The 55,782-nt window shown below is 40.6% G+C and overlaps 1 protein-coding gene and 1 non-coding gene across 10 annotated transcripts; one reads left to right on the top strand and one right to left on the bottom strand.

The window, feature by feature from the left end:
• Positions 1-16,798: 16,798 nt before the first annotated feature.
• Positions 16,799-16,902, bottom strand: LOC115942208 (U6 spliceosomal RNA). The gene has a single exon (XR_004076823.1). It is a non-coding gene; the product is annotated as a U6 spliceosomal RNA (small nuclear RNA).
• A 611-nt stretch (positions 16,903-17,513) lies between these two features.
• SSX2IP (SSX family member 2 interacting protein) lies at positions 17,514-40,807 on the top strand. Of its 9 annotated transcripts, none has more exons than XM_031031911.2 (14): positions 17,514-17,645; positions 18,754-18,923; positions 19,389-19,601; positions 21,911-22,021; positions 23,584-23,719; positions 25,525-25,600; positions 25,683-25,860; positions 28,992-29,142; positions 31,158-31,294; positions 31,620-31,793; positions 32,037-32,081; positions 34,692-34,806; positions 35,109-35,274; positions 38,888-40,807. In XM_031031911.2, exons 1-14 carry the CDS (start codon positions 17,603-17,605, stop codon positions 39,060-39,062), a joined length of 1,890 nt encoding a protein of 629 aa, XP_030887771.1. In that variant the 5' UTR covers positions 17,514-17,602; the 3' UTR covers positions 39,063-40,807. The 9 variants fall into 9 exon arrangements, with proteins under 9 accessions (XP_030887771.1, XP_030887770.1, XP_030887769.1 ...); XM_031031910.2 differs by having other exon boundaries at positions 25,671-25,860; positions 31,623-31,793; XM_031031909.2 differs by having other exon boundaries at positions 25,671-25,860.
• Positions 40,808-55,782: the final 14,975 nt, after the last annotated feature.

Genomic DNA, 55,782 nt, shown 5'->3' with positions numbered 1-55,782 from the left:
TTCTTCCCTTTTCCCATCTGTGCAATGAAGATAAAAAAGCCCCAGGATTAAGTAACATGGGTGAAGCAGCTCGAAGATAACTGCAGAGACTGTTATTGTAGGATGAAATGTGAAGATCTCCTCATAACACATTGTGCCTTGTGACAAGACTTGTTAAAGCACATTCCCTTCCAGACATGCTGAGGCGCTATATGAGAAACTACAGCGTTCACTGTTCAGATGGTTTGTCAAAAGCCTGAAGGCCAGCACAAAGATTATATTCTTTGGTTCCCCAAAAACCTGACCTAGCTGCTCTTTGACAAAGGTGGATGTGACACGGCTTTTATTAAGGTAGACATTTGAGTGTCTTCTGTGTAGTACGCACCTACAGATTAAAAGGTGAGAGATACTGCCCCAAAATTGTGTGATTTTAATTCATTTCCCATCCTTAAATTGGAGGCATTCCAAAGCTTTTCAAGTGATTTTTTGGGGGTATTTTTTACAATAGTTGCAAATATGTCTTACTGGTTTGACCATTTGCTCAGGACACAGAGGGTTTTGATCCTCCGATGGCCTTTTTTGTGTCTTTGGTGATGGTGATTATGATTAGCTGGTAATGAAGGTGCATGTTAATCTTGAATTCGCAAGTTAATGAGATGAGATAGAATAGAGAAGTGCACCATTCTTTATTGCTAATGGAGAACAACCTGAAATCTTTACTTTTGGTAGTGGGTCTATTAAATAGTATGCCTAGTACCAGCAGATGTGCTGAATTATGCTTTAATAAACACTAACAGAGCTTATCCTTGCCAGGCCTGAAGAGAAAAAAGATGAGTGTTGCCTTGAGGAGTTTGTTTTTAGGAAATTAACAGTGTAGTAAGGGAGAGAGCAAAAATAGAAAATGAAAATTGCAAATATGAGAAGGCTTTAGAAAGGAGAATTTCAGCTGTGTCTTGACAGAAGAGAAGGAGTTCACCTGGTAAGTGCATGGTGTCTGGTTCTGCCCAGTATACGATTGAGGTCCTGGTGGATTGGTTGTTGGAGCCAGGTGGGGTGTGTGAGTGATAAGGTTAGAGAACAGGGCTGTGACATTTGACCCTAAGTGCTAGGGAACCTTTAAATGGTATTATCCAGGGGGAATTATATTTGATTTTTAGAAGGGTATTTCCACCAAATCAGTAATTTGAATAATATGAAAATGTTCTGAGCATAGATGGTCTAAGTAGCTTCTGAGAGACATCAGCCCTACTCAGCAATTAAATACTTGAAAAATATTTTATTGAAGCCCCCAGAAACTTGAGGAAAACAGAAATGATTACTCATACAACCAACCTTTATTGAGCATGTTTTACTTTTAGGATTGGGGGAATAAGGATACAAAGATAAGTAAGATACAGCTCCATTTTCAAGCAGCTTGCCATGCGGTAAGAGAAATAACAAAATTATAATGCAGTACAGAATCTAAGTGTCCTAAGGGCCATTAAAAAAAAAGTCAGGTTCCAGCAGTGTAGGATTCTGAGATGAGAAAAGCCACAAACTATCTTTCCCAAGTTAAAAAGAAGTTCTTAAGTAGAAATTAAACTACAGGTAGCCAGTAATATTCACAGTTCTCAGGTTAACTCTTGCTTCCCACATTGCCCTCCCTCCCTCTAACTCTGCTGAGTCAGATTTTGGTTTTGACTATCCTACTATTAGCTACGCAATCTTGGGCACGTTACTATTGGACATTATCTTCTCTGTGCCTTAGTCTCATTTGTAAGTTAGGAATAATAATACTTCATAGGGTTGTGATTAAATAAGAAAATATGTTAATATCCTGAATGGTGCCTGGAAAAATAACTTACATTTATTGGGTATTTAATATTATTTCTATTTGATATAAAAATGCTATAATTGAATAGGAAATAACAAGGACAGGATTTTTTTTTTTTTTTGAGGTGCTAGTGGATACGTGAGCATCTAATAAACTAAGCCTTTCTACATTTAAACAGGTCCATTTTCACATTCTGTGAAACTAAGCTTCGTGAGCACATGATTTATTGTCTCCTTTTCTTACTTGCTGATCACTTTTCTAAAATCTGATTTTCATTTTTACTGTTCAGCTTTGTCATAAAGTCACTAATGGCCAAATCCACCATATTTTTCTGTTCCCATCTCGCTCTTTCATGGCATTTGCTGCTGTTCATCACCCCCCCCCCAATAGTTTCTTTTCCCTTGGCTCCCCCCCCGGTTTTTATCTCCTATATCTAGGTCCCCCTCACTCACCTGCTGCATGTTGATGTTCTTTGGGGTTCTTTCTGCTGCCTCTTTTTTCTGTATAGATTCAACTACCACATATGCTGATCACTCCTAATTCTGCCCTGATGTCTTTTGATCTCCAAGCCCTAGAGTTTATCCCTATTTGAATGTCTTATGAGGGCTTCTCTAAACGCAGCAAGTTCTACACTGAGCTCATTATCACCACATACTTAACCAAACCCTATTTTATTCACCTTACTCCCCTGTTCTCTTTATCTAAGTGACTCTGTTCTCTGTCTAGTATCAAAGACTGATTTTTACGTGAGAGAATAAATGCCTCCCTTTTGTATACTAGTCATCGTGTTTGTCAGTCCAACTTCTGAAGTATTTATCTGTCCTTCACAATTCTCATTGTCATGGCTAAGTCCATCACCCAGGCCCTGACCATTAATTGCCTAGTTAGGTATAATATTTTTGTGCCAGGGCTGCTGAAAATGGAACCTTAATGTTTTGGAAACATCAAGTTGGGAGGAGATTGCTAGAAGAGTATTGCTCTAAAGAAATCATAGCACTATATATGAATTTAAAATCATGTATAGAGTTTAACGAGTGGCCAGTAGCTACTTACAATCTAAGATGGGTACCAGCCATTGCATATGCTTTTTATCTGAAAGTTAGTCCAGGTTATAAAGATCCCAGTCATGAGTGTGTCAGTCCTTTGCCAGTAGATTATTTGCTTGTCTATACTTTCCTATCTAAAAGTTGGCACCTTTAACATTATTCTTTTATTCTGTATCCAAGTTTTAGAAGTATCCTTGCACATAAGATCTAGAATATAAACTCCAGAAGACATCCTAGAAATCATCAATAAATACAACCCATCATCAGCTGTGTTATTTTATAATGAAGAGTTGGGCCCACAGAATTTATATCATTTACTTGGGATACTTGTTGAGAGCCAAGAGAAGGCCAGGATCTGTGAGACTTTGGAATCATAAATAGCTAGTTTTTATTCTTACCTTCCATATTATTAAATAGCTGCGCTTTTATTCCTGCCCCCCAGGTTTGTAACTGGGCAGGTTATTTAGTCTCTCTGAGTCTCAGATTCTTCCATCAATAAAATAGTGTTCTGTCTCCTCCTTTCTGGGGCCATTGTAAGGATGACATAGCTGATGACCCACATCACCTGAGAGTTGTTCTCTCCCACCAGTTTCTTGTAATTAACTAGTACAGGAGTTCCAGTTCTTCACTCCTTATCCATGGATCCTGTGTAGGTCTGAATGGCTTCATAGAGCCTCTGAAACTATAGCCAAAACTACTTGTTTTTTGCACTTTTAGGGGAGGAGAGTCACTGGGTTTGGATTCTGTGACCCAAAACAGTTTAACCCCTGCCTTGGCAGTTGTCAGGCTGAGGACCCAGGGCTCTTAGTGTCTCATAGCCAAGACTGGGTAGAATTTAGAAGTATTTGACATATTTGAGGAACAGTGTATATATATATATATATATATATTTAATTTATTTTTTGTTTTTTAAAAGATTTTGAGACAGCATGCACACACGACGGTGGGTTAGGAGCAGTGGGAGAGGGAGAAGCAGACTCCCCGCCAAGCAGGGAGCCCAATGTGGGGCTCAAACCCAGAACCCTGAGATCATGACCTGAGCCAGAGGCAGCTGCTTACTTGATTGAGCCACCCAGGTGCCCCTTATTTTTTATTTTATTTTTTTAATGTAGGCTCCACATGGAGCCCAACGTGGGGCTTGAACTCATGACCCTGAGATCAAGACCTGAAATGAGATCAAGAGTCGGACGCTTACCTGACTGAGCCACCCAGGCAGCCCTATATTTAAAAAAAAAATAAAGGACTTCAGGTACAAAGAGTTAGTTATATTGCTTGCCTTAGAACACATTCTCATAACTGATGTATTTACTTAGTTTTAATACTAAATACTACCTAACATAAGCTAGGACCTTAACAATAATCTCTATGTGACCATATGGACGCGACCAATCCTTTGCTCTATTTATCTCACCTGAGGCAACTGTTTACTGACTTTTTTTTTTTTTTTAAGATTTTATGTATTTGAGAGAGAGAGTTGGGAGAGGAGCAGAAGGAGAGGGACAAGCAGACTCCATGCTGAGTGCAGAACCCGATGCGAGGCTCGATAGCCTGACGCTGAAATCAAAACCTGAGCTGAAATCAAGAGTCAGTCACTCAACTGACTGAGCCACCCAGGTGCCCCTTGTTTACCGAATCTATATCCATTATTCCCTTGGTATCTTTTAAAACATAGTTTTATTGCGTCTATGAGTTTTCCAAACACATACACGATTAACACCTATGTTACATGCCCTGTCTTCTGAGGCGCTTTTCACTTATTATAATCCTGAAATTCATCCACTTAGTATTTGCTGACATTCCTCTAGATTGTGTGCCACTGCAGTTTTCTGATTGCTGCACGGTATTCCGTTTTGCATGTATGCCACAGGTTATTCATTCTCCTGTTGATGGGTGTTTGGGTTGCTTCCAGGGTTATGCTCTTGTGCTCCTTGGCTCCTGTCAAGAGTGCCACAGTTTATGTTCATGCCTCTTGGCGCATAGATACAAGAGTTCCTCTTAGATTTATACCTAGACATGGACCTGCTAGGTTGTAGAGTGGGTGAATAGGATATATGAATCTCACCTGCCAAATTTGTTTTTCAAAGGTTCTCCCACCCTCCAAGGTTTAGTAAGCCTTAGCCAGACATTCTCTAGGACTGTTATTTTCGACCCTCATTTAGTACTCTGGAACACTTACATTATTCCTGAAATCCATTCTTTAGCACCCTTAAGTAAGAATTCCTTTTGGTATTCCATATTCTAAACTGCATAAATAGAATATTAACTTCTACTGAGGCACATTCTATAGAGTATAGCCATGATCTCAAATTTGATGCATCAGAACCTCATGGAGGTTCTGTTAAAACACTGATTTGTGGGTCCCACTCCCAGAGTTTCTGAATCTTTAGACCTGGAGTGGGACTTGAGAATTTGCATTTTTTTAAAGATTTTATTTGAGAGAGACAGGTTTTATTTGAGATCATGACCTGAGCTGAAGTCGGAAGCTTAACTGACTGAACCACCCAGGTGCCTGGAGAATTTGCATTTTTAACAATTTCCTAGGTACTATTGATGCCACTGGTCCTGGGACCACAATTTGAGAACTATAACCGATGATTGAATTTGGGCTGAATCATTGAAAAAGCTACTACAGATACATGATTACACTATCACAAATTCATGAGTTATGGTGGGGTTTTTGTTGTTCTTGTTGTTGTTATTTCCATGGTCTTTAATACATTCAGGAATAAAATACCAACGAATGGTAACTTTTTTTACTTGGACTTCTTAGCTGACTTTCAACCTTAAAAAGTAAGGTAGATGTTAAAACCGTGTTTCTTTTTTGTTCTTAATCCTCTTATAAGAATATGATGCTTTCCTACATGTACACTGGAAGAATTTGAAATCGGTGTACTATCTATAGATTGTCATGCTCTTGATTCATATACTTAGGACCCCTTGCTGCTTCTCTGAGCTGGCACCAATCAAGATTGAATTGAAAGCCCTTCTAAGATGCAGCATGGCTTAAGTGTGGATTCTTGTCTATCAAAGTAGTATACCTCACACTAATATGTCATTGAACCTAGTTGACATTTATTCAGCGAACATTTGACTGGATGCCACCATGGTCATTTATGATACCTCATGGCAAAGCAGAGTACAAAGAATACGATGCCAGGCCTGCTGACCAGGGGCTCCGTTTAGGTGGTGGAAGAGAAGTTTCATTACAGCGAGATCCACTTGGAAGCACAAACAGAAGGGAATGGCAGTTCGGGGAAAGCCTGGCAATTTGACATCTCTATTCGCTAGATTTTTCAAAAATAATTTTTTTGAATTGCTATAACATTTAATGTTTGTCTGCTCTTACATAGTTCACATCCCAGTCACTCAGTTGAAATAATTACTTTCTGATTGTAATTTCATCTCAAGGTGACTTGGTAGAAAAGTGAGTACCTGTGTGTGTGTTCAGTTTGAAAAGCAGCTCACATACTGTGTATTCCCTCCTCTCCTACGGTAAAGACTGCAGGGTGTAATCGGTTAAATGTGTTGGACTACTTGGGTTTGAATCTTGACTTTGTCACATTCTAGCTGTGTGACCTCAGGCAAGAAAGCTCTCTGGGTCTCAGTTTTGTCATCTGTAATGGGGGCAGGTAACTCTTTGGGCCTTTGTGAGATTAAACGAGTTAATACACGTAAAATGCTTTAAATTTTTCCTCATAAATGGTTTATGCTTAATAAATCATTATTGTTAGAATTTGGTAGAATTTCATTAGCTAAACAAATGGTTGTGAAGACCATGTGTGCACATTGTTATAAAAATGTAAAGAAGACATTTTGATATGAATAGCTCTACTCAATTCCATATTAAGTCCCATGAGAAATGTAAAAAACAGATAGTAGACTAAAAATTCTTTAAAGATCATCTAGTTCAACCTCCTTATTTTATAGATGTGGAAACTCAAAACCAGAGAAATGGTGAGGAGCTCAGGGTTGCTCAGTAAATCATAGAAGTGGCCCTGAGAACCTTAGCCCCTGACGCCTGGTCTTGTGCTCTTTCACTATCCTCCTGTGGACCTTCCCTGAAGTGACAGTACCCTCAAAAACAAAGCAAAACAACTAACAATTCTTTTGGGGAGCCACGACCAAAACAGATGAAAACATTAGCAACAGAAAGTCAGTGTACAATGAAATATCAGATGGTGTGGCATAACTCTAAATACATACCTGTGTAACTTCATCAGCTGCTCTCCTGGAGGAGAGAAATACACCTTACTAGTTGCTTGAGTTATAGAAGGTCGATAGAGTAAGAACATTCTTTTTTGGAAAGAATCTTAATAGTTAAAAATCAAAGTCAGTCTCTCCCCTCTTTTCTCCTACCAAGTTTACATTATAATTAAGCCAGAGGGACAGTCCCCCTTTGCCAGGTCTGCCAGTACTCTTTCTGTCTTTCCTCTTCACAGCAGTGGGGTTTGGGGCGGGGGGGGGGTGAGTCTTCCTTGATGGGCTAGATCCCCACAGATATGCTCCGACAAAGCAGGGCATCAGTGTAAAGACTGCATCACCTTTGCTTACTTGTATGCGTGAATATGTGGGAATGGTGCTAGAAGTGTAATTCATTGGTGGAAAGAATTTATCATTTGTCTTAAGTTGGTATTTCCACTAAAGGGTAGGGGTGCTACTATCTGGGATTGAGGTGGGAGTGTTTCCACACACATTATCTCATTCATTCTGCATGAATCCACTGGCTCTAAGAATTTTACAAAACAATCCATGCTCCTAAAACACTCCAGCTATATCAAAATGTACTGCTGAAGAAGTGAATGTAGGTAAGGTCCACCCCTCCCTATGAGAAATGTAAAAAACATGAAAAAGAGGCTGGGGGTTCTAGAGGGGAGGGGGGAGGGAGGATGGGTTGGCCTGGTGGTGGGTATTGAGGAGGGCACTTCTGCATGGAGCACTGGGTGTTATGCACAAACAATGAATCATGGAACACTTCATCTAGAACTAATGATGTAATGTATGGGGATTAACATAAGAATAAAAAAATATATATAAAAAAAAAAAAAGAAATGTAAAAAACAGATAATAGACATCTGTGGATCTCATTCCACAGGATTGTCCTGGTGGTAACAGCTTGTAACTTTTCTAGACCTTTCTCCTAAATTCAGGTAGTTTTTAGATAGTTTGATTTTAAAGAAAAATGGTGATCATACTATTCTTATTATCCATAACTTGTTTTTTTCCTTGCTATACATGCAGATCTGCCTTAATAATCCCAAAGTAGCCCATGTTTGGGCCCTACTGTCGGTATTGGCTTTTAACTGTTTGTTGATGGACATTTAGATTGTTTCCAGTTCCTTGCCATTACAATTTGCTTGCTCGTTCGTGTGACAGAAGATGTAGTAAGAGATGCCTAGAAGTGTAATTGATTAGTGGAAAGATTTATGGATTGCAAATTTTTGTAGACTGCTGGATTGCCATCTAAAACTACAAACTACTGACCTCTGCTAAAGTTCTGTTGCCCTTACATAATTGGTTATCTGAGTAGCTTTGGGACATTCGTATAATTTCTAACCAGAGAGCCGGTTAGAAATTTGCCCAACAGAGCTGCTTGCTTTTGTGCGTTAAAATACTGCGGATTGATTGATTAATCTGGAAATAAATATTTTGTATTTTTTGTTACTTATGCCATTCTGCCATTAATTTTGGTGTTTGAGAGTGATGCTGTTCATGCCCATTGCTGCTGCTTATCACTGTAATTGCCTTTTAAAAACATGGATTTTTTTTTTTCTCACTGTAAGAAAAGTACATTCACTTAACAGAAAATTTGGGAGACACAAAAAGTAAGGATTACCCGTAATTATCTGTGTGTGTGGGTGAATACATAGAGATAAAGTCCCTTTTTTCCTCACAGGTTGGTTTTTTTTTTCTAGTTTTTTCTGTTCTTATACAAACTTCTGTGTTTATAGAGCAGAATTTATACCTATATGTATATACTCCTATGGTTTGGGCTTTTTTTGAAGACCAAATAAGGTCGTGTTAGATATTGTTCTGCAAGTTTTTTAGTTAACAAAATATCATGAAATCTTTCCAAGTTACTAAAATAATAGCAGCTAACATTTATTGAGAACTTGCCATGTACCCAAGACCCTGTGTTAAACCCTGCACATGCATAAACCTACTTAATAAGGTTATTAAATAAATTTTAAAACTCAGTGTGTTACTTAGTCATATGATAATCCTTTGAGACTAAAGACTGTTTTTACTCTCCTTTTGCAAATGAGGAAAATGAAGTCCAGAGATTTCTGTTCAGGGCCACTTCGTTTGTGAGTGGTGGAACTGGGGTTTGAAACCAGGTGGTCTGACTCTGGGTCCTGTGCTTTTAACCATTAGAGCATCCTGTTTCTCATACTGCAGCAACGGTGGCTTCCAGGGTGTGTGTCAGAAGTTGAAAATACCGCTCCCAAAGCTACTAAGAGGGTGGCTTTCTAATGGCAGGTTGTGGCCTGGAGCTTCATGGGATTGTATCCTCAACCCAAAGGGATGCACATGCAGTGTTTTACCGTCATCTCTGTCTTCACGCGATCTCGTGTGGTCCTGGCCCAGCTGGAGGTACCGGTTAGTGAGCGGTGGCCGCTGAGGATCCCTGGGAGGAGGACTGGTTTCCGAGCCTCTCATCTGCCGCGGCAGCAGCGTGTGTTGGTTAAGAGGATGGGCTCTCGAGTCTGGGGAGGGGGCGGCTAGCCTTTCTGTGCCTCGATGTCCTCATCTGTACAAAGGAGATAACGTAGGATTGTTGTGAGGATCGGCTTCATAATATACGTAAAGCGTTGAGAGCAGCATCTGGCACATGTTTGTTACATCATTTCCCTCTCTGCCAGGTGTGTGGTGCTTAGTTTTCCGCTGTGACCTCATTACGTTCCCACAACCACCCTCCAAAGAAGACGGTGTCACCCCAGGAGACCCGGTCACGACGGGACCCCGGCCCGTGTGGCTGAGGCCTGTGCGCCTTGCGCGGAGCGCGCTGTACTCCCGCGTGTCAGGCCCCGGAGCCGCAGACTCAGCCAGAGGGGCAGGTGCTGGAGGCAGCGCCGCTTTTCGCGTTTCAGCCATTTGGATATTTATTCAAATTTAAGTTATGAGGAATTTGTTTCTGTGGGAAAGTACACTATTAAATTCTGCCACTCAGATGAATTCATTTAGATTTTAAATTTGTAAAAGGTAGATTTTCTAAGAAGTTGAATGAGTGTGTTTCTACATTGATGTGCACACCTGAATGGTTTTGTGTGGGGCAGCAGAAGTATTTATAATGGAATTAAAATCTGTAGTCTCCTTTGGAACAATAATACAGATGGTGGTATTAAATTTTTAAATAATCATGTATTTGCTTTTTGAGAGTAATAACATCTATTTAAAATATGCGGATAACAATTTTTAATTTTTATGACTGCATTTGTAAGCTAGGAATAATATTTAAAGATTGAGTTTTAGTAATTTTATTTTCTTAGCCTGACAATTTGGTAAGTCTAACTTTGTGAGATTTTAGCCAAGACTTTAGTCGTTAGCTGTTTGTGACAAATCCTGTGCAATATTTAGAAACCTAGATGGCATAATGTTACTGCTTCCCTGTATAATGAAGAGCTATTATTTTCTGACACTTGATTGAAGTTTTAGAATGCTGATTAGGTAGGCAATTGTGCCTTCTCAAGTTTGAATTTCAAGTGAACTTGAAAAGAATACTTAAAATATTGTACTGTGTGAAGGAAATGTTGTAATCAAGATACTACTTATGTTTCTGCTGAACTCTCATTCAGTTGGTAGATGTGTTAGAGATTTAGGAGATGAAGAGTAATACTTTTCTCCAGAAGACTCACATCTTTGGCCTCTTTTCCATTGCTGTTTTCCTTTATCCAGCTTTGCTTGCTGGAGTGAACGTGTGGATTTGTCATCAGTTATTGAGTCTCGTTCTGTTCAGATTAGTGGAGGAAAGACAGGAGTGTGAAACGTGCAGTGTGTGAGAGTCTAGCTAGGAACGATGAAACCAATCCGTAAACAGAGAACCGCGAGAGCCTGTGTGGAGGGGCTGATGGTGGTTCTTGTTCTGGGCTTGGGGAAGCGTTAAGTTTTGAGTTAGGTGAAAGGGGAAAGCACAGCCTGGAGGTGGGTGGGCCGTGTGCAGGAGGCAGTTCATTTTATAAATATTTACTGAGCATCTGCTTTGTTTCAGGCACTGATACAACAAAGATCCCTACCCTGTAGGAAAGCTCGTAACTTCCTGTAGAAGTTCATAAACGAGTGGGGGAGGCATCTCCCTGTAGTAATACGGAGTGATTAATTGTACTGGGTGATATTGTCATAAAGCTGATGGTTGCACTTGTAGTGTATGGTGTCACTTTAGTTACGTTTCAGCTAGAGACAGGTAAATTATGGAAGGGACTCAGAAATGTGTATATATATATATATATATATTTTAAAAACTTGTATTAGTGATCTATTGCTGCATAACAAATTACTCCAAAACTTCGCAGCTTAAAACACCAAGCATTTATTTTCCAATTTCTGTCAGTCAGGCATCTGGGTGCGGCTTGTGTGGGTGCCTGTGACTCAGGATCTCTCACTAGGTGGTGATCAAGGTGTTGGCCAAGGTGGTAGTCATCAAGGTTTGACTGGGGGAGAATACTTCTAAACTCACTGCTGTGGTGCTGGGCAGCCTCCAGGGCCTCACTGGCTGTTGGCTGGAGACATCAGTTAACCTTGCCACACCAGCCTCTCGTGACAGGGACCAGAGAGACAGTGAGTGATAAGGGATCCCAAACGGAAGTCACGCCTCTTAATCACCTGAATTTGGAAGAGAAATCCCTTTTACCTCTTGCTGTAGTCTACTTTTAGAAGCTAGCCGCTAAATGCAGCCCACAGCCAAGGAGTAGAGGCGCCCACAGGTGTGTACGCCAGGTAACAGGGATAATTGGGAGCCATCTTAGAGGTTGCCTTCCCCCCACATTTTACAAGTGATCATTGTATATTGAGACCTTAAGACCCCTTGAGTTTTTTGGATAAAAGGAAGAGCAATAACCAGCCAAGGAACTTTTCTGATGGAAAAAAGAAAAAAAGAAAAACAGGTGTAAGTAACCTGAATCACAAATGTTTTTACTGAACATCTATAAACTTTGAGTTTTGATGTTGTCTTAAAATGGTAAGATGAGTTATTTCACCCTCATTAAACTTTCAATAGAACTGATCTCATTTCTGAGAATTGTTTTTAAACCTTTTCAAAGCAAAGCGTTTCTAAGTGAGAAAAAAGCTGTTGTTTGTGGCGTAGCAGAGAAGTTTACAAGTATGCCTCAATATAAGTAGTAGGTAAGTTCCTTTAAGGATTGTATGCTCTGAGTGGAATGATTTCAGGTGAACTATGGGACTCGTTCTCTTAAAGAAACTTGATGGAAATCTTTTTTATTCTCCTTTTAACTCTATAGAGGTTTGTGTGAACAGTGTAGAAAGGTTACGTGGTGATGGAGTGAAAAAAGCATTTTTGAAGACAGATTTGTGTCCAGGCTTCACAACCAATTAGAAATGTGGCCTCGGGCAATCCTGTTAGCTCCCCTAAGCCCAAGTTTTCTGTCTATAATATAGGTAAATATATATGAAAGAAAGTGCTTTGACATGAAGAATGATAGACTTATGAAACTTTATTAAAATCTTCATTTCAGAAAGGGTACAATTATATTAAGGTCAAATGTCTCACTAGTTCCCCATTTTCTGTCAGGATTCTAACCTAGAACATGCTGTTAGATAATTCTTAAGGTCTGCGTAATCATTTTACCCAGGAAAGACCACACAGTACCCTTGCTTATTTACACCTGAGATATGGCAACATATTAGGGAAGCCAAAGTAGTTCCTCAGAAATAGGAACTGAAATTTTTTTTTTACTGAAATTATTGCAGTGTTACTGCAATTAGTAAGATTTTCTGTTATGTAGACTGACTTACTGGAATGTACATTGAGAAATACTTGGAATCAAGGAAGTGTATTAGGTGCCTATATACATGTTATCCACCAGGAAGGAATAAAACCATGTGTCTCTGACTTAAAGATTAGGAGGAAGAATTCTTATGGGTTACTTTATAGATGTTTTTTCTTACTTTATTTCAGGGTTAATCCTCAACAATCTTAGATGAATGAAATGACTTGGCAGGGTGGCTAAATTGTTTAATCTTCAAGTTTTGCTCATAAAATTCACTCATGAATTTGTCCTCTCTTGGAATCTGGACAGCTTCCCTAACCAATGGCATAGAGAGAGAAATGGGGGTTACAGATTACTTGAACCAAAACATGATTTACTATCAGCTTCTTCCCTTTCTTCTTCTGTAATGAAACTGTAATAACAATGCTAGTTATAACCAAGTTTGTTCTTGTATGACTTGTCATGGATGCTCATGGTCTACTATCTGATGCTTTGCTCTGACTTGATTAATCTATAATATGGAACTTCATTGTGTGCTCCAGCACTCAGCTTTAACCGACTGAGCCACCCAGGCACCCCTCCAGCACTCAGCTGTAATGGAGTCCTTCTTGGCTGCTTTTGAAGCTTTCAAGTTGAAATGTACTTGTGACGGTATTAGGTTTATGCGAAGCAGAGATTCTTCTGTTACCGTTTTTCTTTTGAAATTAATACTGATTTCTTATAATATCTTTATAAAATAGTTTGTAACCTTCAACAATGAAATTTGACTGTGGTTGAGCTAGAATAGGATAACTTGCTTAAATTAGTCTCTTGGTTTCGGTTTGTATATTGATTAAGAGTCTGATTGGGTAACTCTTATCACAAACCTCCTAGTGTATAATTTGGTGCATCATTGAACAGAAGAGAATACATAGAAACTGTGAGATTGTGTGAAATCATATTCTGTTGGTAACTTCTTTGTTTCGTAGTGCTTCAAAGTGGAGTTTTGGTTTTCATTGTGAACATTTAACTAGACCTAAATATTTCACAGTTGGTTGTTTTTTGTTATTCTAAATAACAGGGCAGGGAACAATTCACTGTCTGAACCCGTAGATGCTGGAGAGCTAAATTCACAGAGGAAGAATAACTGACTGAAATTACAACTTTAAAGAATGGATGTATAGTAGACATTTTGGTGTTTGATCTTTCTGTATGAGGAGAAAGGCACTTAAGGCAGTGTTGTGTCTTATTTTAAAAAAACAGGAACAAGAAGGGCTTGCTTGGAAAAGTGCCTTTTTCTTCTGATCCTGTCCCTCCCCTCAACCTAACAATTACAAAGAATTAATCCCACTGCCTAGTGTGTTTTTATGAGGATATCTGTCTCCCAATTTTCTAAGGTGTTCAACTTTTATTAAGAGCAACAGTGCCTTTTGTTACAGGTTTTGGAATCCTGTCATTTATTCCAAACAGATCTGTATCCAGATAATGATGATGATGGCGATGATGAAGACAACTAATATTAATTCCGTGTGCCCCATATGCCAGGCCATGTGTGCTGAATACTTCTTTATGTGCATCATCTCACTTAATCCTCTGGGGAAACTGTGAAGTAAGAGTCATTATTATGGCAGTTTACCAGTGAGGAAACCAGGGCTTGGAAGGGTTAAGTAACTTACCCAAAGCAGAGCTGGGTTAGAGTAGATGGGTTTATTGTCCCTTGGGTCTTGTTTTGTTTATGGCTACTATCGCTGGAAGCGAAAAGTAAAATCATTGTCTTGTCTTGGTGCAGACTGAACTTTTATCCTGCTCATCCTGTTGCTGAAGGCACCCATATAAGGACAGGGGAAAGTGCAGAATAGTTCAAGTTGCTCTTAGCAAGGCACCTGAGTAGAAAAATAGCAAAACTCCGCGCCAGACTTGGCAGCCCCCTGTGTGTGTGTGACACTCTAACATGTACTACAACACATAGCATCATTTGCATTAGGATATTGTAGGCTGCTGTATGACCTAGGAATCATCCTTGACTTCTCTTTTGCCCATATTTCATTCCATCTTCAAGTCCTGAAGGTTCTATCTCCAGAACCCATCCCTGATTTATCCACCTGTGTCTACTCCTGCTGTTCTAGCTGTAGTGTAGAACTGGTCTTGCCTAGTTGCAGTGGCCTGGTATCTTCCAGCCTCCCACTGTCGCCCACCTCTAATATACTCACAGAGCGTAGAGTAGCTGAAGGAATCTTTTTCAAAGCCTAAAGAAGATCCTGTTGGCTTTCCTGCCTAAACTCCAATAGCTTTTCGTTGCAACTTAGAGAAAATCCAGCTTCCTACCCTCTCTCCTTGTGTACTGTGCTTCAGAGGTATTGGGATTCTTCATGGTTTTCATATTTACCAAGTTCGTTTCCATCTTGCGTCTTTGTACCTGCTCTTTCCTCTGCCTGGGCTGCTCTGGTCACTGATCATCTTGTGGTTGACTGTATATCATTTAGGTCTCAGTGTCCCAGTGCAGCCTTCCTTGGTGAATCTGGATACCCTCGCACCAGTACTCTCATGTTACTGTGTTTTGTTTTCTTTATAGTCCTCATCACACTCTGTTATGTTAATTTATTGCTTAGTTATCTATTTCCACCCCCACTAGCATGTGAACTTGAGGGCAGGGCCTCCCTTGTGCCTGGAAGAGTGTGCCTGGCATGTATAGCACAATTAAAAATATATTGAATGAATGAAAATTTTCATCTCACTTCAGTATTACATTATGAATATTTCTCCACAATCTTTTTTTTTAAAGATTATTTATTTGAGAGAGGGAGTGAGTGAGAGAGAGAGCGGGAGCGGGGGTAGGTGGGGGATAAGTGGGGGGGGTGGGGAGTGGGGGGGGGGAGGAGAGGGAGAAGCCGACTCCCCCACCGAGCAGGGAGCCTGATGATGCGATGCAGGTGCTGGACCTTTGGGATCATCTCCTGAGCCGAAGGCAGACGCTTAACCAGCTGAGCCACCCAGGTGTCCCTATTTCTCCACAATCTTAAAATATTCAGAATAGGAGTTGTGAACTCTGATTCACAGTCCAGAGCTGGCCTAAAGACACATTTGATTTGGCTTCTTAAAAAATGTTGTTAGAAGGGTAACTTACACCCAGTCAGGTGCCCGGATCTTAAGTGTACAACTTGGTGGCTTGTGCAGCCTTTTCTCAGATCACGATGCAAAAGGCTCTCTCACATCCTCCTCCCAGCCACGCCCCCTTCCCACAGGATACCTTGCATAATCTTTTTAAGTAGCTTCTCACGTTTATGCATTTCGAGATTTCACATAAAAATCCAGAATTCCAACATCCCTTGAAAGATGGAAAGATAGCAACACACGACCTGCTTTCTCTTTTGGCCGCAGTTTATTGTAGCTGAGAAGCAGGTGTCCAAAGCGGTGGCATGTGTTCTCCAGTTTGCCTCTAGTCATCACTCTGCCTTCTATCCCTGACCTTGAAATCAATTCCCAGTTGTCATTTATAAGTTCATTTGAATTTTTTATGCTGGAGAAATACTCATTTCTTCCATTTTCTCTATAAAAAAGTGGAAACATGATGGGAGGCTGAAAATGTATGTGAAACAGTTACATGAAAGGTTCTTACACTTAGTCCCCTTCATTCATATGTATTTGTTAACCACCTTAATTCCATGTGGTTGTGTTTAAAGGTGTTCTGTTGTATAAATGTGTCATTTAACCAGTCTCCTGTGGAGCATATAAGCTATTTCCAGTTTTTTGATGTTATCAAGAACAATGTGTAGATGAATTTTTATACAAATCATTTTTTTCTTTTCCAAGTTTTTATTTAAATTCCAGTTAACATACAGTGCAATATTAATTTCAGGTGTAGAATTTAGTGATTCATCACAAGTGCTCTCTTTAATACCGATCATCCATTTAACCCATCCCCCCCACCTTCCTCCAGCAACTCTCAGTTTGTTCTCTACAGTTAAGAGTCTGTTTGATGGTTTGCCTCTCTTTTTCCCCCCTATTATGTTCATCTGTTTTGGTTCTTAAATTCCATATGCAAAAATAGGGAATGCTTCACAAATTTGCATGTCATCCTTGTGCAGGGCCATGCTAATCTTCTCTGTGTTGTTCCAATTTTAGTCTATGCGTTGCCAAAGCAAGCACAAATCATTATTTTATTAGGATAAAATGTTATAAGTGGTATTTCTGGGTCAAAATTTATTTCATTTGTAAGATGTGATACATATTGCCAAATTGCTGGTGGTAGTATGAATTGATGTGATCTTTCTGGAGAGCAGTGTATGGAAGTATGCTTTTTTCTACATCTGTGCCAACATTGGGAAGAGTAATTAAAATTTCTTTTTGCTAATATAGTTAGTAAAAACAAAAAATGAAAATGTTAGCTAAGAAGTTTTTCATCCTCTTATCTGTATAAATACTTCATACTTTATTTTAGAGAATTTAATATAGAAATCTTTATTACTTAGTACAATGCTGTACCTTAGATTTATATTGTGAGTCAAATCATGTATCATGTACTTTGCAAATGAAGTAATGTGAATGCCTTGGTAGAACTTGTTAACCCTTTACTCCTGATCCTTAAACACATGCGCGTGCACGCACACACGCACAGGGTTATTGTTGAGCTCTACCATGTTCCGTATGGGAGTGTATGGAAATAAATAATGCAAAATCCTTCTTTTTACACATGGATTTTATATTTGCTTTTATATTTTTAGTTAAATGTTACTGTTTTACAATTTGCTTTTTAAGGAGATGCCTACATAGAAGAGTGACAGCAGCTGGACTAAATGTTTAGCCGCTGAATTGGTTCCTCAGGTAGCCCGGCCCTGGTGACTGCTATGGGAGAGTGGATGACTGTTACAGACCCAGATCTGTCTTCAGGTAACGGTCTAAAATAAGGGTAGACTAAAGCAGTAATTGTAAAGGGGAATTTTTAAATGAAACTATAAATAATTACCACAAATATTGAAGATGTGACTAGAGAGAGACATAAATAGTTGTAAAATATCTAATTTTTATTTTCAGAAAGTTTATCTGGGAAAGCTAAGAATTGTGCCATAATTAGAGGGGTCCAGTGCCTTTGATAGATGATGGGTTTGATTGTTATTATTTTGGAGAGGAATGTTTATGCATTTGAAATAAATTTATTGGGTACGTCAATACGTTGCTGCGATTTATTCCTTTAATCCATAACCTTTGACTCAGGTGGTTTTTGTCTGTTATTTTTATAAGTCTGAAATACTATAAGTTAAGGTAGTATATTGTAGCTTAACATGCCTACTAAGGGCACTTTATAGTTGTATCTTTTTGGAAAAAAGTACAGTTGACTCGAATAACATGGGTTTGAACTGTGTGGGTCCACTTATACATGGATTTTTTTCGATAAATGTAGTACAGTCCTGTAAATGTATTTTCTCTTATGATTTTCTCCCTAGCTTGCTTTATTGTAAGACTATACTAATGTGATACATATAACATACAGAATATGTGTTTATCAACTGTTTGTTACTGGTAAGGCTTCTGGTCATCATAGGCTATTAGTAGTTAAGTTTTGTGGAAGTCAGAAGGGATACACAAGGGGGCGCCTGGGTGGCTCAGTCGGTTAAGGGGCTGCCTTGGGCTCAGGTCATGATCTCAGGGTCCTGGGATCGAGCCCTGCATAGGGCTCCTTGCTCAACGGGGAGCCTGCTTCTCCCTCTTGCTCTGCCCCTCCCCCTGCTTGTGCACACGCTTTCTCTCTCTGTCAAATAAATCTTAAAAAAAAAAAAAAAAAGCGATACACAGATTTTCCACTGCATGAGGAGTCGGTGCCCCTAACCCCTGTGTTGTTCAAGGGTCAACTTTATGTAGTTTTCATGCAAAAAACAGCTTTGTCTTAATTTGAAAATACTTAAAAATATTTATATAATTCAAGATCTTTGGTAATGGAGATAGTTTGCTTTGCATATGTTTTATAAATTGTATGAGTAAATGCCTTTTATTCTTTCAGAAAGCAAAAATATCTGTCAATATACCTCAGAAACAAAGATGTCTCCATCAAGTTTATACTCACAGCAAGTGCTATGTTCTTCAATACCTTTATCAAAAAATGTGCACAGTTTTTTCAGTGCCTTCTGCACAGAAGAGAATATTGAACAAAGTATTTCATACCTTGATCAGGTAAAAAATTTTGTGTGTGTGAGAAGCAATAGCATAAATCATGTTATATAATAGCACATATCAAAGTTACGAGAAAAATACTTGTCAAGCACACATATGTTGTTATGTATTGGCCTGTTATGTAACATAACTAGATAGGCAAAGAACCGTGGTGATCATTTAGTCTGGATACATGGTAAATGTGTTTGTCAGGACAGGTTGGCCTCCACATCACTCTAGGGACTTCTCCACCAGGAGTCTCTCCCTTACTTTACTGATGTACTAAGTGCCTGGCCCCAGGACACAGGCACTTGTAGAGCAGAGGCTAAAAAGAGCCCAGTTCTCTCAGTTCTTTGTCCTTTGGGATATTTACAATTTTCTTAACTCAGGATAGTGTTCATTATTTCTGAGAAAAGATTTCTATCTTTTGTTTCTATACTAAGTCATCTGGTAACCAACTTTGAGGAAAACATTTTCTCCTACCAGGAATTGACTACTTTCGGTTTTCCTTCATTGTATGAAGAATCCAAAGGTAAAGACACAAAGAGAGAATTAAATATAGTTGCTGTTTTAAATTGTATGAATGAGCTACTTGTACTTCAGCGGAAGAATCTTCTAGCTCAGGAAAATGTAGAAACACAGAATCTGAAACTGGGAAGTGATATGGACCATCTACAGAACTGCTATGCAAAACTTAAGGTAGAAATTGCATGTCGACCTGTATTTCAGTAAGCTAACTGTCTCATAAGCTAAGCCAAGTGATAACAGTGTTTTCTCTTTAATATTTTTAGGTTTTTATACATCCTACAATGCCTAAAGGATAGAGGTTATTCCTGAGGGGGTAACTGTGGTGGGCTGGAGGGGGTAGTTGCCTCCAAGTTATAAAAAGGCTGTGAGTTGTGGATGATACTTTAATCTTAATCAGAGAGACCTATGGAGGGTCTTATGAATTAGACTGATTCAGAGTTGTAAGCCCCTGAAGGCCGCAGTTCTGCATTAAAACTTTTTGAATGTGGGTAACCTTGGCTGAATGATATTGGTAATCCAGGCCTGTTTAGCCTTTCCTTCCAAAGCGTGGTTGCTTATTAGGACAGCCCAGAGTATAGAATGTTTTCCAGGAAATCTTCTAATTCAGGTTTGACCTAAGCCAAAATCCGGTATTTTTCTCTGGACAGAAATGTGTGTTCAGTGGCAAAAGTTGCCGATCTGTCCTTGAAGAGCTTCTAGATCTAGTATATGATTCATTCAATTCATTGAGCAAAATTTATTAAGTATTTTTGTGCCAGGTGCACTGGGTTTCACAGAGGACTGAACCCCAGTCCCGGCTCTCAAGATTGTAGTCTAGTGGAAGGAGATACATTGAACCATAATTACTTGCTTCGTTAGTTGTTCTTGGTGTGGGAGGTAAGAGGAGGCTTCACAGAGAGTTAACACTTGATCTCAGATCTGAGGAGTAAATAGAAATTTGCTAATGTTTGGAAAAGACATTCTAGGCAGAGGGTATATAACCTGTTTAAAGCATAGAGGTATGAGAGAGCATTTGACTTCCAGAAAATAGTCAGTCGCTCTGTAGGGGCTGAAATGAATGATGATGATGAAGAGCGATAGAGGTGAGGCTGGGCCCCAGGGGTCCGAGGATGTGAGAGGCATTGTGCAGACACACAAAGGCACCAAGGAATGTAAGCGAGAGGAAGGCATCATGGGCGTCATGTAAACATCAACCTGGCAGTAGGGTGGAGAAACTATGGGGAAGGTACAGATTTGTATTTGGGACGGAGGCGGGGAGCCCAGAAGGCTTGGTGGAAAGGACAGCTGTTAGGAGGCCTTAGCAGCTGCCAAAGCCAGAGAGATTTTGGATTTGAACTAAGGTCGTGCTAGCGGAGATAGAAAAAGTGAAATAGGAAGCAAACTTGGGAGGTAAAATGGGTAGAATTTTATGAAAAATTGAATTTGGGGAATAAGAGAGTCATGAATTTAAGAGACCGACCTGGTCTCGGTCTCAAGTTTACAGGGGATGATGGTATGAGATGAGTGATGTAGGAGGGGGGTGTATAGATTTGCAGGGCTGATGGGGAGTTCAAGTAAAGTGTTGATCATCACTCAAAGTGAATCTGATTTGACATATATGGGACATAGCAACTGGCCCAGTGCCTTTAAGTTCAGTCATTCCAAATGGTCTGGCATGATAGGAAGTCACAAACACTCCGAAGAAGAGGGTGCCAAAAATTCTGACACCTTTAGAGTTATTCGAGGTATATTCCTAAATTTTCTAAATTCCTAAATCTTCTTGCGGTCCATTGTTACAGGGATTGTCCAAGTTGTTATTTGTGGTCAGTTATGGCGTAACTTGAGTGGTTTTTATATTTTATAAAGATAAGAGGATTTTAAAAATATGCCAATGGCCTCATGCAGAACTTGGCACATTTCCTCAGAAAATGTGTGGAATGTATTCAAAATGAACATCGTATCTCATACTGATTCCAGCAATGCTGCTATTCCTCTCTGGGAAAAAATCTTCAGAACTCAGCACTTGGAAGGGAGAACGAGGGTCGTGCTGGAGTCCCACCCTTTCTGACTTAAAGGGTTGCTGCTCTGCTTGGTCACACATCTTCTTTAGACTTAGCTCCGTATCACTTTGGTTCTTTCTCAGAGAGAGTACCATAGAAGTGTTAAAAACTCCTAAAAGGAAATTTAAAAAGTGTCCAGTGAAAGCATCACTGGAATAAGTGAAGAGCCTTTCTAGGGCTCCACTTTGAAACCCATTTGCATAAACATAAAAATGTTGGTATTTTAATAAATTAAAATGTTATATTTAAACTTAAATAAATTTATAAATTTATAGTATTGTCTTATAATAATTGTTTTAAGTAAACATTTTGTGTGCCATTAAACTGCAGTTTTAGCTAAGAAACCCTAGTATGTGTATGTTGTTTTTACTAATCTTTGAAGAATTCATTTGCTCCGAGTCCTGTGTTAATTTTAATCACAGTTGCATGTGGATGTTCTAGGAACAACTGGAAACCTCCAGGAGAGAAATGATTGGGCTTCAGGAAAGAGACAGACAGTTACAGTGCAAGAACCGGAATTTGCATCAGCTACTGAAAAATGAAAAAGATGAGGTGGGTTATCAGTTATTGAAGATGAAGTTTAAATAAAATTTTTTTTTTGTTTGATGTGACCGTACCCCACTTTAAAACAAGAACATTAATTCATCCTTTGTCAAACTGGTATGGTGGACCTCTGTGTACAGCATTGCAGCATATTTAACTGAGATCAGGAGCTCTCCCTGGCACCCCTTGCCCCAGGTGGATTCATGGGGCTTAATATATTGGTCCATAGCTTGTGACAGCCGGTGTCCTCTACTGTCTGTCCTGGACTCCAGTGCATTGTCACTTTTTCTCAGGCACAAGGGTGCTTTAAATGCAGATCTTTTATTCTCTGTCATACCTATACTTAAATCTGGCATGCCTCTTCTTTCTCTGTATTAAATACTGACATTGTTCATCCCATCAAGCAATTAATTACTTGACTAAATGGATACAAGAGTTATTGTTTAGGGGAAAAAAAAGCAATTCACATTTAAGAATCTATTTCTGATTATTAAAGACATCATAATTTTAATCTCATTTCTGCTACAATGGCTAGTATTTGGATCTATAGAGTTAATGTGTTTGAAATTACGATTTTTTAATTTCTATAAGGAGAAACCATTATGTTCTTACTGCTCTGCAGTTTGATCCCTGACCATGTGATAACCAATAAAAATATATGTTCAGTGTGTATATGTGTTTTTTGAACTATAATTAAGGACTTTTAGGGGAGCTTATTTCTTTAATGATTTTATAGTGATTTAGACTGTTTTGTCATATTTTGACTATTTAGTAATGTAGTTAGTGGATAGTGAAATATCTTAATTAAACTGCAAGGTTGCTTATGCATTTCCTTGAGTTATTTCGCAGAAAATTTTGACATGATCTGCAGATTACACCTAAGTGATTTGGATATAGTTAATCTTTAGTAAGAATTAAGTTAAACATGGTCATCTCCAGCAGAGATTAGAAATGTTTGTATAGACTAGAACACACTTCCTGTCAAGGGCTCCCTGAGAAGCCACAGTGGATCTAAACCTTGAGCTGTAGGGCCTGACGTATGGTAGGTACTCAGCAAATATTTGAGTCGGATCCTGTCTGCTGTGTGGACTTACTCTAATTTGAGAACTGTTTATGATCAGATAAAAGCAAACCTGTGTATGTGCTGTGACGTGCTGTGGCTAATTTGTCGCAGATTGATAAGGAATAAAGTGATTCAAGTCGGTAGTGTAAGGAAGTCACTAGAGGTGATCAGATTAATTCTTGTTTCAGACGGAGCTTGAATCACTTTAATACTTCTGCACAAGTTTCTGGTTTCTAAGTGATCAGCGTCTATATGTAGCATAAAAGTGGTAGAAAAATAATTTAGGAAGTTGGCTCTAGAAATTTCAGAATTAAAAAATAAAAACTTTGTGATTCACTTAATGATACTTTAAAAAGTGATTTCCAGTGGTTATTGAGAAGGAAGAATAATCCTAAAATAAACTATTTTATGAGGAGGTGAATGCTAATACTTCTTTTTTGAATTTACAAATTTTAACTGGGGTTATCAATCATAAAGGGATTCATTTGATGGAAAATGCTTTTTTCAGGTACAAAAATTACAAAATATCATTGCAAGTCGAGCTACTCAATATAATCATGATATGAAGAGAAAAGAACGTGAATATAATAAATTAAAGGAACGTCTACATCAACTTGTTATGAACAAGAAGGATAAAAAAATAGGTAAGAAACAACTGGTTAAGATAGAGGAAAATAAACAAATAAGCTAATATGCTAAGAAATAAATGTCAGTAGTTGGAGCAGAATACCTCATGAAGTATTTTTATGCTTTATGCAATTGTTTGTGGATGGTGTGTATCCATATAAACTAGAAATCGAGATAACTCATTAGTGAAAAATAATAATTTCGCTTCCTTTGTTGCATGTAAGAGTTACATTACTTTTTAATATGACTATTGTACTTCCACAGAGGAAAAACTAAGCCAGGGGATATTCTGATCTTCCATAGCCAAGAACTGATCATATGAAAAATCACGATGAGTTTCTGAGTATCAAAACAAGTGTGATTTTAGAATTGACTTCATAAAATTATTCATCTGACCAAATCATTTACATCAGTTCCTTCTAATAAGTGTGGCTGTGCATTTTTGAAGCAACCAGTCTGAAAGATGGACTGTGAATGTTATGCTTATGTTTGTTCATAAGGTGTACTTTTTTCTTGTGTCATTCTTTTGAAAATCATTTGGCAACTTCATCCAAGTATGTCCATAATTTCAGGGAAATCACATAGATGAAAAAGTAGAAACACACACACACACGATCAGGGCCACGCAGATACAGTTTTGCTGGCCTGGGAAGATGCGGCACAGGAAATCTATGCACTGATTTATCGAACAGTGGTTTCCAGGTGGACCCTAACTGCCTTGTACGGTAATGCCCTGAGCTGCGGTTTCCGAAGCTGAGCTTGGTCGGACTTGCTGACACAACAACTGCTGAGCCCACGTCGCAGGCTGTCAGCAGGCCGCTAGGTGTTGGCTGCCTCACTGCTCATCTGTACAGCAGAGCTCTTGCAGTTAGTCGGCTATCTTCTTTTAAAAATTCCTGAAAAATGAAAGTGTAGTAAGCAATTAAGACAAGGTTGGAAAATCTGTAGGTAATCAAATTTAAATTTCATTGGTTAACCTCGTGTTCATTCATGAATTATATACAGAGCAGGATGAAATGCTGGAAGTATAAAATGTAACACCTAATTAGAGAAGTTTATTAAAGATGGAACTCTGGTAACAGAGCCCTTATTTTATGGGAGTCTGGCTGTTTCCTAGTCCATACCTAACTGGAAGTGACAGGCTCATAATGATTTCATCAAGTCTAAAATTACAGTAACTTAGTGTCATCTTACTTCCTTCTAATGCCAACTGCATCCATCCCCCTGGGACAGAAGAGAAATTAATACACAGGGGCCTTGACTCCTTTGATGATGATGACAACACAGGGCTTGGCAGGCTTTTTCTGTAAAGCTTCTAATAGTAAATATGTTCAGGTTTGTGGGGTCTGTAGTCTCTGGTCACAACTTTCCATCCCTGCACTTGTAGCATGAAACTATATAAACAAATGGTGTGGCAGTGTTCTAATAAAACTTTATTTAGAAAATCAGGCAGCTGGCCTGCAGGCCGGAGTTTGCCAGCCCCAATGATAAAGTTAATAATGATAATAAAATAATATTTACAAGTACTTTAACTGTTTTAACAACTTCTTTTACTGTTCACAACAACTTTTGGGTAGATACTTTCATCATTCCCTCTGTATTGTTTCTTCATTCATACTTTAGTAGTTAAATAACTGGTTAAGGTCTCAGGGCTTATCAGTGATGGAGAACTGGAGCTTGAAATCTGGACTGTTTGAGCCCAAATCCTAATCTATACCAGGTTGACTTATGTCTCCAGTGTGTATAGAGTGTGTTAGGGTTTTATACACTTAAACATATGTATGGTAAGAATTGGTTTTGTTTTGCATGTTCATGTTTGTAGCTATGGAAGTTTTAAATTATGTGGGGAGAGCCGATGGAAAAAGAGGCTCCTGGAGGACGGGTAAAACTGAGGCCAGGTAAGGTCCAATTTAAATTGATACATTTCATCAGCATTTTCTTTCTGTAACTGCATTTTCATACTGACAGTTTCTTTCTCAGGAATGAAGATGAAATGTATAAAATTCTCTTGAATGATTATGAATATCGTCAGAAACAAATCCTAATGGAAAATGCTGAACTTAAGAAGGTTCTTCAGCAAATGAAAAAGGAAATGATTTCTCTTCTTTCTCCCCAAAAGCAGAAACCTAGAGAAAGAGCAGATGATAGTACAGGAACTGTAAGTGGCTCTTTCCTCTCTAATACAGTTTCGGATTGCTAAGTCAAACAATTCAGACATTAGCTAGGTATTCCCAGTGGGGACATCCTTGGCATTTTGGACAGGATGCTCACTGCTGTACTGCCCCCAGTCACTGTGACGACAACAACAAAATGTCCCTGTATGTTTCTAGACATGGCCTGGGAGATGATGGAGGTGACTTTCCAAGGACTTACTCTGTGCCACACACTGTGATAAGCACTTTAAGAGCACGGTCTCATTTCATTCTTCTAATCTGATGCTTTTCATACCATAATTATCCCCATTTTATAGCTGAGGAAACTGAGGCACACTCGTCCCATTGGCCTTAGTATCACACGTGGCAGAACTAGGATTTAAATCCAAGTCTGTCTCACCCCAGTGTTCATGTTTTTAACCACTGTGCTGAGTATCCTCTAAATAGTTTAGGTATTGTGTACTTAAGCAGGCTTTACTTTCAGAGTGAAATGTTTATTAACTTTGGGAACCAACTAATCATTCAGTCCAGAAATTTGCGGAATGTACATTATGTTCTGGTCCCTGGAAAGAAAAAGCTAAAAGGATTTTGACTTCTTCCTTTGTCTCAGTTGGGGCTGTTATGACAAACTACCATAGACTGGGTGGTTAAGAACAACAGAAATTTATTTTTTACAGTTCTGGCACTGGGAGGTTCAAACTCTGGCTGCCAGTAGGGTCAGTGTCTGGGGAGACTGTGTCTTCCTGGTTGCACATTGCCGGCTCCTTGCACCCTCACCCTGCCATGCCGGAAAGAGGAGGAGAGCTCACCTGAGTCCCTTTTTAGGGGCACTCGTCCCATTCACGAGGACTCTACTTTTCATGACCTCCTCACTTCCCAGAGGCCCCACGTGGCTCTGAATACCCGCACATCGGGCGTTAGGATTTCACCATGAATTCGAGGGAACATGAACATTCAGTCCATTGCATCCTTCAGGAAGCTCTTTTGGGGAGATGGGGCATGTGCAAAAGTAATTGTTACATATCTTAGCGGTAATAGGGTGGTACAAACGTGCTGAACAAAGGAATTGTGGCAATCAAGAAGGCCTCACGGAGAAAAGGATATTTGAGTTGGTTCTTTAAAAATAAAGTGGGTGTTTTGGGGGTAGAAGCATGTGACACAAGGGGAGTAATACGTGCAGAGGTCGGGAAAAAAACAAGTCCCATATGGTGAAAATTTCTTTTAACTTAATTGCTTTCCATGTTTAAATTCTGGATTCAGGCAAGTGACTAAAATCTGAAAATAACATTGATGGGAAATGCTAATTATCAGCAAGTCATCAGAACTTGTTTTTTAAACATATGTGAGGGGATTATTTACCTTATGGTCAGTCTAACTGTTAAGCCCATCCCACCTTCCAGCTCTTTTTTCTTTCTTTTTTTAAAAAAGCATTACCTGAAGTTCTTTTAAACTCCCCAGTTCGGGACCTGCTTGACCTCCGCCTTTTCTCTCAAAGTCTGTCACTTTTTGTTGGGCACATGCACAAATACCTCTCCAGAGTGAGCGGTTTCCGTTACTCCCGCAGCGCGTTCAGTTTTTGGCCCTGCCTTTACTAACATCCCCAGCCCGTGTGCAGCACAAGTCAGTAGTAAGTCAAGGACCCTCTCTCCTCGCCACTGCAGCCAGGGTAGTATCCTGTATGGTTCTTAAAAATTCAGCTGTTTACCTTTGGAGAAGCAATACTCTCAAGTATATTTCTTGTTTTTAAAAGATCTGTTTTTCTAGAATTTTTTTCTCTTACAATTTAATTCAGTCCTTCCTTTCTTTTAAGGATTTTGGAGCATCATAGTAAGAGGATAAGATTAACCTTAGAATGCCTAGGTAGCCTTGAGGTTTCATTAATTTGTTATTGTGCTTAAGTATAGCCAAAACATATACCCAAAATTCAAGTTAATTTTTTATTTTCATTTTGTGGTTTCAGAGTTTCAGTCTGGACAGTGTGAAGCAATTATTGTTCATTTTTAAAATAATGGGTTTATAGTATTCTGGCAGGTTGTAGCTCCTTGGAAGAATTACTGGCAAGTAGCTCCAGAGGCTTGATTGGCAAGAATCAGAGTCACAGTGAGCTCCGTGCTGGGCCTTTCCCCAACCTGCTTCCCATGGGAGAGCTTGACCTCTGGCAGCCTTTGCTGACCTGGGGCTATTGATACAGCTCTCCCAGCTGAGTCACTCCCTCATTCCTGCTGCACCTGCCTGTGGGAACAGTCTGATCGGCGTTTCTTTCATTTTCGATAGGTTTTCTTTTTTTCCCCAGCAAGATATTTTATTGTTCATATTAGGGAGGTATATCTCTGGAAGTATATCACTTTCCTGGATGTTAACAACAAATTTAGAACTTAGCAGATTATTATGCAGATATATACATATATACACACACACACACACACACACACACACACACACACACACACACACACATATACACATACACACACACACACATTATCTATGTAGCTGCAGATTATTTTGCCATAATATATATTAGTACTGTTTCCCTATGTTCTTTATCCTGCTTTGATTCTATGTGATTCTGTGTCAGTGGTTTTCTGTATTTTCCTATGATTTAATGTCTTGGTAGAGTAAAAAGAAAAATAATCTCTAGTTTTATTTTTTAAAATTACATGAGAAAAATAGGATTCACAGTTGCTTACTTTGTAGATAATCTCACTGGTTTATTTATTTAAACAGCCTAGGATTAGAGATAAGTTGATCTAACTTCAGATCTCAGTTCTACCTCTTGGCTGTATGATAGTGGGCAGTATCTCTACTTCTCTAAGCATCATTTTCCCCACATTGTAACATGATTTGAGGATTAATTAGCTTGTGAGAGCTCTAACACAATACAGGACAAGTAGTGAATAACTCTTCCTCACACAGCTTCGTGACTCTTGTCACTAACCGTATTTGGATTCAAATTACATTTGAAGAGACTTGAGTTGGAGAATTTCTGTTTTTATTATTAGGTCATATATGCATAAGATACAGCACAGAAATGCTTTTGATAGGTATCTCTGATGATCAGTTTAATTACTACTGCCTGAGTATCTAGAGCCATTTTAAGATACTGGTCTTTCCTTTTCATCTTTCTTGCTTGTAGGTTATCTCTGATGCTGAAGAAGATGCTGGGGAACTGAGTAGGGAGAGTATGTGGGACCTTTCCTGTGAGACTGTGAGAGAGCAGCTTACCAACAGCATCAGAAAACAGTGGAGGATTTTGAAAAGTCATGTAGAAAAACTTGATAACCAAGGTAACTTCTCACTGCGTGCAGAGTGAGTTGTGACACTCAGCTCTTAATTTCAGTCACTTGGAAAGTCATGTTAGGGGGTCAGATCATGAAGTACTTGAGCTCAATTTGGTGGTTTGATAATCAAGCTTCTATCTACTTCTGGAGGTGAGGTTTGAACCTCACTGGGAAATACTTTGCCCCTCCGTGAATCTTTCTCTGAAAAGAGGATATTACGTATCTCCATCTATTCTGAGTGCAGTGTACAGTTGAATAAAGTGAACTGAGTCTCTTACTGATCTTGGGAATTAAGAATTATTAATCGTGATATGGTATAAATATGAACCTGTTCCTTATCATTCCTAGGTACTTTTGCATACTCCTGGCTCCTAATTTATTTTTAAATTATTTTCAAAATAATAGATGTTTAATATAAAATATCAATTAGGAAGTATATGAAGTAGAATATTCAGGTTTCTGTTCCCTATACATGACACTTAACAGTTTGGTGCTTATCTTTCTAGATTTTTTCTGTAGGCCTTTACAAAATATACATTTTTTAAAGATTTTATTTATTCATTTGACAGAGAGAGGGCACAGGCAGGGGGAGCAGCAAGCAGAGGGAGAAGGAGAAAGCAGACTTCCTGCTGAGCAAGGAGCTCAATGTGGGACTTGATCCCAGAAGCCTGGGATCATGACCTGAGCCAAAGGCAGAAGCTCAACTGACTGAGCCACCCAGGCGCCCACAAAATATTTATTTAAAAATATATAAAAAACTGGGGTGCCTGGGTGGCTCAGTCAAACGTCTGACTCTTGGTTTCGGCTTAGGTCATGATCTCAGGGTCATGGGATTGAGCCCCATGTGGAGCTCTGCACTCAGTGGAGAGTCTGCTTGAGATTCTCTCTCTCTTCCTCTCCCTCTACCCCTCCCCCTGCTCATGCTCGCTCGCTCGCTCTCTCTCTCAAATAAATAAAATCTTTAAAAAATATATAAAAACAAAAATTGAGTATTACATATTTTTACTACACTGTTTTTTTCATTTAACAGTGTATTATTTTAGACACCATTTCCTGTCACTGTAGATAGTATAGATCTACACTGATGAATGTGTTCTTAATATTTTATATTCGTTAAAGTTTGCATTCTTTTAAATCAAGAAAATTAAGGTTTCTGCTCGGTAAATGAAGTCTGTTGAAAGAAAATTTATTCTGAATGTCAAAAGTCACAAGATAACTGTCAATTGTCTTTAGTAGTAAAGGGTAATCAGCAAAATTTTGTACTAAAATTAATTTACATGAGATTTTATTGATTTCAGTTGCCATCTCTTAGTAAATGGCAAGTATGTTTGGACTTCCTGTTTGTTAAATAGGAATTTGCAAGATTTGTAGCACTGCATTGATCTTTGAAGAAGAGTCAAAAGTAGTTTATGGATTTGTTAATTATTTTTCTCTTTTGTGAATATAGGTTGTCCATTTTTTTAAAGATTTTTTTAATTTATTTGAGAGAGTGAGTGAGCAAGTGAGAGAGAGAGCACGAGCAGGGTGGGGGGCAGAGGGAGAAGCAGGCTTCCCACTGAGCAGGGAGCCCAATGCAGGGCTCGATCCCTGGACTCTGGGATCATGACCTGAGCCAAAGGCAGATGCTTATAGGTTGTCCATTTTTAATTAGGACATAGTCTTGAATAAATATGGATTTCAAATTAAATGTTCATAGTAGAGCTATTAGTAAAGATATCATTTTAGTCCAAAAATAGTACGAATTTGTAGTTGTCATGAATCCCTTATAATAAGTTGCTTTGCTTTTTAAATTTTTTCATAGTGCTAAAAAAAAAATTTTTTTTCATAGTGCTAAAATACTATAAATATAGTTGTATTATTATAGCTTATGAAATTTTTAAAGGGCAAAGGGAATAAGTACCTTTTAGAAAGCCTATGAGATTCCAGAAAAATTCTGAGAGCCTTGATTTTTAAATATAATTCAAAAAACACCATAAACTGAGTGGTGTAAAGCCTATGTCAAATGACTGGTTTTATGTTAGTTTCAAAGGTACACCTAGAAGGTTTTAATGATGAAGACGTAATCTCACGACAAGACCACGAACAAGAAACTGAAAAACTCGAGTTAGAAATTCAGCAGTGTAAAGAAATGATTAAAACTCAGCAGCAGCTTTTACAGGTAAATGTGAGTTGCCTTTTCAAGCTGTTTTCCCATGAGAATGGCCAGGATTTTATGCCTTACTAGATTTTTATTCCCGTTTTTCAGAAGATCTGTAGTGTTTGTCATTTCTCTGCTCTAAGTTCTTCGCTTGCTAACAGGTAGAACGCAGGCCATTCCTCAGGCGGGGCTTCGCCAGCTGCAAAACGAGAATCCTCCGTTGACTTTCTGGTTTTCCACCGTTTCTGTCCTTCCCCTAAAGTTTGACCCTGCTTCCTTTGCTTTAATTTTAACTGGGAGCATTGCAGGGACCCTCTGGAACTTACTATGTTTTAAAATTTAATAGCAGCAGCTGGCTACTGCATGTGATGATGATACCACCTCACTGCTCCGAGACTGTTACTTGCTGGAGGAAAAGGAGCGCCTCAAGGAAGAGTGGTCCCTGTTTAAAGAGCAAAAAAAGAATTTTGAGAAGGAAAGACGAAGCTTTACAGACGCGGCTATTCGCCTAGGATTGGAGGTATTTTCAAGGAGTAGCTTTCCTTGCAGAGCTTTTGAAAGTTCTGGGAGGCCCAGCGGAATGCATCCAAGTTCTGCCTTTCATCGTTTCCTTGCTGTCCAGTTTGTTTTTTTGTCAAGTAGTTTACCAGTGATCTTACAAATAACGTGAACTGGAAGGGATTGGAAGCACGTGAACTACTTTAGAAAGGGTATCGTTCTGCCTTTACCAGATTTGGGAATTGAAACTTTTTTTTTTTTTTAGAAAACCGTAAGCCTCCATTATCCCCTCTGGGTTGGCTTTCTACTGGTAAGTGTTTAGCTTCCCACAGGAGATCTTTCTTGGACATTTGTGACCTGTCCACTGTCAGTAGGTGCAGCGTCAAAAGACCGTGCAACCGAGAGCCTGTTTGTTGTTTAAAAAGGAGGGAAGGAGGGAGGGGAGTACAGAACAGAAGTTCTCCCCACCACCACCCAGCGATGTGTGCAAACACCTTCCACAGCTCGCTTTTTTACTTAACGATGTATTAACCTACATGTTTCCCTTTCAAAAATTATAGAAGTAATGTGTGAACATGTTTTCAAAAATAAAAACCCGCACAAAAAGCCAAAAGTGAAAAAATACCACCCATTCTTATCTCCACAGTTTGGTTCCTTCGAGGTAACCACTAAGTTTGTAATTCTTCTGGGAAGTATGTTTTTAACTTTAATGTACTTCAGCCTTTTTTCCTTGATAAGTCTGTTGATTCCCCTGCTGTGAAAGATAAAAAATTTCCTATCCTTATCCTACCTCTCATCTACACTATTTCTCACCTACATACGTGACTTCTTCATTATATTGTTACTTTTTTAAACTAACTTTTTAAAAATGGTTTCTTCTGGTTGACCTTTTTTTTTTCTTTAAATAGAATGTTTAATGCTTCCATTCCATGTCTGCTCCCCTTGAGACAGTATCAGTTTGTCCCCACAATGAAAGATGAAGACATTCTTGGGTTCACCCTTGTTCCCTTTCTCTTGTCCCTCTACTTCACAGTTTTTGTCTCTGCTTTTCTTTTTCATTGTCAAGCGTTAGCCTGTAAGGTAATCCAGTTGTAAGTACTTTGTGCAAGATTGAGACTTAACATTTGAAAGAACACTGATATCATCATGATTCTGTAAATGTTATTCATTCTCTAACCTAGTAACACATTTGGCCACCTAGGAAATAGTCTGTTACTAAGAATCTGCCATCTGGGAGAGAATCTTTCATATATCCCTGTGTAGTGAATCCTTTGACTTTTCTTTGTAGCTCCTTTATGATTTCCTGACTCACATTCAGCTTATGTCTCATGTTATCTTCTTTCTTGGGTTCCTTTTTCAATTTGCTGTATTACTTTCTTGAGTAATTTTTTTTGTGAAGTATTGTGTGAGTGAAAAATATTCTGAATTCTAGAATATCCAAAAATACATTCATATGATTGGTTTGGCTGGATATAGAATTTAGTTTCCAACTTTTTTCCCTCAAAACTTACTCCATTTTTTCTACTGTTTGGTTTTACTAATGAGGAGCCTGTTTAATATATAACCTACATATACCATACTTTGTGGATATCCTGCTTTGTTTTTTCCTTCTCTCCTTCTTCTGTCCTTTTTATATTCTTAAAGTTCTAACATTTTACTAGGCTGTATCTAGGTGTAGCTTCTTTTCAGCCTCAAGACACTATATTTCTTCAATTCAGGGATATTTTCTTTGATTCTGTATTTTTTCCTTCTTTGACTTCTCTTGTATTCTGGAACACTTTTATTAGACAAATGATTGGTCTTCTGACTACATCTGTAGATTGACTTTATGTTCTGAGTTCGGGGTTATTCTCTCACTTTTAACTCTTCACTTCATCCACTGAGTTTTTATTTTAGATTTATCTTTTAAGTTCTCTCATGTCTTCATTTTTTGCTTTTCCATGTATAGCACTATATTATTTTACAGATGTTCATAAATCTAATCATTTGTGTTAGAATTTTTTTTTAAAGGGTCTCTTGAACTATCTGTTATCTGTGGTCAGTTATCTTGGCTGTTTTTCTTTCATGCTCTTAGTTTTCTTCAAATGTCTGGTGATGCATAATTTTGTATTAGTATTTAGGAATGAAAGACTATATTCTGTTTAAGTAGCTAGCATGGATGTCCTCCACAGCTGTGAAAATCTGTCTTATCAATAGCTAACTTTCTCAGAAAATTTGCACCAGCATTTTCTCCTAACTTCTGGGAACCTGTTTCTGGGTCCCTGTCTCCCAGCCTGTTCCAAGAGATACTCCGGCTACTTTGTGTACCGCCCCCAGCTCTCTGCAGGAGGATCTGTCTGCCTCTGGGCTCTGGGGCCAGTGGGGCCAGGGAAGGATGAGATGGAAGCGTGAAGACCTGAGGGCTGAGGGAGAGTCTAGGATGATCGGCCGGTGGGAAGGGGAAAGTCTGACATGTGCCCTCTTGTGGCTTAGTGGTGGTGGCTGCTGATGCTGGTAGGTGGTTAGAGGCCCAGAGCAATGCCCGGGGAAGTCACAGCTCCTTTTTCTCAAGTGATTCATTTGCAGTGGGTATTTTTCTGTTTTTTTGGTAATTCTGTATAATGTTCTGTATGCTCAGGAGTTATGCTAATATGCTGTTTTTTGTTTTTGTTTTTTTTGCATTGTCCATTTGAGTTTACTCAAAACGGGTGTGAAAATAGTGATGAGTTGGTTTATTAGGTGAAATGGGTCGTTTTTATTTCTTAAATATAATTTTCTTCAATGAAATTTTTCTTAGTTTTCTAGGTTAATTCATTTGATTTACAAAATCTTTATGATAGCCAGAAAGCAAACACCAGCAGCTGCAGAAGTGATGGGAAATGCCAACAATGTGAATGTTGAAATGTTGATCAATATTTCTTTGGTTTGCTTGTTACGATAGAGAAAGGCATTTGAAGAAGAAAGAGCCAGTTGGTTAAAGCAACAGTTTTTAAATATGACTACCTTTGACCACCAGAACTCAGAAAATATGAAACTTTTCAGTGCCTTCTCAGGAAGTGAGTACTTCATTAACCCTTTAATCTGAAAATGCATGTAAATAAAATACTGTCCATTATTAATGTAAAACTTTGGAGATCACCAAATATTTTAAAAACTAGATCCTTAGATGTTTATGGAATATGCATAAGAGATGGCGAGATTAGCTAGACCAGAGTCGGGGGCTGGAGTGGCCACCCACATTAACTTGTTCTACCTCAGACCTCACTCCCCTGCAGATGATCATCATAGCTAATGTCCTTCACCTTGTTTGCTACCTCACCATATGCACTGCCTTTGTCCACATTCTTTCTTTTCACAGGTTCTGATCGGGACAGTCTTACAGTGCACTCGAGGCCACGGCAGAAGAAGCCTCACGGTGTGTCTAACGGGTCTCCGGTTTGCACATCCAAACTTACTAAGTCTCTTCCTGCTTCTCCTTCTACTTCGGACTTTTGCCAGACGCGTTCCTGTGCATCTGCACATAGGTATTGTACGGGGTCTAGCAGGTGGTCTGTCCCACTGCTGGATCTGCACTGCTGGGGGCAAGTAGGCATGTCTGTAGTGTTAGCAGCGGGAGTGGCTTTGGAGAGGGATTTAGTAGATTGATTATTCATTGTGCAAATATTTATTGGGTGGTCATCATATAAGGACACCTGCTGGTGCTGGGAATACGGTAGCAAACGAGTTGGGTCTGGTCCCTGCCTTCTGGGAGCCAGATCATATAATGTTGTTCATTTCACGTCCAAAATACAAAATAATTAAAATACAGTCTCATTTACAGGAATCGCTTAGTATTTTGAATTCTTTAATTTTGTTAAATAGAAGGATATTTTCACAGTCTTTGCAGAGTATATATTTTAAAATTTCTTTTGCTATGCCCATTTTATTGGTGTTGAAGGGCAAAGAACTGAGAGAAATGTCCTCATCGTGAATGGTAAAGATCTGTGCCCAGGGATGACAGGGTCAAAAAAGGTTGCTCCCCTTCCCCAGGAAACCCATATATTTCTATTAACGGATGCATTTTGGTACTTTTCTCTGTCTCACGTTGTTAAATCATTTTCTAAGGTATAATGTCAATATTTTACCTCAGAGCCTATTCCAAGATTAATAAGCTGAGCACATAGAACATTCCTAGTGAGAGAGGAATAGAAAAGAGCAAAGGGATACCTTGGAAAGTGTGGTGGTGATCTTTCCTCTTAACCAAAGTGGGAGACAGTGCACGTGCCCGAGAGAGCAGGGGTCGGGGCTCTGGCACACTAGACCTGTGGTAGTGAGAGGCTGATGTGGACCTAAGTGTTGGAAGAAACCCACTAGCCCTTGGACCAAGAATTGTTGAATAAATGAATTTCAAAACAAAAATATATTGTTGATTTGTAAAAGAATTAGGACTCTAAACATTGAGGGGCAAGAAAGAGCGTGGGAAGAGTCCTCTAGGCAAGTGTAGGGACCCCAAAGGCGGGACGCTGGTGTGTTTGTGGAGGGCAAGTGGTGTTAGCGAGCAAGACCAAGAGGTGAGAGGGGTTGGTGGAAGGTGGGCAGGGGTCACATCCCATAAGGCCCTGGGTGAGTAGATGAGGATACAAACTTTTTTATGTAAAAGTTCAGATACATACAAGTGTCGAGAGAATAAGGTCATGATGCCCTGTATACGCATCACCCAGCTTCTCTCATGACCATTATCAACTCATGACCATGTTGTTCATCCAGAACCCCACTCTGCTGCCCCCACACACATGCACGTACCTGACATCTCATTTGTAAAGTATTTAGTCGGTATCTGTTAGGTCAGATATTGTTCTAAGAGCAACAGGAAAAGCACTGGAGATGTGTAAGCAGGAGAGTGGGAAAAAAAAGTCTGTTTGAAAAGATGACTGTTCTCTCATGTGGGAAGCAGACTGTAGGAGCCCCGTGCTGTGAGCCAGGAGATGTGGTTAGGAGGCTCCCGGGGAGTCACGGGGAGACAGTCGCCATTTAGACAAGGGTCGTCACATGAAGGTAGACAGGACAGGATTTGGAATATATTTTGCAGTTAGAGCCAACAGATTAACTGATGGGTTGAGTATGGGAAGTGAGTTTGATCGCTTCTCGGCCTTTTGGCTAAGATCAAGTGTGGGAAGTGAGTTTGATTTACAATCAAAAGGTACTGTAAGCTCAGAGTATTTTCTTACACAGAATGTTATTAAACTCCCAAGTTTGACCAATCCGAACGATCTGTATAAATAACACAAATTCTAGTCACCAATTTCAAATAATGCATTCTGTATCCAAGAGAGAATATAGCAGTTGCCTCGATTATTTTTATGTCTCTACAATTCTTACTTTTTAATCTTATTATTTTTAGTTAAGAAATATCTGACATAATAATCCTTTGGGACATTATTTTGTGCTTAACAAAGGTAAGTCCAGCATTTAGTACTTACATCACAGGGTGTTAGGAGATTTCAGTGATGATACATACAGAGCACTTAAAACAGTACTTAATACATGTAAACCTATATGGATTGTAAAAGTGCTTTTCTCTCTCATGTAGTCCGAGGGCGAAACAACATCAGTGGCATAGAAACAGAATTTTGAGCATAAAGAAACTCCATTGAGCTATTCATGTTCATGGTCACTGGGCTCTGAGGATAAAACCTAGAAAAGAGTTGTGTTACTAGTTACCAGGAGAGAAGCTGTGGAGCCTGACATAGTTCTCAAAATTTTAAGTTATTTGGTAAATTTGGACTCCTTGCTCCTGAAGCACCTTGGATCTGGGTTTGTAATAAGATCATAGCAAAACGAATAGGAGTATTTGTAGCTAATATCTACGGCAACAACCTCATTCCTCCTTCACTGTAGAATGGAATCTTATACAAAGTAATTCGGGTACAAATTTATGGAGAGAATTTAGTTGCTCCTTGATCCCATCTCGTCTGAGATGGCAGGGTTTCTGAGGGCTGAATTATAAGCAAGTTCCTTTTTTTTTTTTTTTTTTTTTAAGTATTGGCAAATAAGCGTAAGTAAAATTTTTAATTGTTTTGGGTTTCGATTTTTAGAATTAAAGCAACATTTTTTTTTTAGGATTGCCACACTGAGGTTGAGTTAGTAAACCAAAGACACAAAAATGCACATTTGGGGAAAAAATGTACATTTGTGAAAAAAATTACATAAGATATTCAGTTGATAAAAGTGTATCATTTGTTGACTTACCCCGTTAGATTTGAAAGTAAATCATTTAGGCAGATTTTTTTTAACATTTTACTTGAGAGAGAGAGCGTGAGTGGGGGAGGCGGTGTGCAGAGGCCGAGGGAGAAGCAGGGAGCCTGACCTGGGGCTCCATCCCAGGATTCCAGGATCATGACCTGAGCCGAAGGCAGACACTTAACCGACTGAGCCACCCAGGCGCCCCAGATTTTTCTGTTTTGTGGCTGGCCACAGAGCATACCTCTCAGATTGTGTCACTGAAGGGTAGCAGCTGTGTCTGTGTCAGCCACTAAGATTGTTACTCCGTGACACAATTAATTGAGCATTGGTTTAAGCGCTTAATATGTGTTAACTCAGTTCCACCCAACCCTATGAGATAGATACTATTATTTCCATTTTACAGCTGGGGAAGCTGAAGAACAGTGACATAGCTGAGCGGTCCAGCTGGGATGAGCTTAAACCATCTGACTTCAGAGTCCAGACTCCTTACTGCCTTTGTAGGCACTCGTTAAATAGCTATGTGGGTGAATGGCTGGGTAGAGGAAAGCATGCATGAGCAAATGGATGTGTAAAGAAGAAAACAATAAAGAGATTATAAAATAGTGGCCGGAAGATGGGGACATCGGGGGACACGAGCTTTCAAAGCCCACATGTTCTATCTTAGGCTTCAGTTGTGTAGAGAGCTTCAGAGTAGACCAAAGAAATAAGTGGATGGGTAAACAGATAAATAGGTGGGATATATAAGATAAAAGTGATAAATTAGACCATTTTGAAACACTTCTTTGTTCCTGATCTGTGTGTCCTCAAAATTTACTTAGCATAGGACAAGGGGGCACTTCGAATGTAGGCCTTCAGGCAGAGCTTAAGGATAAAAGGAGGAGGAGATGATTATTAAGATCTGTCTTTTCCCAACAGTTCCATCAATGTACTGAATATAACTCCTGAAGAAACTAAACCAAATCAGGTTGGAAGAGAAGGTACAAATCAGAAATGGAGCATGGCCTCAAGACCTGGATCACAGGAAGGTTGCTACAGTGGGTGTTCCTCGACCTACACAAACTCCCATGTAGAAAAAGATGACTTACCTTAGACGTGTGGACTGGAATTGTTCTCATCAGCACGTTCATCAGATTTCACATCTGAGTTGAAACAGGGTGTGTCATAAAGTCAGTCATATCTAATGATTGAAGATGGTCTGAGGTGTTTGTTTGGACTTTCCTGTCCCTCCCCCAAAGAGCTAAAATGTTGAATCTATTTAAAAGGATATAAAAGCTTTGGATATATATTTTGAGTAACAGAAGCATCTGGTTCTGTGAATAAAGGAATGTATATGTTTGGATGGAAACAGAAGCACTAGAATGAGTTTCCTCTTATAGGTATTAAAAATAGCACTTTTAGGAAACTGATTATTGTAAATGATTAATTTTGTCTCATATATAGTTGGCATTGGAAGTTTAGCCTTTACTTGAATGTATACTGTAGATTTTTAACAAAGCAAGTTCTATATTTATTATGTTTAAAACAGTGTGATTTGAAATTTCCTCTTTCATATGTTTTAAATAAAGTGAAATTTATGTATGTTTTGTACATAGATATACACGATTATGTTAAGAGGCTTTAAGATTTAAAAATTTTACACATCCATATTATAGTATTTCATGCCAATAACATTTTTTAGTGGTGTTCTGTTTACAGATGTATGAGAGCCATTATGTTATGTTCAAGAATTTTTTTGAATGCATCTGAGCAATAAATACTCAAAAGCTGTTCCACGAAGCTAACTTCTTTAGATAATTATCATTGCTAACCTGACATTTCTGAGATTTCTATAGCAGTAGACTTTTATATATAATTTTACAAGGACTTTTGATGATAGGGTAGTACAGGCAAGATAACAACATACCTTTGAATGAAACGATTTAAGAATATTGGTTTAAGATATTTGGGATGGTAGAAGATATTTATGGTGATACTTTCTTTACTGGATGGGGACCAGCACCGCAACATCTCTACCAGCTCGGGCTTGGTATAGTTGCCAATAAATTCAGGGTGTAAGCTGCTAATGATAAATCTGACAATGTAAAAAGCGTCCGATTTTATCTTACTATTCTCCTCCCACTCTGGACAAACTTGGGTCATCTCGCTTTCAGAACTGATTGCATGTTTCTTCATGTCGTTATTGATGATGATCACCGTAGGCCCAGGACTTTTACGAGAAAGCTTCAGCGCCTAACCCTGTGTGTACGTAGAAGCCTGCACAGATCGGCCTGGCTAGATCCTGCAAAGCTCGTCTGCCTTCCCGTTCTCTAGTCCGTTCAGCCACAGACATACACTCACTCTTATGGCTGTTCCCTTCATCATCTGAAAAATAGTCTTATTTTTGTCGTCCATTCACTATATATGAGTTTGAGTAGCAGCACCATTTTTTCAGGGCTGATAGACTATCACTGAGTGTCTTACGTTAATGAAACCACCTGTAAAAAAATAACCCCATTTATAGTGTCGAGAAGCTGGCTCTTAAAGCAGCCACTCACGACCTTCCGTTTGATGCATGGTCACTTCTTCACGGTTTAAAATATTAGAACTGATAGAAAATTTCTAGGATCATACCATATTCCAAAAGAAGAAAGAGCTGAGCTTTGGGGCGCCTGGGTGGCTCAGTAATTAAGCATCTGCCTTCAGCTCAGGTCATGATCCCGGGGTCCTGGGATCGAGCCCCGCATCGGGCTCCCTGCTCCGCAGGAGGCCTGCTTCTCCCTCTCCCACTCCCCCTGCTTGTGTTCCCTCTCTTGCTGTGTTTCTCTCTGTCAAATAAATAAAATCTTAAAAAAAAAAGCTGAGCTTTAATTTTTTTACAATTGAGCAGTCACGTGATCAAAGAAAGGCAATCAAATTTTTTTAAAATAGTCCATGATACATTTGTCAGGAATTTTTTTGTCAGGGGTTTCCATGATAACCTTTGCCAGAAAAGAACATTTTAATGTTTAAAGTAAATCTTACTCCAGGGAATAATGCATTCCATGACAGTGGATTTCTACAAAGGAGCATCTGTTTTTTGTTGTGTTTCCATTTTAAGTGGGTTGAATTCTCATATTGGAAAGAAAAATTCCTTGAGACCTACTTTGAAATCTAAGGTGTGAAAAAAAAAAACAGTAAAATGAAACAGCCAGGTTCATTGTATTTTTGGTAAAAAGTCTGCATAGATCTGCTAGAAGTATGTTTGACCTAGCAGCGTCCGTTTTGCTTTACTGTAAATTCCAACGCCAAAGGGATTCCCAGTCATGCTAAACTTCCGAGGTTATTGGAATGGTTTCTATGTTGGAAAGCTCCTGACTTCACACCTGCAACTCCTAGGATTTTGCAGGGTACTTATAATCCAGCTATGCTGCGGTCTTATATTCAGCCGTGATTAGATGATGGTACCACAGGGAACCTTAGGTTTCAAGTCCTCCTGATAAACGTTTTCTTGTTCATCAATATGTAAATCTGGAATCTTGTACTTCGTTTGTTTTTACATGGCCTCCGTTTTGAATTCTTCTTTTCATTTTGAATTTTCAAAGGACAAAAGTGGCAAAGAAAAGGGAAAGGTTTTATTTCCTACTCTTAAACTTTTATATCTTGAATTTATGATGATGAGAAACATAGAAGAATCATCATACCAGAAAATTAAAAGATTAAAATTTAACTTAATAAGTGGGTTGTTTTTTGTTTTTTGTAGAAGCAATGTATTAAATGTTTAGATTTGCAGAATAGTCCACAGCAAATTATTTTCCTTATGGTATAATTAAAACACTTATTACTTAAAAAGTTCCATGTTTCCTACCTTAGCTTACCAGACTTGTGCGTAGGTTTGTGGTAACACGGCTTTTGTAGGAAAACACGTTCCGTGGTGCATGACGGGATGCCAGGAGGTCTTGAGTGTGTATGACCGGAACAGTGTAAGCCAGCAAGCCCATCATGTGATTGCCCTGTTGTAAGAATCCTCAGAGTATGTTTCTCGGTTGGGTTTAAGGTAAGTATGGGTCACAAAGGCTAGTAAGTACACTTTTCCCTGTATTTGTCCTTAATTTGTATCAATCTTTTCATAAGCATTTATGAAGTACCTGTTGTATGTGAGGGCTTACGACTACGTTCTTAGACAGCTAAGGGCACACACTCCGCCACCGAGAGCCTCTGAGTTGAATGGAAGACTGGCTATCTAAACCTAAGTTAGAACAAAGAATGGTAAATGCTATCCAAGCATTCGGTCTCTTAATAGAACTTGGACTGATTTTTCTGTGCATGACAGTGACATGGCTGGCTTCCAGTTAAAGAGTCTTTACATTATTTCCTATGGGAAGTACTGTGTAATTTATCATTGTTTTGTTTTGCTGGGTTTTCATTTTGTTTTCTACAATCAAAATACTGTCCTGCAGGGGCACCTGGGTGGCTCAGTCGGTGAAGCGTCTGCCTTCAGCTCAGGTCATGATCCCGGAGTCCTGAGATCAAGCCCTGTGTCAACTCCTTGCTCAGTGGTGAGCCTGCTTCTCCCTCTCACTCTGCCTCTGCCACTCCCCCCTGCTTGTGCTCTGTCAAATAAATAAAATCTTAAAAAAAAAAAAACGAAGATTTTCTCCCCACAAGAACATGTATTACTATGTAATAGAAAATGCATTTGCAGAGATTTGGGGCATGTTGATAAGGATACTAAAATAGTTTATTCTAGTCCTTTTCTAAGTATATTTTTCAGGATGGATATAAAAATGGAGTGGAATGTTAATAAATTATCTGATTAACAAAAACTATTTCACTTGACTGGTTAAGATTTTAAATTCTTAACATTTACACATAACTGAATTTAGAGGATTTGGAAGGTACTGTAATGTCAGTGATAAGTCCCTGGTAAAGGTCCACCTCAGTATTCTTATATTTAAGATTCAGAAATATTTGTACCTAGTAGGATGCTTGACACATGGTAAGAAGATAATTTGTTAACAAGAAATAAAAAACACTAATTAAATTTAGCACAGTGCCTCATTGGCATGAATACACTATCAAATTCTCAAGAGTGTGAGAACCTTGTTTTATGATTTTTTTTGGGGGGGGGTTGGGGGGGAGTCCTATTTCCAACCCCATCTAGCTTAGTTCTTTGTGCGAAGTATTAGGATAAACTGGGCCATGTTACAAATAAACACGAAGTCGGTGTGGCTCAATACAAAAATTTAACTCTTGCTCATGAAATTCTTGCTGATGTGGATCGGGCAGTCTTCCTCCAACTTTAGGTATGATAGCCCTCGGGAACATGTGGCCTCCAACGTTGTCAGATCAGGAAAACTGCAGACTAGCAGGTGGTGCTAGATATTTTTACAGACCAGACTTGAAAGAGACCGGCCTTCCACCTACTCTGCTTTGTCCAGAACCTAGACATGGGACCAACCTAACCTCCACCAAGACAAGGAGCTGTGCACAACGCAGCCATGTGCTGGACGCTGACAGTTTGCTACCTGATGCAGGTGCGTTTGATAGCTCATCCCTTCCGTTATTTACTTACATAACCGGCAAAACCTATCACTGGTGCGAGGGATTTATCGCTGATTAGGAAAGATCAAATATTCTTAATTTTGGAAAAGAATATATTTTAAGGAATATATTTGTATTGTATTTAAGGCTTCTTTTACCTTCTCTGACCTTTTCATTATCATGAAAAGTTTTGAAGTGTCCAGATGGTAGTTTTATAGTTATTAAAATGCTCAACATTCATGTTCTCTTTTGATTCCTTGAATAACAGAATATTAACCTTCCTAAGAGTTAGTAACAGACTCAGAACCCAAGACACATAGCTAATAATGGGTAAAATTGAAACTTGAAACCCAGATCTTTTGATCCCTACATTTCCAGCTTGTTCCAGATGGCTGCAGAGCCTTTTGGTATCCCTTTTTAGGTGAAATTGTTCAATTCTTTTTTTTTTTAAAGATTTTATTTATTTATTTGACAGAGACACAGCAAGTGAGGGAACACAAGCAGGGGGAGTGGGAGAGGGAGAAGTAGGCCTCCTGCGGAGCAGGGAGCTCGACGTGGGGCTCGATCCCAGGACCCTGGGATCATGACCTGAGCCGAAAGCAGACACTTAACGACTGAGCCACCCAGGCACCCTGAAATTGTTCAATTCTTAATCCATATCCCGCCATTCTATAATTTTCTGCACCAAAGCTATTGATCATTCAATCCGGGTGCAAGGCTCGCTCTTGTTTTTGAGAATGGTTATCATGGCAATCCCATTCAGAATTGAACATTTACCTTTTCAAGACTGGGGCATTAAGGATCTAATTGAAATAGCTCATTGCACATAATACGCTAAAGGCCACTGAGGAATCCCAAGATATACGGAGACACTCTGCTTTTTCTGCCCTGTCTTGGTCCACTCTTGGCCGTGTTAGGGTCTGTGTGCCGTTTCCCTCCATGACTACAGTCACGATGACCAGAAGCACTTTTATTGTGCACAGGTAATAAAGAGAATTTTTAAATGTCACTGTGTGGTGAAGCAGGGGCACTCGTGCAGTTCTAACTAGGAGGGGTGCAAAGCAATGGGGGCATCACGCCCGGTCCCTGTCACAGCTCCCCGCTCTGCCATCTCAGCAGGAAAGCCATCACAGTAGGCAAATACATGAACATGATTGTGTTGGCATAAAACTTTAGTTATGGTCCCTGAAACTGAATCCCATGCAATTTTTACATTCCTCAAAATATTCTTCTTTTGGGGGTGACAGGAGTGGGCTTGACCCGGCATGGGGTCACCATCCCAGCTGCTAGACTGGTCCCAGCAGCTCCAATCCCATCATAGCAAACTTCTGCCTGACCCCATGTATAAATGACGGAAACACAGTTGGAAGTAACTTAGGCAAAAGGAGAATTCGGCGGCTTGTCCCATAAATCACAGAAAAAACACTGGTGATGTGCCCCAACAGAGCAGGATGCAAAATCTGTGGTTGGAAATACAGGGCAAAGGGTCCCTCCCATCAGGAGAAGGAGTTGGCAAGGCCGGTAGAGGCTGCCGGGACCCCAGGCCCATGTGAGCGGAAACCCAGTCCTAGAGCAATTCTCATCCACAGCCATGTGGCGAGAAATTAGTGACAGGAAGGTATTAATGCTTGCAAATGAATTCCTTTTTTCAGTGTTACTTAGAGCATATTCAAGTATATCCCTATTGTCATTCCCACACACTTGCACTTCATTAGGTCTCATGGGGAAAAACAAAAACCACTAGCCTGGGCAGCAAGACCGCGATCAAGAGAAGGCCCACTGCACTAGTCCTGCAGGAGCACAGAGCTCCCCACCCGAGAGAGAGAGAGAGAGAGAGCGAGAGCGAGAGAGAGAGGCACGCATACAACGTGCTCCCAGGCTGCCAATGGGCTCGTGATGGTTTGCTCCAGATCGACATGGTTCTCAACCTACAGGTTGAAGTTCATCGCTTCTGCCTCAAGTTCACAGAATATTTTTCCCACTGAGGCTTAGAAAGAGTCATCCAAAGCTTTTCTCCTGGCCCACATTTTCTCCTGGAATTCCTCGGAAAAATGGTCTGACCCGTTGCTGGCTGACCCTGGGCAGGGGAAAGAGATCCGAGAGGAGGTTCCCAAAGCCAGGGTGTTGGGATTCTATTATTTACTTCCTGGAAGCTGCCTGTGCGTGCCACGCTCTTAGGAGACGCTAGGGCGAAGTAAAGCGAGAAGAATGGAGGCAGTGGTGTGACGGCAGGTGACAGGAGCAGCTCTGACGATTCTGCCTTTAAAGCCCACTTTTTGGGGCGCCTGGGTGGCTCAGTTGGTTAAGCGACTGCCTTCGGCTCAGGTCATGATCCTGGAGTCCCGGGATCGAGTCCCACATCGGGCTCCCTGCTCAGCGGGGAGTCTGCTTCTCCCTCTGACCCTCCTCCCTCTCATGCTCTCTGTCTCTCATTCTCTCTGTCTCAAATAAAAAAAAAAAAAAAAACTTTAAAGCCCACTTTTTGTTCTGTCGATATGAAGAGGGGAGAACAGGCTATGTCTTCAAACAATCGCCTGTGCAGAAATCCTATCTTCAGCTCCCCAAAGCTGTGTGTGCTTTCAGAGGCTGAACTACTGTTACATAACTGGCTCAATTTCATATCTGGGGAAATGCAGCTAGCACTGGCTCAGTTTGGTGAGGCTTGTTCTCGGAGCCTGGTTTTCTTCTCTCCCCCAGGGCAGGATAATACTTTACAACATCTCTGTGTTAGCAGAGTTCTCTAGACCAGCTGTCACGTGCTGCAGCTAGAGAGGATGCTCGGGAGTGGAGGGTGTCTGAGGAGCCTGCAGCAGAAGCGCTGGGCCCCAGGGGTCCTGCAAGGTGGCTTGAGCCCCGGTCCCAGGGACTGGGCATCGGAACTGCCCCTCGAACCCACGGACCCAGAGACAGGACCTGCAGCCTGCAAGATTCAGCCCTGGGCGCAATGGATCGCTTTCTGGGGAGTGGGGAAAAAAAAAAAGCTCTTTATCCTCCTCCGCACCTGGGGACTTAACTTTTTCTCTTTCAAAGGGAAGAATCCTAAGGGCTCAGTCTCTGAAACTGATCAAGAAAGCAGCAGTGTGCCCACCTGAAAGCGTTTGGTCTTTATAAAGTTCAGGTCAGAGTCTCTCTCCAAACAGTGTCTTACAGAGATAATCATCCCATCAGTTCTGAGAAATGTAGAAAGAATCTTTATTTCAAGTGACTCATTTAATATAGATGCAGCCTATTAAGTTGTCTATTTTGAAATCTCAGTGTATAAAATCTTCAAATGGCTTCTAAGAGTGTTCAGCTCTGTTATGGCACGTGAAGAGCATTATTAAAAAGATTCTAAATGCATAAAGAATAATGGGCTCACCCTCCCACTTTGGAACGTTTAGAGCAGAGTCTGAGATCCTCTACCCCTTTCTCGGTGTCTCCTGCATGGGGACAGTGTCACACCCCAGAACAATCCCAAGAAAATGCTCCTTTCCCATCTCCTGTTAGAGATGGGGCAAGGACGGGTTGGTTATGGACTATACTCCAGTCCTGGCCTTGTCATGGCCAAGCTGTGTGCCTTTGGGCAAGTTGTTCAACCTCTCTGAGCCTTGTTTTTTTCCAACTGCAAAACAGACAGTTCCAGCTCAGTCCTTGAATGACAAGATTGAGACAGTGCCACTAGAAGGATCATCTAGTTCAATGTCTCCTCCATCAAGCTGCCCGTACTCCTAGCTCCGAAGTTTCAACATTGATGCAGGAGAATCAAACATAAGGAAGTACAGTGCTTTTAAGTTGAGAAAATTTGCAAATGTAGCTTCAAGGCTCTTTTGGGCCCCACAGCAATCACGGAACATAACCTCCAGTTAACATTACTATTCCCTGCTAGAAGCGAGAAGTTGAGCATTGCTCAGATGAACAAACTGAGATTAGGAGAGGTCAGGTAATCTACTCCTAAGCACACTGCTAGTACGTAGCATAAGAAGAACCCAGACCTTGTGGCTCAGTTGGTTAAGCGTCCCACTCCTGATTTCGGCTCAGGTCATGATCTCAGGATTGTGGGATGGAGCCCTATGTCGGGCTCCTGCTTAAGATTCTCTCCCTCTGTCTCCCTACCTCTCTCTCTAAAAATAAAAATAAGAAGAACCCAGGCCTATAACTCTGGGTATTACAGATTTTCTACCTGATTCCCCAAAAAAGACCACCAGGTCAGACCAGCATGGCCCAGCCAGTTTAACCAGTGTCCCCCTAGGTGGTGGTGGCCTTACTTCCTGAGCCTTTATTTTCACCCAGGCAGAACTTGAAGGGGAACTCAGCCCTTCTTTGCGTTCCCACAGGGGAAACTCTACTAGGCATTGCTGAGCAGTGTGGATCTCAGGAGATTTTATTTCACTTCGAGGGAGCTGAAGGCCAGAGGATTTGACCTTCCATCCCCATGCCCCACAACATCCTCACCTCCACAGACTGGCCTCCTACAGTCCCCTCTCTCTGCCTCAGCCCAGGCCAAGTAACCCAGAGAGAGGAAGGGAGGAACACCTGCGATGTGCCATGTAAACTCTGAAGCAGATTCTCTACTGCCAAACCAACGACTATAATCCGACAGCCAACCACACCCAGGAGAGAAGGACAACTTCCCAGTTCCCATAAAGGAGAGTCTTGCTTGGAGGCCCCAGTCTGGCTGGAAGAGGGGCAAGTTGTCATGAAGCTGCATTTGTAGAGCAAGCACGCTGTTTGTATTATGTGACAAAGTGTGTGGAGGAAAACGAAGACAAAGTGACCAAAGAGACTTCAGCGTTCTGCCAGGTGCACGTATTCCTGCTGGAGGGGCTCACAGCCTAGAGGCAGGAGACCACACAGGATGAGTCAAACAGCGGCAGGGAGAAGCCTGGGAGAAAGTAGCTGGAGCCACACTGCGTGGCCAGATACTCTCTTAGAACCTTCTAGTTATGTAAAGCTAACAGGGAGACCAATTTTCCTTTCCTCCCCACCCCATTGGCCACTGCCGCCTACTTGCTCCCTGTAAAGAGAGGGAGGTTTAGCTTATGTGTCCCCCATGAGAGCCAAAAAAAGATAAGCTTCCTTGGGGCTAGATTAACTGGTTTATCAAGCCAAGAGGCAGCCAGGCCTGGTTTTTAAGATACGAGGCCCTTACTCTCTGCCCTTTGGCCTTTCTGGCTTCTCTTTCCATGGGCCAGTTCACCAGGCCTGACTTCTCCAAGAGCATTGCTCTGTTTGTTTACATACACACTCACTATTATAGATACTGTTGGATATGGGGGAAAAAAACTAGACGAAAAACACTTTAAGCATGTGCTTATCTTTGAATGGTGAGATTAAAGGTGTTTATGATTTTCTGTGCTTTCCCTTTTTTTTTTTTTTTTTTTTTTACAATGAATAAGCATTCTTTTGAAGAATAGAAAATAATTGGTGTTGCAAACAAAAAGCCAACCTGAGAGGAGGGAAATACGGATGGACAGGCAAGGCGGTGAGAAAATGGAAACCCCAAACCAAACCAAACCAAACCTAAATCAAACCTTAGAAAACCAGGGCAGGTCCCCGAAGGGAGCGCGTTCCCTCTGCTTGCTGGCTTCGGAAGCCCGCAGACCCTGCTGCTGCCGCGCTTCGCCCCGCGGGCTCTCACCTGCCCCGCACCTGCCCGCCAGAGGGCGCCCTGGGGCCGCCGCCCCACGTGCTGCCCCGCCGCTCACAGCCCCGGGAGGCGGGCGAACCGACGCGGAAGCGAGGCACCCGGCACGGCGAAGCGGGCTCCAGGCCGAGTGGCCGTTGGCCGATGCGCACCACACGTCACGCCGCCGAGCACAGGTAACCGTCGTCCGGGCCCAGGGCCACGGCCGCCCCCGCCCCGGGTGCAGTGCCAGCGGCCGGCGGAGCCGGGCTGCCGCGGGCGCCTCTGCCCCGGGCTCCTGCGCCGGAGTCTCCCTCCCCGCGAGCTCTAGCCTCGCGCAGGAGCCCGGCTCACGTCTGTGCCCCCACGGCACACCTAGGGCAGCTCGCGACTGGACCCCACTACTCCCAAGAGTGATTGCTCTGGGCTTTTGCAATTTAAAAAATTAGGGAAGTAAAACATACGTAGTAGTATGTAGTTGTGACAAATCCATGTCTGTGTATATTAAAAGATCAGCCTCCCTTCACCAAACCTTACCGACTCCCCTCTCCATAAATAACTAGTAATAGGTTTTTTGTTTTGTTTTTTTAAGATTTTATTTATAACAGAGAGAGGGGGGGAATACAAGCAGGGGAAGCGGGAGAGGGAGAAGCAGGCTTCCCGATGCGGGGCTCGATACCAGGACTCTGGGATCATAACCTGAGCCAAAGGGAGACGCTTAACCGAATGAGCCACCCAGGCGCCTCTAGTAATGGGTTCTTAAATGCACTTTTATCCATGTAGTAAGTCTATCGTTGTAGCTATCTGTATGTTTGTCCATCTATTCATCCATGCCTGGAAGAAGATTCATCAAAATGTTAACGGAGGTAATTTGTAGATGGTAGAATTAGAACGATTCTTCTTTTCTGAATGTTCTACAGTGAAAATGTGTGTGGGAGGAGAGTTGTTACCATATTTAAATCGCATCCACTCTTAAGGCTGCCCTGACTTCTACATAAAGCGGACTCATGCCCACTGGCCGCTCGGAGCCTCTTGCGTGGAGAGATTCAGCATTACCACGTCCCGGCTTCACCAAGCAGCACTCCCGGTTCCCTAGTAACAGAACCCAGGGTTGAGTCTCTGTGATTAGTGACTATGATGGACTTCGCTACTGCCTGCATTTTTACCAGTTTCCGATTCCTCGGAAAATGTTTGCTGCTGGCTTCTGGGAAATAACAATAGAATCACGATGATGGTTATCAAAACTCTCTGGGTCAAGAACCTATTCGAAGGGGCATTTTTTTTTTCTTTGTGATTCTTGAAAAGTGATTTCGAAAATTTTCTTTGATTTTGGAGGGCAGAGAACCCAAGTTCCGATTTAAAAGCTGGTTCTAACCAACCCTGAATCTTTCTTGTCTTTGAGAGTTAGGTAGCAATTATAAGTCTCTTCCTCTCTCCTTCCTGGTTTCTAAAAAGCAGAAAAGGGTTTGGTAATCGGTTTAAGAACACGGAGCCCAAACAGGTCTTTTGAGGATATTTTTGAGGAGCAGATGTGTGCAAACCCGCGCAAGGCTCCCTTTTGAAGCTGCTTTGCAAGGGTGGTCTGCTTTGACTTTTGTATATATAACTGATTTATTAAAAATACATATATTTTAAAAACCACAACTTTAAAAATAATTAAAATGTTTAACATTTTGGTAATCAGTGGAGGAAACAAACAAAAGAGCCCTATTTAAGCTTTCCATTCCCTGGTGATCAACCATTTCCAATAAATTGTTTATTGAGCACCTGTTTCAGCACCAGCCAACATGATCAGCACAGGGTGAGAGAGGACAGAGAACCAGACCCCCCCGCCCAACCTCCAATCCCCAAATCTCAGGGAATCCACAGAAAATCTCATTTGCTTCCAAGCCTGTGGGAAAGGCCTAATAGAACTCCAGGGATTCCCAGACTTTGACATTTCACCAACAAATAAAATTCCAAAATAAATTTAGGGACAGTGAAGGTGGGCCAGGTTTTAATTTTGCCAGGTAAGGTCATTCAAAAAGAACCTGTCATCTGCTGTCACTACTGTTTCTATGAGACAGGACACATTGACATAAAAAGGACATGATCTCAGAATAAAGGACTGTCTTAAAAAATAAACTTCACTTTATAAAACATTTTACCATATTTTCCTTAATTTTTCATGTTTCCAAAGTGAAAATGTTAGCAGCTTGCATTTTGCCTATTTTTGTGTCTTAGCCACTAGAGCATGAGGACCATAAATGAGTCTTTATTTGATAGGAGGTTTTCTTACACTATTTTTGGACCATCATGTTGAATATCAGTGAACACTGCCAAATACACTGAGGTGAGATATAGTAGACATTTGGCTGAATTTATACTAATTCCTAATTTATACTAATCCTAGAATCCTACACTAATCCTGTACCCAAACTTTCCAACTTAAACAAGTATACCATCATTTATTTTATTATTTTAGAAATTTTATTTTATTTAAATTCAGTTAATTAACATATAGTGTATTTTTAATTTCAGAGATCAGTGACTCACCAGTTGCATATAACACCCAGTGCTCATTACATCACATGCCCTCCTTAATGCCCATCACCCAGTTACCTCATCCCCTCACCCACCTCCCCTCCAGCGACCCTCAGTTTGTTTCCTAGAGTTAAGAGTCTCTTATGGTTTGTCTCCCTCTCTGGTTTCATCTTGTTCCATTTTTCCCTCCCTTCCCCTATGATCCTCTGTTTTGTTTCTTAAATTCCACAAATGAGTGAAATCATATGATAATGTCTTTTTCTGATTGACTTACTTCGCTTAGCATAATACCCTCTAGTTCCATTCACGTCAGTGCAAATGGTAAGATTTCATTTTCTGAGGGCTGAGTAATATTCCATTGTATATAATACCACATCTTCTTTATCCATTTATCTGCCAGTGGACATCTGGGCTCTTTCCATAGTTTGGCTATTGTGGACATTACTGCTGTAAACATTGGGGTGCACGTACCCCTTTGGATCCCTATATTTGTATCTGTGGGGTAAATACCCAGTAGTGCAATTGCTGGGTTGTAAGGTAGCTCCATTTTCTACTTTTTGAGGAACTTCCACACTGTTTACCAGAGTGGCTGCACCAGCTTGCATTCCCACCAACAGTGTAGGAGGGTTCCCCTTTCTCCGCATCCCCGCCAACATCTGTCGTTTCCTGACTTGTTAATTTTAGCCATTCTGATGGGTGTGAGGTGGTATCTCATTGTGGTTTTGAACCACCATTTATTTTATCTTATTTATTTATTTTATGATCTCAAATTAAAAATTTATTAATGTGCGGTAGACATTAGTTAATGGGCAGACAACTACTAAATAAAGTAAGAAATTGAGTAAAAATTGACTTTTGCCATCACTACAACCAAGCATCTTAAACCCCTGCTATATCTATACTAGATAACCATACTCACATCTACGTCTATATCTACATTTAACTCTACTTGATCAATCACCTTGATAATTTTTTGGTCAATCATCTTGAAATTAAATATTTAATGTATGCCTATCTTGTTTATGTTAAATGTTGAAATGTAGCCATCCGAAGAGGCACATGCACCCCAATGTTTACAGCAGCAATGTCCACAATAGCCAAACTATGGAAAGAGTGAAGATGTCCATCGACAGATGAATGGATAAAGAAGATGTGGTATATATACACAATGGAATATTATGCAGCCATCAAAACCCTGAAATCTTGCCATTTGCAACGACGTGGATGGAACTAGAGGGTATTATGCTGAGCGAAATAAGTCAATCAGAGAAAGACATGTATCATATGATCTCACTGATATGAGGAATTCTTAATCTCAGGAAACAAACTGAGGGTTGCTGGAGTGGTGAGGGGGGAGGGATGGGGTGGCTGGGTGATAGACATTGGGGAGGGTATATGCTATGGTGAGTGCTGTGAATTGTGTAAGACTGTTGAATCCCAGAGCTGTACCTCTGAAACAAATAATACAGTATATGTTAAAAAAAGAAAAAGATAGTAGGAAGGGAAAAATGAAAACCACCATTTATTTTAATTTTAGATTGCTTTTGTTGTTCCTGTTGGGTTTGGACTTTAAGTGCTTTCTAGATAATTGAAGGCCCTTTTACTTGGATTCTCATCAGTTGAAGACACTTTGCTAGTGACCACCCAAAGAACTGAGCATTTTGATATCATAGTCTTTGGCTGAAAGTGTTTCCCAAATTATAATCATTGCATTTCAAGAAATCAGTGCTTTGAAAGTGGGTTATACTAGCCAACTGCTTAAAATGAAAAGGGGCAGGGGCAGCAGATGTTGGTGGGGAGGGGAGGGGGTCAAGGATCAGAAGCAGTGGAGAAGGGCAAGGACAATAAGAATCAATTAAGGAGCACCTGGGTGGCTCAGTAGTCTGTTAAGCATCTGACTTTGGCTCAGGTCATGATCTCATGATCCTAGGATTGAGCCCCTACGGAGGCTCCAAGTTCATCGAGGAGCCTGCTTGTCCCTTTCCTTCTCCCTCTGCCCACGCCCCCACTCATGCTTTCTCTCTCTCTCAGATAAATAAATAAAATCTTTTTTAAGAAATCAATTAAAATGAAAGGGATGCTATATACATTTTTTTTAACCCTTTCTAGAATTGAAGCAGATACTAGGACCAACAGTCATCTCATTTCTTGAAAGCAATCAAAAAGGGCATTAAATCACCCAGAAGTTGAAAGCTGTTTGTAGGAGAGGGCTCCCCTGATCTGCCATCCCTTACCACACGGATCTCAACCTGCTGGCATTGCCCAGTCCCGAGGCCTGGCAGCATAATGAAAAGACAGCTCCCTGGACGGTGAGGGAGGCAGGAGGTTTTCTGGGCACAGGCTCTGCTGTATTACAGAGTAGAAATGGAAACCTCAACCTTAAATATGACTTTTCCCCCCCAAACCTAACATTAGCTGGTGTTCAAGTATTTCAACCAGGGAAAGCAAAAGCTTTTAGTGGTTTCACCTTATCTTGAAATGGAGAGTTTGACCCAGGTCCTGGATATCTGGGAAAAGGATGCAACCTGAGATTTCTTGAGCTTCTATTTCCAAAGAACCTTCCATCAGAATGGACTTTGCAGAGAATGCACACAACTTTGGCGCTCCCTAATCTTTTTTTTTTTTAAAGATTTTATTTATTTGAGAGAGAGAGAATGAGACAGAGAGCAGGAGAGGGAGGAGGGTCAGAGGGAGAAGCAGACTCCCCACTGAGCAGGGAGCCCAATGCGGGACTCGATCCCGGGACTCCAGGATCATGACCCGAGCCGAAGGCAGTCGCCTAACCTGGCGCTCCCTAATCTTCATCCTTGACTCTGTTCCCTTATTCTTTTTTGGTCAAGCCATCCCAAACCGTGTCTGCAGCTTCACTTGGACCCACCCAGTCCTGAGTTGGTACTTTTATCCCTGACTTCTTTCCAGAGCTCCAGACATGTATTTTTGTCAGCTTGCTGAACATCTTGCACCCAACAGGCGCCTTAAACTCAGCATATCCCAAATCAAACTGATCAATTCTCCCTGCCACTGACGGCAGCCTCCTTCACCTTCAGCCACATTGTCATTTATCACATTGCTCAAGTGGAGAACCTCAGTGTCATCCTCAATTCCATCCCCGTCCTTCACCCTCATTTCCTAATTGCCACCAAGATCCATCCTCTCCCGCCCCCCCCATTTCCTGTTCTCCATTCTCTCGTCTTCACCCCACTGTTACTGCCCTGCTCCAGGCCCACATTGCCTCTCACCCGCACTGGGGAACTTCCTTCTAACTGGTCTCAGGGTCACAGCAGCACCCCACCAGAACCTGTCTGCACAGCTGTCAGGGAGATCCCTGGGAAACATGGCTCAGTTTCCATCTGTCTCTCGCTTAAACCTACCTGACCGTTCTCATTGCCAGGACGACAGCTTCCAAACTACTGGTCATGCCACACCAAGTTCTTCCCACCTGGTTCCCAGCCGTCCCCGTGTCTTCCTAGGACACCCGCCACCATGCATCCTGCAGGAGAGACTACAGTCTGCCCCCAATGTGTTCTCTCCTTCTTCCTGATTAAAATCATGACAATTGCTAATACAGTATGGTCTTTCTTGCCGTCCAATACGGCCAGGTGACAAAGTTCTGGATGCTGGAATGTAAGCACAGAATCATGAGAGAGTTTCCAAGAATTTTTGCAGGAGGGATCTAGAACATGTCCTTTACTCCTTTTCTGTTGCCCCCTTTTCCATCCTGCAGCCTGGAACAAAGGTGTGATGGCTTCCATTTTGGACCAGGAAGGTGAAGGGCACACCCGAGGGCAGGAGGAGCAGCAAGCTGGAGGGTGCCGTGGAGCAGAATCGCCACAGCCCTGACTACCTACCTCTGGAATTTTCTGTGGGAACCTGTGGCAGAACAATGCTGCCTGCTGCGGGGTCTAAGCAGCTCTTTGGACATTCCTCAGTAATTGTCCTTCGCTGAGTCGTGCTCACTGGTTTACAGGTCTCTCTAGCCTGGGAGCTCCTCCAGGGCTGCCGTGTAAGCAACTGCGTGCACGTGCCCTTCTCTGCGTTCCTCTCGGTCGGCTCGGTTTGGCACAGACAGAGCAGGCATCCAGGAAACGTTTGCGGAGCTAGTGAGTATTGATAACGGCTCCGAAGAAAGCTCCCTCCCCTCTCAGCCCGTAGGGTTGACAGTATAGACTCCTGCCGCGTATCAGCC

The sequence above is a fragment of the Leptonychotes weddellii genome, chromosome 4 (genome assembly GCF_054177405.1).
Source record: "Leptonychotes weddellii isolate Sample4059 chromosome 4, ASM5417740v2, whole genome shotgun sequence".
NCBI classification, from domain to species: domain Eukaryota; kingdom Metazoa; phylum Chordata; class Mammalia; order Carnivora; family Phocidae; genus Leptonychotes; species Leptonychotes weddellii.
Note: the sequence above shows the minus strand (reverse complement) of the source record. Positions and strands in the feature narration are given on the sequence as shown.

Bases quoted from the DNA above. Each gene is read 5' to 3' on its own strand.
- SSX2IP (XM_031031909.2), top strand. From the start codon at position 17,603: ATGGGAGAGTGGATGACTGTTACAGACCCAGATCTGTCTTCAG. The intron at 32,082-34,691 runs GTAAGTGTTTAG...TTGTTACGATAG, and splicing joins TCTGGGTTGGCTTTCTACTG to AGAAAGGCATTTGAAGAAGA. The intron at 34,807-35,108 runs GTGAGTACTTCA...TTCTTTTCACAG, and splicing joins TTTCAGTGCCTTCTCAGGAA to GTTCTGATCGGGACAGTCTT.